This window comes from Camellia sinensis, chromosome 15, assembly GCF_055761805.1.
Source record: "Camellia sinensis isolate YWXY chromosome 15, ASM5576180v1, whole genome shotgun sequence".
NCBI classification, from domain to species: Eukaryota; Viridiplantae; Streptophyta; class Magnoliopsida; order Ericales; family Theaceae; genus Camellia; species Camellia sinensis.
Window position 1 is genome coordinate 103,302,034 of NC_138975.1, and position 72,089 is coordinate 103,374,122.

Consider the following 72,089-nt stretch of genomic DNA (forward strand, 5'->3'; position numbering starts at 1 on the left):
ACGGTATTATGTCGACGACGTATATGTCGTGACTTACCGTTATACATGTGATTCTGTGCCCTGCCTATTGCAGATTGACTATCACAATGAATGCAAATAGCTGGCACAGGTTTTGGCCACATTGGAATGTCTTCTAAGAAGTGACGAAGCCATTCTGCTTCTTCACCTGCTTTGTCTAAAGCAATGAACTCGGATTCCATTGTGGATCGTGCGATGTAAGTTTGTTTCGTGGACTTCCAAGAAACAGCAGCGCCGCCTAGAGTAAAGACATATCTACTAGTGGATTTTGAATCTTTAGTATCCGATATCCAATTGGCATCACAATAACCTTCGAGTACTGCTGGATATCGAGTAAAGTTCAAACCATGATCACGAGTAAATCTTAGATATCTAAGAACTCGAATGATCGCTTTCCAATGGTCTTCTCCAGGGTTACTAGTGTACCTACTCAATTTACTGATAGCATAAGCTATATCAGGACGAGTACAATTCATTAGGTACATTAGGCTTCCAATGATTTGGGAGTATTTTAACTGAGACACTGCATCACCTTTATTTTTTGATAAATAAAGACTGATGTCTACAGGTGTTCTAGCTAAATTCAAATCATCCTTGATAAATTTATCAAGGATTTTCTCAATATAATGAGATTGAGATAATGCATATCCGTCAGATGTTTTAGTAATTTTCATTCCTAATATAACATCTGCGACCCCCATATCTTTCATATCAAATCTTTTGTTAAGCATCTGCTTAGTTGATTTGATCATGTTTTGACTGCTTCCGATGATAAGCATGTCATCCACATAAAGACAAACTATGACATATCCTTGGTCAGTGTTTTTAACATAGACGCATTTGTCACATTCGTTTATCTTAAACCCATTAGTAAGCATTGCATGATCAAATTTTTCATGCCATTGCTTAGGTGCTTGTTTTAATCCATAAAGGGATTTTACAAGTCGACAAACTTTCTTTTCTTGCCCTGATACTACAAACCCTTCGGGTTGTTCCATATAGATCTCTTCATTTAGATCACCATTTAATAAAGCTGTCTTAACATCCATTTGATGTATTTCTAAATTAAACAACGCTGCTATAGAAATAAGCATGCGAATGGATGTTATTCTTGTCACAGGGGAATATGTGTCAAAATAGTCCAGACCTTCCTTTTGTCTGTAACCTTTAACAACAAGTCTTGCTTTATACTTGTCAATTGAACCATCTGCTTTCATTTTTCTCTTGAATATCCATTTATATCCAAGAGGTTTAGAACCTGGTGGAAGATCCACCAATTCCCAAGTATGATTTTGCATAATGGATTCAATTTCATTATTAACAGCCTCTTTCCACAAAGGTGCTTCAGGACCTGTCATTGCTGCCTTAAAGCTTTGAGGTTCATTTTCTAACAAGTATGTCAGAAAATCTGGACCAAAGGATTTTGATGTTCTCGCTCTTTTACTTCGTCTTGGTTCATCATTAGTTAAATCCTGTTGGTCGAGACTATTATTAGTCTCTTGTGTTTGATTGTCATTAGTCTCTTGACTTTGTGTACAATCATAAGTTCTTTTCTGTGAACTTAATTCCTGTCCTTTCTTGTAAGGAAAGACATGTTCAAAAAACACAGCATTCCTTGACTCTATAATAGTGTTCACATTTATATCAGGTATATCTGATTTATAAGTCAGAAACCGATATGCACTACTATTCTGAGCATAACCAATAAACACACAATCTACTGTTTTTGGTCCTATCTTAGTCTTTTTAGGAACAGGTACTTCAACTTTTGCCAAACACCCCCACACTTTTAAGTATTTGTAGGAAGGTGGTCGACCTTTCCACAATTCATAAGGAATGCTTTTGGTTTTCTTGTGGGGTATTCTATTAAGAACATAATTAGCAGACAATATTGCTTCCCCCTGGTAAGCCTGAACTTAGTAACATGGCATTCATCATTTCTTTTAGGGTTCTATTCTTCCTTTCAGCAATTCCATTTTGCTGTGGAGAATAAGGGGCTGTAGTTTGGTGAATAATGCCATGTTGTGCACAAAATTCATTTAATGGTGCATCATATTCACCACCCCTATCACTTCTAACCATTTTAATGGTTTTACCAAGTTGATTTTCAACTTCTGTTTTGTAGAGTTTAAACATTTCTAAGGCTTCATCTTTACTTCTAAGTAAATAAACATAACAATATCTTGTGCAATCATCGATAAATGTTATGAAATACTTTTTGCCACCTCTAGTTTGAATAAATTTTAAATCACATACATCAGTATGAATTAATTCTAGAGGTTCGGTTTTTCTTTCAACCGATTTAAATGGAGCCTTAGTTAGTTTCGCTTCTACACAAATTTCACATTTATGATTAGGATTAATTTCAAACTTTGGTATATAATCTAAACCAATTAATCTACGCAAAGCATCAAAATTCACATGTCCTAATCTACCATGCCATAAATTTGACTCAAGAATATAAACAAAAGATGTGTTATTCTTATTCATAGCAACTTTCGGTACAACTGTCATTACATTCAACTTAAAGAGACCATCACTCATGTATCCCTTACCAACATACATACCACTCTTTGTTAATACAAACTTATCAGACTCAAAAACAAGCCTAAAACCATTTTTACTTAACAAAGACCCTGTAACAGCGCCCGCGTGGGACCTCGCTACAGTTCGGACTCGATTTGTGTCACGGTTCTTAATCTGAACCAAAGAGTCCAAATCTGGCAAATCGTTTTGAGAAACAGATTTTTGAAAAAGTAGTGCCAAACATGGACTGCTTTGCCAGATACAGAGTCGCCACCTAAATATTTTTTTTATGGGAGAATTTAGGAAACCCTGACTCGGTGCCGAAGGCCACATGTCCGTCATCACCGGAGTTGTCTCGGCTCGGGAGCTTGGGTACGATCGGGGAAGGTCAGCTATGAGCACCCCCTTTCGCCCGGTCCGAAGACCGGCCTCTACTAACCGTGATATCCGTTTTTGAAAACTTTATGTGTTCTTAAACCAATTGTTAGCCTAAAATTACTATGTTATGCGCGCAGCAAACAAGTATAGACCAAATCGCCCAAATTGGAACAAAACATTTCATGTTTGTTTTGAAAATGGTTTGCTACTCGCAAGTAGGCTAAAATGCAGATTTTGCCACCCTCAAGTGGGCTTTTAGAAAAGATGATTTTGCCACTATCTAATGGGCTTAAAACTCACAGTTTTAATGCATTATTCCAATTTAGGTAATTCAACCTCCATCCACAGGCATTCAAACAGTTTATCTCATATAAGCACTTAGCCGCATGGTAAGCATACTGTCATGTTAACATTCACACGCATGCGAGATGCTAAAGCATAAATACTTACATTGTACTCCGTGCCAAAACAATAAACTAGTTAGCAAACATGCATGTCCCTAGTTCATATTAAGTGGCTAATGCAACACAGGCAAGGATGCAATTTAGAGTAGGCTCGGCTAACCCTAAAATGGCATATGAAATGCTACAAGTAAGATGTTTTCAATTTTGGAATTTGAAAATACGAATGCGGTTAGCATGATGTACCGAGCCCGGTGCATGTTAACAGATGCATGAATGCACGCATGCATATCATAAGGTATGCTAATTTCAAAAATGCTCTAATCTACCATCATAAGCTGGTAAATAAAAGGGAAGAAAGAAATGGGGATTGGAAGACATACACACACTCACCCACACTTATTACATGTTTACCCTCACTCAGAGGGTTCGAATTAATATTACAGTCCCAAAATAATGAACAAATAAAATTATTACAAAATTTCCTAATTAATTAAAAAAAGGGAAGCAAAAGAATGAAGAGGGTGGCCACAGCCTCTGCTTCGGGGGGCGCGAATGATGCATGCTCGAATCCGTCCTGCCCGGAAAACCCGTACTATACTCTTGTCGCCTCTGTTTGTACTGCCTTGTCTTTCTGAAAATTTCCAAAGTACTGGAACAAGCTCTCTGCATCCTGCAGAGCACCACCGGCCAGACAGAATTGCCACCGGCACTTCAAAATTCTCATCGGCACTTTATCGGATTCATCGGCACTCCAGATAGTGCCGGTCGGCACTAAATTCTGCCGGTCAGCAGAAACTTCCTGCAGAAGACAATCTGACAGCAAACAGAGAACAGAGTGCATAGCATGGAGTTTTTGGACACATGTAAGCATGGTCCTACTTCTTATCATATTTTGAACTCAAAGAAGCATGACTTTCGATCCTTGAACCATCAATGGTACATGGTGGGTCAAAGGATCGAATTTGCCATTTGATATGAAAATGCATGCAACAAACAACATGAAAACCGGGGCCTTATCAAGTAGGAGTCAAAGGTCCCGATGACCGGGGATCAAGGCACATTACATCACTTGAAGTATGAATGGTCCTTGACTCCCGCACTTGGTTTGACACCCCAAACCAAGTAAATGCAATGCATGTAATGCTCACAAGCCTCAAATGTGTCATGCCACCAAGATGGAAAACACAACAAGCAATATGCAACTATCATGACAAAAATGTATGATACCAAGCACACAAGATACAAACATGATGCAAACATGGAGCAAATTGACCATGGAATTGATATGCTACAAAGCTTAATGGAACAAATATGCGGCAAACATGGAGCAAGCATGCAAGAGGGCTTGAAGTGGCAAAGGGGCAGGCCCTCACCCTTCTCAAAACAGTGGCCAAAAGCGCTTAAAATGATAGACAATCAACTCATGTTAACAAGCAAACTTATGGTCCCAAAGCTAAGGCACTAAAGGAGACAACTTACCCCCACCAACATGACCTCTCATGGCATGATCAAAGCCAAGCAAAAACAGAATTTGTGCATGCAAAAAAAAAGGACCCCAAGACTCCTAATATGGCAGCTAAAACATCTCCCATAAAGCATATGCACTAAGGCTCATTCTTAGGCATAAGAGGACACACCCCCAAGGCATTAAAGAGGCCATGCATGCACACATACAAGCATGATTCTTGGGCTAAAATGTGGTCCTTAGATGATGTTGAATCATGAGGGTTAATCACAAACATACATATTAGAGGTCTACATGCTCAAAGCTTTTAAGCTAAAATACAAAGCAACCTTAACACACATGTCAAGCATAACTAAATGGATAACCAACAAACCTTAAACATGGAAAAACAACACTAAGAACTTCATGGAACTAAACCAATTCTCACAAGAATCATGGCCTAATCATGATATGCATTTCTAAGCAAGATGGAGCAATACAAAGCAAATATTACAAGCATACAAAGAGGCCCAAATCCGACCAAAAACAGAGGTTATATATGACCTAAGATGCCTAAAGAAATGCTGGAATGAAGCCAAGAAACATCAAGCACACATGCTACCCTCTTGAGCCCAAAAAGCAAGGAAACAAAACCATAAAGGGAGAGGGGTGTCCCTCCCCTATGCAAGACTTCAAACCAACTTTTTTGACACTAAAATACACTGATTTTTGGTGATCAAAAGATCAAAATGCTGAAGTGAACGAAACCTTATCAAAAAGGCACCAAAATAGGCCAAACAAGGCCTATGAGGGTGAGTTTGCAATCTAACCACAAAGTGACCTTAATGAAAGTGTTAGAGCAGGAAAATATGAGCCTTTTTTATGTTATACACAAGAGCCAAAACAATAAACAAAATAGGTAGAAAATCAATGCAAGTTTGGGGAATAAAAGGGAAGATGCTCACCCTTGAAGAACCCTTGAAGAACAAATGGCCTAACCTCCTTCTTTGGATCAAAACCAGTCCAAAACTCAAGAAACAACTCCCCCAAGCCCCTCAATCTCGGACTAAGGTGTAATGGTGTGTGTAATGGTGCAAAAGTAAGGTAAAACACACCTTTTGGGCCAAGAAACACACACAAGAAGGGAGAGGGAGAGAGGTATAGAGATAATATGTATCTATATCTCTAAAGGCTGATTTTGCTTCTGTTTTTCTAACCTAGAACCAAGAGGGAAGCCTCCCTCTTATAAGGATCCCTCTTGCAAAGCTTATTCAACAAGCTTGGCTAGAGGGAAATCCCTCCATACACGTGTATGGAGGGGAAAGGAGTTGGTGCCAGCTATCACAGCTGGCACAAAATATCTCCATAAAGTGGAGGAACAGTGGTCGGCTGCCCAAAAAGGCTATTCCGGCAAAAAACAGTGCCGACCGGCAATAAAGTGTGCCGACCGGCAAACAAAATTGCCGATGGAAGAAAAAGACCAGCCGGTGGCCTCCAGCCACTGCCGGTGGTGTATGGGGATGTCTCACAAGGCATTCCCTGCCCCTCTAAGGCAAAACAAAAGTGTTTGGTGCAAAACCAGACACTAAACAGTCGAGTTCGGGGATCCTGAGGCAAGGCGCGCGAGCCGAGACCTCCGGGAACTCCAAACGAACACAATCATGGATGATCACCGAGTGTTCAAACGGTGACGTCCAAGTCTTGAGGACGGTAAAAAATGGGGTGTCTACAGACCCAGAAACTAAATTCTTCCGGATGTCAGGTACATGCAGTACGTTGTTGAGGGTCAGTTCTTTCCCTGATGTCATCTTCAAGATTACTTTCCCTTGTCCAGCCACAGTAGAAGTAGAAGAATTTCCCATGAAAAGTTGTTCACCATTTGCTGCCTCATTGTAGGTAGTGAACATCTTCTTGTCCGCACATATGTGACGAGTTGCTCCAGTGTCAACCCACCACTCTTTGGGATTTCCAACCAAGTTAGCCTCAGACACCACAGCAGAGAGGTTGATGTCATTCACTCCGTCAGAGATGTAATCCCATTCTGTTACATTGGCCTGATTGGTGGTCTTCTTACTTGTACTTCCATGATTCTTCTTAGGGCGGCGGCAGTCAGAAGCTCGATGTCCAGTTTTGCCACAGTTATAGCATTTTCCTTTGAACTTCTTGCTACTATCGCCTTGTTTAGGACCATCTCCAGTAAACTTTCTCTTTTTGTTATGTGGTTTATGAACTTGTTCAACCACATTTGCCTTGGACTCAATGGGATTTTTCCCATTCCTCTTTTCAGCCTTTCGGTTATCTTCTTCAATTCTTAATCTTACAATCAATTCATCCATAGTCATCTCTTTGCGTTTATGTTTTAAATAATTTTTGAAATCTTTCCAAGCCGGTAGTAACTTTTCCACTAAAGCAGCGACTTGGAATGACTCGCTAAGAGACATACCTTCTGAATGAATATCATGCAAAATTATTTGAAAACTTTGAACTTGAGATATCACCGTTTGGGAGTCTACCATAACAAAGTCCAGAAATTTACCGACGACAAATTTCTTCGTGCCGGCATCTTCTGTCTTGTATTTCTTCTCCAAAGAATCCCACAATTCTTTTGCTGTTTTCAGAGGACTGTATACATTATACAGCATATTGTCAAGGCCATTTAGGATGTAGTTTCTGCACAGGAAATCTGAATGTTTCCAAGCATCTACAGCGGCAACAACTTGCCGATCACTTTCACCCTCTTTAAGTGCTGGAGCCTCTTCATGGAGAAACCGGGCCAAATTAAGAGTTGTAAGATAGAACAGCATCTTCTGCTGCCATCTCTTAAACTCGGTACCATTAAATTTTTTCGGTTTTTCTCCATGATTGATTGGTACATGAACATGGTTCTGGATAAGGACCGATGTAGGTGTAACAATAGGAGTACCACTGCCAGATGCAGTTTCAGTTGTAGTAGCCATAATCTCTGATTACAAAAATCAGAAAATATTAAAACACAAATTAATTTTCTAGTTACTAAAACCAGAAAATAATTATAACAACAAAATAATTTTATTTTCCTTGTTACTAAAACTAGAAAAATAAAATATCACAAGAATTTTCTGTAATACCAAATAATATTCTGAATTGTTAATGACACCAGTATCGTACTACTAGTAGTTGTCAAAGAAAAGAGACAGTATATTACTACTATCTGTCAAATAGCATAAATCACTATTTGTTTTTCCAACCAGAATATTAATTTGAAAACACAGAAAATTAAATACAATGAAGATACCCAAAAAGGAATCTGTCTTAAGATTGTAGGACAATCTTCGCTGTATTTAAAAGATTTAATTCTATTGTGTACACAACAACAAATAGAATTTAAAGAAATAAAGAAAATGAGAGAATTTGTTTGATTACAAAAATCAAACTCGAAATAAAAATAAATAAATAAAAACAGATTTTATTTTGTTACAAAAACAAAATTAAAATCTGAATAAATAATCAAATAAAAACAACACTGAAAGTAATTAAATAACTTACTTGATTTAATTTCTTCGAATTATTTTTCTGATCAAGTCCAGTGTTTAACACTATGTCCTTAAGACAGATTCGTCCTCTCCACGGTGCTTTCAGAATTCGGACGTCTATCTCCCAGGATGAAATGATCTACCACAAACAATAGCAGCACTACTAACTGTTTGCCTTACGAACACACTAAGTGTTTACACTCTTTCTTTCAGAAATAAAATGTAGCAAGATGAAGAATAGAATTAACAGAGGTGAAATACGAAATTTCTGAATGCAAAATATCAAATGAGGGTGGTCCTATTTATAGATGTGAAGGTGGCTGTTGGTTTTGAATTGAACAGGTATGATACCTGTTGGGTTTTGAATTCAAACAGATTCAACAATTCAAACAGATAGCAATTACGGGAAGAGCCCTGTTTGGGTGTGCATTAATTCCAAAACAGTTTATTTCTGTTTGAAACCGGGAAGGGCCCTGTTTGGATGAACAAAAAATCCAAACCAATTTAATTTGAATTCTGGATTTTATTTTTAATAAAAAATAAAATTAAATTCAAATGTTTTTGGCCCAAAAAGATTAGAAGCCCAACCACACACCACGCACCCGCGCCCAAGCCCCGCCCGACCAACCGGCCGGTGGCGCGCGTGGTGGTTTTTTGAGTCCAATGGGTCTAGCCCATTTTGCCCATAACCTCTCCCTCTAAAACACTTGGGTACCCCTTGGGGCACACCCCAAGTATCTCACCCTAAGCCTTATAAACCCTTTCAAAACTTCCCACCAAATCAATGTGGGACAAGCCAATTTACAACCTTAAGGAATTTCCACCAAAACTCCATTTCCATGGAGCACACTTTGGCTTCAATTTCCCATTCACTCGGTAATGGTTTTGAGCAACCAAATATACCACGTGAATCACAACGCGGCATAGAACACGTTACCTCTTTGACCCGAGTAAATCGACACTCGGGGCCCACCTAAAAAATAGACCTAACTTAGGAAAAAATTTTGATTTTATCCAGAATTTTATAACCATTTCCAACAAAACTTTCATGATTATCTTCTAGAAATTTTTTCTTGAATCATAGCATTGCTCTAAAATATATGTATGAGTCCATCTTTTCTCTACCTTGGAAGAAAACTAGACTGTCTAATTTTGGTCTTGTGGGTCCATAAAGACTATTTTGTTAATTTGTTTGTTTGTTTTTTTTTAATTTTTAATTCACTATATATAAAATATCTATTAAAAACTTATATAATTATTTGATAGTTTGGGAGTACGGTCATATGGTACTTCATAATAGTATGATTGGTAGAGAAGGTGAAATATTATTATTTGTGTTGGATAATTGAGATAATAGTATGATTGATAGAGAAGGTAAAATATTAACTGTTTGTGTTGGATAATTGAGAAACATGAAGGACATAATAAATAATGAGTGGTGAGGGAATATGATTACGTGATATTCCGGGACTATTGCATAATTTTCCCTTTAGATAAATGGGACAAGTGTATAATTTTGAAAATGAAACCATCAACTTTTTTGAAGATAATAAATAACAAACATGATTTTAAAAATAAATCACTAATTTTTTTAACAAAAAATATGACAAAAATTATAATTACAATTTCAATTAGTCTTAATTGATGATCTACGTATAAAGGTTAAGCAACCAAATCATCAAATGGGGCTTGTGGAGGGTCCATAAGATTCAAATTGGATAGTCTAGTCTTCTCTTGGCAAAAAAGCTAGACTCTCTAGTCTCTATATGTAAACAAATGTATACATCAATTCTACTGTTTAATGGGTTTCATATTTTTGTAAAGAGGATTTGCTGAGGTTTTAGGTTTATTTTATCTAATTATGTTTATTAGTTACTGTAAGGGTTAAGAATTTGGCTCATAACTCAGGCACAAACAAGCCTAGAAAGGAAGAGCAGCCCAATACTCGAGACTAGAGTTTGTTTGGCTATAGAAAATCAAAAGGAGCTGATCATATTAGTCGGCCTAGATTAGCACAATTCGACCTATCAATACGAAATGACCTTTGTGTTAGATAATGTCTCAATGGAACCACATAATTAAATGTGGTGTTATCATTTATAAGAAGCTTACAATTTAAGTGATTCAATTTAGTTAATAGGCTTAAGGGTATATATGTTATGGACCTAATGTGTAGATACTAGTTGTATAATTTCTATTTCTATGAGGGGCAGAAATAGAAATTAAAACATATTGGTTAAAGTTGGTTTTCATTACCTTTCAGTTTTAAAACTAATAATGGTTAATTTATTGGTTTTCATTACCTTTCAGTTTTAAAACCAATAATGGTTAATTTATTGGTTTTCATTACCTTTCAGTTATGAAAACCAATTACAACCTTTAAAAGGTTATGGTCCCTATTCCTTCCCAAGGTAAAAAAAAAAAAAATAAGAACATTGTTTTGTTTTTCTAAATCCTCTCAAGGAGAAACATAAGGCACCAAAGGGGAAAGGATTAGAAGGCAATAACATAGTTAATATCAAGGTTTTATTGACAATCAGACGCTTCCGTTTAACCGTTCATCGATGGATTCAGGTATGTCATTTTGTCTTGATTTCTTGATGATATACATGGTAGATAATCCGAAACATGAAGTTTCATGTTCTGAAATTTATGTTAACAAGTGGTATCAGAGCGGTTATATCATGTGTATTATCAGAATAGATATGCTTTTATTCATCCTATTTAGTTTCTTGGAATTAGATTTTGTTTTTTGTATTTCTGTTTTTCCCTCTGCTGCAAATTCTGTTTTGTTTTCTGGAAATGGAACATAATTCGGATGGGCGGTTCATTTTTCAAATGGTGAACATCATGTATTTACATATATATGTATATAATTGGGATTGTTGCAGATTATATAAAATATACGGGGTCACAAATTTAGAAATCTTTAAATTTAATGTAATTTCATGCAACGTCTACAGAAATTTAATTTTCTAACATTCTCAATATAAGTCAATTCAAACAAGATGTCACAAAAGTGATCTCTCTTGTCTAGATTGTTTTATATGGAATGTTTTGAAGTTCATGTCTGTGTATCTCATGCGGATATTTATCGGTCCAAAGACATGATTAAGACCTGGCAGAATTACACACACATTTTATGGTGATAAACATGTGCCAATTGTCAAGAAAACCTAATGTGAATAATAAATCCATCAAAAGATAGATTTGTTATTTGACATAACTTATTGTCAATGTTTGATCATTACAACAAGAATACCACTTACAGTTAATATCACTACCCAAAGGCTTGGTGTTAATGTTGTGCTAGGTATCTTGAGATGTTGTCATTAAATTAATTTATTTAGAGACTAGTTGTAAAAGAATGATACCACTTGTTAACATAAATTTCAGAACATGAAACTTCATGTTTCGGATCATCTATCATGTATATCATCAAGAAATCAAGACAAAATGACATACCTGAATCCATCGATGAACGGTTAAACGGAAGCGTCTGATTGTCAATAAAACCTTAATATTGACTATGTTATTGCCTTCTAATCCTTTCCCCTTTGGTGCCTTATGTTTCTCCTTGAGAGGATTTAGAAAAACAAAACAATGTTCTTATTTTTTTTTTTCACCTTGGGAAGGAATAGGGACCATAACCTTTTAAAGGTTGTAATTGGTTTTCATAACTGAAAGGTAATGAAAACCAATAAATTAACCATTATTGGTTTTAAAACTGAAAGGTAATGAAAACCAATAAATTAACCATTATTGGTTTTAAAACTGAAAGGTAATGAAAACCAATAAATTAACCATTATTAGTTTTAAAACTGAAAGGTAATGAAAACCAACTTTAACCAATATGTTTTAATAATTTCTGCCCCTCATAGAAATAGAAATTATACAACTAGTATCTACACATTAGGTCCATAACACATATACCCTTAAGCCTATTAACTAAATTGAATCACTTAAATTGTAGGCTTCTTATAAATGATAACACCACATTTAATTATGTGGTCCCATTGAGACATTATCTAACAATTAATTGGTTTTCAAAACTGAAAGGTTGTGAAAGTTCAAAAGGAATGAAAATCAATTAATTGTTAGATAATGTCTCAATGGGACCACATAATTAAATGTGGTGTTATCATTTATAAGAAGCCTACAATTTAAGTGATTCAATTTAGTTAATAGGCTTAAGGGTATATGTGTTATGGACCTAATGTGTAGATACTAGTTGTATAATTTCTATTTCTATGAGGGGCAGAAATAGAAATTAAAACATATTGGTTAAAGTTGGTTTTCATTACCTTTCAGTTTTAAAACTAATAATGGTTAATTTATTGGTTTTCATTACCTTTCAGTTTTAAAACCAATAATGGTTAATTTATTGGTTTTCATTACCTTTCAGTTATGAAAACCAATTACAACCTTTAAAAGGTTATGATCCCTATTCCTTCCCAAGGTGAAAAAAAAAAATAAGAACATTGTTTTGTTTTTCTAAATCCTCTCAAGGAGAAACATAAGGCACCAAAGGGGAAAGGATTAGAAGGCAATAACATAGTCAATATCAAGGTTTTATTGACAATCAGACGCTTCCGTTTAACCATTCATCGATGGATTCAGGTATGTCATTTTGTCTTGATTTCTTGATGATATACATGGTAGATGATCCGAAACATGAAGTTTCATGTTCTGAAATTTATGTTAACAAGTGGTATCATTCTTTTACAACTAGTCTCTAAATAAATTAATTTAATGACAACATCTCAAGATACCTAGCACAACATTAATACCAAGCCTTTGGGTAGTGATATTAACTGTAAGTGGTATTCTTGTTGTAATGATCAAACATTGACAATAAGTTATGTCAAATAACAAATCTATCTTTTGATGGATTTATTATTCACATTAGGTTTTCTTGACAATTGGCACATGTTTATCACCACAAAATGTGTGTGTAATTCTGCCAGGTCTTAATCATGTCTTTGGACCGATAAATACCCGCATGAGATACACAGACATGAAATTAAAACATATTGGTTAAAGTTGGTTTTCATGCCTTTTGAACTTCCACAACCTTTCAGTTTTGAAAACCAATAAATAGAAATTAAAACCAATAATGGTTAAAGTTGGTTTTCATGCCTTTTGAACTTCCACTACCTTTCAGTTTTGAAAACCAATAAATAGAAATTAAAACCAATAATGGTTAAAGTTGGTTTTCATTCCTTTTGAACTTCCACAACCTTTCAGTTTTGAAAACCAATTACAACTTTTAAAAGGTTATGGTCCCTATTCCTTCCCAAGGTGAAATAAGGTGAAATAAAGTAAAAAAAAGGTTTGTTTTCTAAATCCTCTCAAGGAAAAACATAAGGCACCAAAGGGGAAAGAATTAGAAGGCAATAACATAATCAATAACAAAGAGTTCATTGATAATCACGCTTCCGTTTAACCGTTCATCGATGGATTCAGGTATGTCATTTTGTCTTGATTTCTTGATAATACACATGGTACATGATCCAAAGTGTAAGGTTTATGTTTTTGAAATTATTTATGTTTAACAACCAATCACAGGTTCCTATACCTGTCATTGCTCGAGAAGTAATTTTGAATCCTCAACCAGACAATGTTGTTCAAGATAATATAGTTCAAACCCCCATTCAAGATGAGGTAATTGTTCCTGAGGAACAAACTCTACAACCTCAACCTCAAGAATCTGTGTCATTAAGGCGATCCACCAGAGAAAGGAGATTTGCATTTTCAGATGATTATATTGTATATCTCCAGGAACATGAGGTAGAAAATGGAATGTCGAAAGATGATCCAATCAACTTTCGTCTAGCCATGGAAAGTTCCAACTCTCATAAGTGGATATAAGCCATGAATGAAGAATATAAGTCTATGCAAGACAATAAAGTTTGGGAACTTGTCTCATTACCAGTTGGTGCGAAGCCCGTAGGTTGTAAATGGATATTTAAAACCAAAAGGGATTCAAATGGTAATGTGGAGAGGTATAAGGCACGTCTTGTAGCCAAAGGCTTTACTCAAAAAGAAGGAATTGACTTTAAAGAAACTTTCTCTCCAGTTTCTTCGAAAGATTCTTTTAGGACAATTATGGCGCTTGTTGCATATTTTGATCTTGAGTTGCATCAGATAGATGTCAAAACAGCTTTTCTTAATGGTGACATTAAAGAAACAATTTATATGGTGCAGCCAGAAAACTTTGTGTCAGGAGACCCAAAGAATATGGTTTGCAAATTGACTAAATCCATCTATGGACTCAAACAAGCTTCTCGTCAGTGGTACTTCAAATTTCATCAAGTTCTCAATTCGTATGGTTTTGAAACTAACGTTGTTGATGAATGTGTGTATCACAAGTTCAGTGGGAGTAAACACATATTTTTGGTTTTATATGTTGACGACATATTGCTTGCCACAAACGATATAAACTTATTGCATGACACCAAGAGATTTCTATCTAAGAATTTTGAAATGAAAGATCTTGGTGATACTTCCTTTGTATTAGGAATCGAAATACTCCGAGATCGTTCTCGGGGTATTCTGGGATTATCACAAAGGAGCTATATCGAAAAAATACTCATTAGATTTGGCATGCAAAATTGTAAATCAGGTGAAACCCCGGTTGCTAAGGGAGACAAGTTTAGTCTCAGCCAATGCCCGAAGAACAGTCTTGAAATTCAAGAAATGCAGAAGATTCCTTATGCCTCAGCTGTAGGGAGTCTAATGTATGCTCAAGTATGTACGCGTCCGGATATTGCGTTTATAGTTGGCATGTTAGGCAGATATTTAAGTAATCCTAGCATGGATCATTGGAAAGCAGTCAAGCGTGTTATGCGATATTTACAGAGAACAAAGGAATATATGATCAGTCATTCTACTTTACCAGAGTCCCTCTGGGGTGAGGCTCTAAAGACAGCAACTTATATCTTAAATCAGCAGCTGCAAAAACACCTTATGAGCTTTGGGTTGGGCGAAAGCCTAGTCTAAGACATCTGTAGTCCTATGGGCACCATATTTCTTTATTTTGGTCTGTTTTCCCTTGATACACTCAACACAGACATCAAAATCTGAAAAATCAAGAGAGTCCAAAATTCCATCAGACACAAGGCGCTCAACTCTAGATTTAGAGATGTGACCTAGGCGTTTGTGCCATAATGAGGCTGAATTTTCCTTAGTTAATTTACGCTTTGTACCTCGTGATTCCACGTGCAAGGTTGCATTATAAGATGCAATAGTTTCGAGCAAATATAGATTATCAAACACATTAAGTAAACCAGTACCAATAACATTAGAATTAATAGACATACTAAACTTCATATTTCCAAAAGAACAATAATATCCCAATTTGTCCAATACAGAAACAGAAATTAAATTCCGTCTAAAGGACGGTACAACAAAAGTGTCTAATAAATCCAAATAATAACCAGTTTTCAGTAATAATCTAAAGTGCGCTATTGCCTGCACTTCTATTGACTTGCCATCACCCACAAAGATGTATCTTTCAGCATCAGTTGGCTTTCGGTAGTTCAGGCAACCCTGCATAGAAACACATATGTGAGTAGTAGCACCAGAATCTACCCACCAAGTGTTTCTTGGTACTGAAGCTAAATTTATTTCAGAACAGACCAAAACATGAAATGGACCTTTCTTTATACGCCAGGCGACGTATTTGGCACAATCCTTCTTTCTGTGTCCGGGCTTGCCACAAAAGAAACAACCATCCTGCGTTTTCTGTTTCTTTGGTTCCGGACCCTGAGGAATAGCAACTTCCTTTCCCTTATGCGTTCTTTTGCCCATATGCTTGGAGGTGCTTGCTAGATGAGCACTTTCAGTCCTTTCTTGCTGCAATCTCTCTTCCTCTTGCACACAAAATGAAATGAGCTCATTGAGAGTCCATTTCTCCTTCTGGCAGTTATAACAGACCTTAAATTGGTTAAATTGTGCAGGAAGAGAGATGAGAACTAAATGCACGAGCAAATCATCAGATAGGTCGAGCTTTAGTGCCTTAAGTTTTGAAGCAAGATGAGACATTTCCATGATGTACTCGCGAACATTATCCTTGCCTTTATACTTTATTGAAATCAAGCTTGCTAAAAGCGTGCTTGTTTCAGCCTTATCGTTTTTAGCAAAACGCTTTTGAATTTCTAAAAGAAATTCACTGGCAACGGTAACATCCTCTGTTATTGCACCCCGAAAAACTTCTGGAATCCCACGTTTCATGATCATAAGACTTAGCCTGTTAGAATGATCCCACTTTTCAAAGTACACAGTTTCCTCAGGAGTACTTTGTGTGGTGAGAGCATTTGGTTTTGGCATCCTTAATGCCAAGTCTATGTCCATGCAGCCGAGAACAATCAATATGTTCTCTTTCCAGTCCTTAAAGTTTGTTCCATTTAACATTGGAACATTGTTCATGTTGGCAGAGATTGAAGTAGTCGACATTAAAGGGATTCAAATGGTAATGTGGAGAGGTATAAGGCACGTCTTGTAGCCAAAGGCTTTACTCAAAAAGAAGGAATTGACTTTAAAGAAACTTTCTCTCCAGTTTCTTCGAAAGATTCTTTTAGGACAATTATGGCGCTTGTTGCATATTTTGATCTTGAGTTGCATCAGATGGATGTCAAAACAGCTTTTCTTAATGGTGACATTAAAGAAACAATTTATATGGTGCAGCCAGAAAACTTTGTGTCAGGAGACCCAAAGAATATGGTTTGCAAATTGACTAAATCCATCTATGGACTCAAACAAGCTTCTCGTCAGTGGTACTTCAAATTTCATCAAATTCTCACTTCTTATGGTTTTGAAACTAATGTTGTTGATGAATGTGTGTATCACAAGTTCAGTGGGAGTAAACACATATTTTTGGTTTTATATGTTGACGACATATTGCTTGCCACAAACGATATAAACTTATTACGTGACACCAAGAGATTTCTATCTAAAAATTTTGAAATGAAAGATCTTGGTGATGCTTCCTTTGTATTAGGAATCGAAATACTCCGAGATCGTTCTCGGGGTATTCTGGGATTATCACAAAGGAGCTATATCGAAAAAATACTCATTAGATTTGGCATGCAAAATTGTAAATCAGGTGAAACCCCGGTTGCTAAGGGAGACAAGTTTAGTCTCAGCCAATGCCCGAAGAACAGTCTTGAAATTCAAGAAATGCAGAAGATTCCTTATGCCTCAGCTGTAGGGAGTCTAATGTATGCTCAAGTATGTACGCGTCCGGATATTGCGTTTATAGTTGGCATGTTAGGCAGATATTTAAGTAATCCTGGCATGGATCATTGGAAAGCAGTCAAGCGTGTTATGCGATATTTACAGAGAACAAAGGAATATATGCTCACATATAGGAGATCGGATAAGTTAGAGGTCATTGGATATTCCGACTCCGATTTTGCTGGATGCCAAGACAGTAGGAAATCCACATCAGGCTATATTTATCTGTTAGTTGGCGGAGCAATTTCTTGGAGGTCTGCAAAGCAGACGCTCATAGCTTCATCCACCATGGCTGCAGAGTTTGTAGCATGTTATGAGGCATCAAACCAAGGGATATGGCTGCGGAATTTTGTCACTGGGTTGCGTATTTTGGAAGGCACTGAAAGACCACTTAAGATATATTGTGACAATAAGTCTGCAGTTTTATATTCCAATAACAACAGGAGCTCGACAAAATCAAAGCATATTGATATCAAGTTCCTAGTTGTAAAAGAAAGAGTGCAGAGTGGACAGATTTCCATAGAGCACATTGGGACAAACTCCATGATAGCGGATCCACTTACGAAGAAACTACCACCCAAGGTCTTTCATGAGCACACTGCTCATATGGGTGTTGTTCTATTTGAGAACATTCTGGTTTAGTGGGAGTTTGTATTTATATTACTGCTTTATGTCAGCCTTGAGTTTTATCTATGTAATTAGATTAATTTCTGCAGAAATGAAGTATTCAGTTTATTACGCTCTGTTACGTATTGTGAAGTATTGATCTCAATAAAGTTAAGTAGGACCAGTTGGACATAGGCATGTATGGATCACATCACATGTAATTTCCATGCTACGCATCCATGATTGATCTATGTCATTTAGCTATATTTGTATACGTGACCATTGGTGGGTCGAGTTACGATTGATGTAACGAAGACCGCTTTGATCCTATATTAATATAGTTAATGGACAAGATTGTTTGGATACCCTCAAGTTATGATAACAAATTTCTGAGCTCACTAAAGTTAAGCACATTTTTCAATATACATATGTGGTCCAGTGGGAGATTGTTAGATAATGTCTCAATGGGACCACATAATTAAATGTGGTGTTATCATTTATAAGAAGCCTACAATTTAAGTGATTCAATTTAGTTAATAGGCTTAAGGGTATATGTGTTATGGACCTAATGTGTAGATACTAGTTGTATAATTTCTATTTCTATGAGGGGCAGAAATAGAAATTAAAACATATTGGTTAAAGTTGGTTTTCATTACCTTTCAGTTTTAAAACTAATAACGGTTAATTTATTGGTTTTCATTACCTTTCAGTTTTAAAACCAATAATGGTTAATTTATTGGTTTTCATTACCTTTCAGTTTTAAAACCAATAATGGTTAATTTATTGGTTTTCATTACCTTTCAGTTATGAAAACCAATTACAACCTTTAAAAGGTTATGGTCCCTATTCCTTCCCAAGGTGAAAAAAAAAAAATAAGAACATTGTTTTGTTTTTATAAATCCTCTCAAGGAGAAACATAAGGCACCAAAGGGGAAAGGATTAGAAGGCAATAACATAGTCAATATCAAGGTTTTATTGACAATCAGATGCTTCCGTTTAACCGTTCATCGATGGATTCAGGTATGTCATTTTGTCTTGATTTCTTGATGATATACATGGTAGATGATCCGAAACATGAAGTTTCATGTTCTGAAATTTATGTTAACACTTTGATAAGAGCTTATCTGTTCGATAAAAAGGAGGCCATCTAATGGCCTATAACGATGACAAGTTGAGTACAATTTACCTATAAAAAGACCCAAGAATGCCACAAATAAGGACACAACAAAAAACAAACTTATACAAATAAATACTATTCTATTTAGTTATGTTCAATCTTGGGGCTAACTTAATCGTCGAAGGATCCTCCAATGGGAAGGCCTTTGACTTTGGATTTTTCTTGCTAAGAAGGCATCGAGGCAAGGCAGATCATTCACATTTACTTTAATTTGTTTGGAAATGAGAGTTTACATGGATTTCTTGAAATGGGAAGAGAGGAAAAAAAAAAAAGTCAGCAAGCCAAGAAAATGGCAAAGTTACAGTATTTTTAATCTTTCATTAATTTTTTTTATTTGTTTTAAATTTAAGTCAAAAGTTTGATTTGAAATGAATTATTTTAATAATTTCATCAAAATCTTTTTATTCTCTCCTTTTCATTTATAATTCGGTATTTGGCCTAATAGATTGATTACGTCCATTAGCAGGGGTCTAATTAAAATATGAATTGGTTTCAAGAAATTATTTGTACTTAAGAAGTTTTAAACTTGAGACTATAGAGGGAGTACACTCTAGGTCCTAGACTTTTACCACAAGGTCAACTCATTGGGATTTAAAAATTTTATTTCTTATCTCAAATTTATCTTTTCATCAAATTTGATTTAAAAAAAAAAAATCATTTCTAATATTTCATCTTTTATTGCATTGTAGGGTGGAGAGGGCTCTGGTGGTGCCAAAGGGTAAAGAAGTTATAGAGGTGGCAAGGAGTGGTTAAGGGAGGTTGGAAAGGGGTTCAAGTTATGATTGGAGCTGAGGAGGGATTGAAGAGCAATGATTGGAGTAGGAATTAATAAGTGGTTGGAGTTGGTGATGGGTGATGGTGGATGGTGGTTGAGTAAGAGTAGGGTTAGGATTAAGATTTGAGAGAGTAAGGCTATGTTTGTTTGGAGAATTAGGTTAGATGTGATTATGAGTACGATGAGATTGAGTGAGAGGATTATTAGTATAATGACATTAGGTTGGAGATGTTAGATAAAGTGTCAATGTTTGTAAACTAGAGTGGTGGTATTAATTAGTTAAGATTAAATTTACAAAATTATTTAGAAATGTGACACCCCAAAATCTATACTAAGGATTGTAGTCAAGGAAAAGTCACTAATGAGTCTTATGGTCAATGACCAAATAAGATCCCAAATCGTCGGAAGAGTCAAATTAGCCTCCTTTATAAATCCAGCTTTCTTAGGTAGCAAGGCTATCATTTTGACAGATCCTAAGAGGTATTGATGCAAGGTCTCATAAGCAACGTAGGGAACTATATTAGTTTTTTAAAAGACAATCATATAGTAATAGGAGAATAGATACAAAATATCCTCAGTTACAAAAGATAGTTCCATCAAACTTACACCCCCAAAAATAAAATTTCAGATGGATTTTTCAAAACAAAATAAAAATTCCAGATTCTCTAGGACAACCAAAAGTCTTTGAAAATTTCCGGCTCGTCATTTTCTACTGCAAAATCCTATTCAATACTTGGTATGAAACGCCATGAGCTTTAAATGCCTAGCAAACGCACACACACCTCGTCTATTTTTCCTATTCTAAAACACAATTGCAATTACAATAATAGGGACATAAACATGATATTCAAATAAACAACAAGGGTTACAAGGTTAGTTGTTAGTAGTCTAGAAATCCCCCAAAGAGATTTTATCCTCCCAATTACAAGAATCAGACACGGATTATTCGGTATACCTTCTCTTTTGTTGCTTTGCAGATAGAAATGACAATGGGCTGGGGCGGGGTTGGGGATTACACTCCCTGTCCCCGATCCCCGAAGGTATCACTATCCCTGCCCGCGATCCCTGGCGGGGAACCCATCACCCCTTGCCCCTGCCCTCACTCCTGCCCCCTAACGGGGATCGGGTTACATCGACCCCGAAAAATCCCCAACTTTTTTTTTTTTGAATTTTGCATATCCCATTTTATTATTATTATTTTTTAGGCAAATACAAATAATATATATAAAAGCATAATTCAGCAATGTCCAGACATATACATCTAAACACCTACACCACAAAATAAATAAATAAATAAATAAAAAATCCAAACAACACCTGTGAACCTAAACCCTAAAATGAGTCAAAAAATCTCTAGAGAAACACACACACACACACATATAGAGGGGTATAATAGTAATTTCAGTTCGAGGTAAAAACGGGGACGGGCCGAGGCAGGGGCCGGGGCAGGAGAACATATCACTGTCCCTGGCTCGAAAGTTGTCAGGGATTCATTTTTGAATACCATCCCTGACCCGTTGGGGGTATTTTTTAGGGAAAACAGTTCTAATCGGAGTCGAGGGACCGGGTCCTCGTCGGGTCAGGTTCAAAGTGCCATCCCTATTTGTAGACCTTACCCCAGATGCTTACCAACGGTTGCATACCGCACAGTGCCAATCGAGGACCTCAAAAGAGACGGTGACATAAAGGCCTTGCCCATTCCCTCCTTACACTAAAATCACCTAGGGTCCGAATACAACCGCTCTGTTCAAGGGTTCTAAAACAACCACTTGCGTAAGACTTTAACTTTCAAAAGGGAACATGTCCCGCTAACCAATTCAATTTAAACATAACCTTATCTCATAACAATACTTATGTGATCGAAACCCTATTACCTACCCCATTAAGTCTTCCATTTAGATTAATGTTTTAAGTTAGTCAGTACAAATAATTGAAATAAAATTTTCATAAATACAAACATCATTAAAGGACTAAAATAAAGGTATATTACCATAATACATGCAATATCATACCAAGACATGATCATATACTAATAAGCATATTCATGAAGACATAAGCATAGAATACTAATGTAAAACTAAATTTTCAAATTTAGTACCATATAAAGATTAAAATCAAAAGGACTATTTCAGATTTTTCTTGAGCCTGGCCTTCCTATGGTTCGTAAAGAATTTTATCTAGTTTTCAGAACATTTTTCAGAAATGGAATAGCTTTTCTATGTTTTTAGTTATTTAAGAAACACTCCAGTACTGTCCAGATTCATCGACTGTTACAAAAATTGGATGTTCTTACAAACCGCTCATTATTTTTCAATGAAACTAATTTTCCTTGAAAGCTAACTCTTTAAAGAAGTTTTTGACATAAAACCAAGGTCCAGGAGATTTTTCTACATTTTTTTAGAATTTTAGAAAGTTGGCTGTAAAACTGGTTTTTCATGCACGATACTCAAAATAAGAAGATTGGTGAGAAAATAGGCCAACTAAGGGAATTTTTTCACCTATTTGTGATGAAAACATACTAAATAATGTATCAATAACTTATATTTTAGAGTGATGGTATGCCTTTGGAAATAATGTGAGATATGAGAAGAAAAATATACTTTTGCATCTATTAAGAGGAAATATGAGTAGAAGAATGATTAAAGCCCAATTCATCAACTTTAAACATATGAACACCATTACAACACATCTGAAATTATGATTTTAAATCTCTAATAACATGTATTTAAAAAAGAAATAGAAGGAGAGATGGTGATGTGGCGTACTTGAGGCATGGTTGGTTTGCTAACAAAACCTTCTTTTTCTCTCCTTTCCTCCATCGAGCTCACTCTCTTGCCCTTTCTTCCTCTCAGCTGAATAGGTTGTTTGTGTGTGTGTGTTCTTGTATGCAAAATGCTTAGGAAGAGGTTTTATTTATACTAAAATTGGCTCAAAAGGTCTAAATTGCCCATTGGTTGGAAATTGATTGGATATTTTGGATTTACTTTGAACTTAGTGGAATAGTAGATGATTAGAGGCCTTAATTATGCAATTAATCATGATCAAGTTAGGCTTTAGTTAGGATGGAACTTGAGGTGGAAACAAGGTTCCATATTTTAGGATGTACTAGAATACTTTTCTATGAATTCATGGATTTGTTCAAAAAAGTTGTATACATTTCTTTTCCCTAGGGTGGCCTGCTATGTGGGGTGGATTTGAGGGGATTATTATTATTATTATTATTATTATTATTATTATTATTATTATTATTTTGTGTATAATTGATGGGATTTCAAAATATAGTGTATAATTTATTTAAATAGATTTAAAGGTAAAAGTATATATATATATGTATAATAGTACTAACTTGAGGTCAATTGGTAATTTAATAACAATGTGAGGGTTTTGGCTTTAATTTATGAATTGAAATATTTATTTAAGTGTAGAATTAAATTGAATTAGGGTTAGAGAATTTAATTTGGTTTAGATTTCTTGTTTCGAATAAAAAGACTACCCATCAACGAACATGAGGAAAATTGGAAAAAACATAGGGTTTCAAGTGGTAAATCCATATTTAGGGAGTTATTTAATCTATACTAGGGTATTAGAAATAATTCTTAAGTTATCGAAATCGACTAGTGATTGCGAATTTTTGCTTCTAGGGTTAAAGGCGAAATTATTTAGGAAATCAAGGGTCTTTATTACAATATTCCAAAAGACTTTTAAGAAAATAAAATTTTCGAAGGCTTCAGAAAAAATCTTTCTCACATAAAATATAACTTTGTTGATATTGTAAAACAAGAGGCAAATTAATGCTTTACCATCAATCCACGTAAGGGGATTAGTACTCCCAACCCTCCCATGATAATGTTAATCCCATCAATGGAAGGCAATTCATATTCTCATGGGATTGCTAATCCCATGGAATTTTGTTGCACACAAACATGAGTTAAGTGGGTTTCACGTATTGGTGATTTAAGGTTGCGTTTGGTAGAGCTTTTCTAACTATGATTTGAGAGTAGGAGTTATATTTTGAGTTTATGATGAGTTTTGGAATTATGATTTGAGTGTGAAAAATTTGTTTGGTGAAAGAGTTTTGAAAAGAATTTTGAATTGAATGGGAAATTTTTGATGTGACATATGATATTTGATACAAAAACTTACAACTCATAACCAAACATATAACTCAAAATTCTATTAAAACACATAAAATTTTTTTAAAAATTCGGAAAATATTTTTTCGAATATATAAAAATTAACATATGTTAATTGCAAAAAAAAAAAAAAAAAATTGCATTGTTCCAGTCAACTGGCCGGACGTCCGGTGGGACGACCGGTTAGGCCAAATTTGAATTTTTTTTTTTGAAAATCGCACCTGAGACAGAGTTTTCTCTTTGTTGTGTTAATACAATTTGAAAGTCGTATCCAAACATGAAGTTAGAATGTATGGATAGAATTATATTTTGGAAATCATTCCAAACACAGCCTAATTTTCTTTCATAAACTTCCAATCAAACATGGCCTAAGAGTAAGCGATAGAGTTTAATATTTTATGATATTGTAAAATTATAATTTTTTTCTTTTTTGAAAATAAGAATTATTTTGAAAAATAACTATTTTAGTTAATTTTTCAATTATTTATAAAAAATATGTAAAAAAAATAGAAAAAATAATAAACTTAATAAACTTTTTGATAATAATTTTTTTATTTCTTGACCCAAAAAAACTAGCTTCCAAACTTGCTCTTGCTCAATAGTTAAAAAAAAGAAAAAAAAAGAAAAAAAAGAAACTCCTACCAAAAATGGTGTACACTTAGCAGGCAGCCGTGTGAAATTTGGGGGATAGCCGTTACGAGCTCCTGTCTGCTCGTCGACTCAATAATACAAATTGGGTCCCACCAGATCCCCTCACATACAATAGAAGTTCTCGCCTTTCCTTTACCTACACATCAACACGTCTTCCAAAATCTCCGCAGCGCTATAAACAAGTCGTCCTATAAATTATTCAATATGTATCTTAAGCCTCGATTTGGTTTTCATTTTTCACTATATAATTATAAAAAGTTAAAAGAAATTACAAAAAGATAAAAAAATTACAAAAGTATCAAATTATCTCATATATAAATAAAAAGTCAAAAAAGTATCATTTTATACTAAGACCTCGTTTGGCAAGTGCCCTTTTAGTAAAAAAACAAAAAAATTAGTAAAAAAATCAAAAAGTCAACAACTCATACAAAAAAGTCAAAAATTCTATTTTCTTTTTACTTTTTACACATCTTTTTGTAAATTGTCAAAAATTTACCCCAAACATACTAGTTTTTTTACCTAATATTTTAGCCAAAAAGTTACTTATTTGGGAACAGATTTTTTTAATAACTTTTTGACTTTTTGGTTAAAATATGAGATAAAAAAAATTAATATGTTTGGGATGACTTTTTGATTTTTTAAGAAAAGATATGCAAAAAGTAGAGAGAAAAGAGAATCTTTGACTTTTTGGTATATGTTATAGGCTTTTTGGCTTTTTAGTAACTTTTTGACTAAAATGTTAATTTGCCAAACGAGGCCTAAGGGCAATTTTGTCATTCCAAGTTTAAAAAATCAAAAAAGCCAAACAAGAAACTAAACAGTTAAAAAAGTCTCAGGCTAAACAAATAAAAAAATTAAAAAACCAACTAAAAAAAGTCATTACCAAACAACTCCTAAATATTCTACTAAATATTTTACCAAATCCATATAAATTTTACCAAATCTCTTGTATAGGGTGAGACTCACACAAATTTACATGTGCGTAAGTCTCATTTAGTAGAATATTTGAGTTCCTTATCATAACTCTTATTCTATTCTATTTACTGATATTTAATATTTTTATTTTTAAAATTTTAACACAAAAATATAAATTTCATGATTTAAATCAATAACTATTGATTTTGGAGTATTTTGACAAACAAATTAAACTTAACTTTTTAATTTTTTTAAATAATATATAAAAAAATAAAAAAATAATATAATTTTAAAAAAAAATTAAAAAATTAAATTTTAAGTAACTTGCCAAAAGAATCTTAGAGCACTACCAAAACTTGCTCCAATTTTAGTATTTTTTTTTAATTTTTAATTTCTCACTAAAAACTCCGAAAATATTAAATAATTTCTCCGTCGGGATACTTTCAGACTTTTTCTGACTACTATTTATTTGAGAGAGAGAAAATAGAGAGAGAGAGAGAGAGATATTCGTAACCGTGTGATCCATCGCTGCCCCCTTCTCGCGCCAAACACCATAGCCCTTCCTTTCCTCAACCTTGGTGTTCTTGTTCTTGTTCTTGTGTTCTTGTTCATCTCCCTCAACCTATACATGCATTTATACTTTTAGAGAGAGAAACTTGATGATTTGAGAGAGAGAGAGAGAGAGAGAGAGTCGGAAATGGGGATGGATTATTACAATATTCTGAAAGTGAATCGAAATGCAAGCGAGGAAGACCTCAAGAAAGCTTACCGTAGGCTCGCCATGATTTGGCACCCTGACAAAAACCCTAGCAACAAGCGCGAATCCGAGGCCAAGTTCAAGCAGATCTCCGAAGCCTACGACGTCCTCAGCGATCCCCAGAAGCGTCAGATCTACGATCTCTACGGCGAGGAAGCCCTCAAGTCCGGCCAGGTTCCTCCGCCTCCCTCCGCCTCTCGCGCCGCCTCCTCTCAATTCCACAACCACCACAACCACCAGCACCCTAACCCATCCTTTCGCTTCAATCCCCGGGACGCCGAGGATATCTATGCCGAGATGTTTGGTGCCAACGACGCCGCCGCCGCCGCCGCTGCCGCTTCTAGTCGGAGTCGGACTTTTAAGGACGGGTTTTTTAGGACTTCCACTGGGGAGTTCGGTAATTCGGCTTCCGCGGCGTCGAAGAAGGCCGCTGCGGTGGAGAATGCGTTGCCCTGTAGTCTGGAGGAGCTTTATAAGGGTGCCAAGAAGAAGATGAAGATTTCGAGGACTATTGTTGACGCTTCCGGGTATGTAATTTGATTACATTCTCGAATTTTTCTAATTTTTTATTTTATTTTATTTGCTTCGAGTAATTGTTGTGTGATTTCTGTGTTTTACATTGGTATTTGTATGATTCAAAGTGTATGCAACTAATTGATATTAGGGTTGATGATTAGAATTTCAAATGGGCAATAACATATTGTTGGATTAGAGTGCATGATGGAATCAATAACGAAAGATAAATGAGAAGCCGTTTAAAACATAAACACACAATCACTTGTAAATGCGTAACATAAATAGTACAATACGTTGGTAAAATCTCGCTACAAATGAAACTTACCTGACAATTACACAAATAGGTGCTCACACCTAACCAAGGAAGCACGGGTGCGGGTACGAGTACGGTACGGGTACGAGTGCGGGTACGCCGATTCGGCAAAACTCAAAAAAAGTACGATACGGGTACGGCTACGGTACGCCGATATTTTTTTATTTTTTTTAAAATATAATTTTGATTAAAGGATCCAACCTACAAATTAAAATTAAATATCAAAACTAAAAAAAGAACTACTCATTTTCCTATAATTTAAAACCATTAAGCGTTAAAAATAATATTTGTGAAATCTCACACTTTGATATGTTATGCACTGTGAATTTGTGATCATAATTTATTTTTAAAATCTTTCTTTTTGCTCATCAATTTGCTATTTTTATAGGGTGAGACCAAAGAAATAACAAGAGACCAAAGAAAGATTTAAAGTTAATTACCAACAATAAAGGAAAAAAATTCTCAATTGGTGCAGGTTGTCAATTGCAATTTGCATAATACATAAAATTGCATCATTCCCAACAACTACTAATCAACTAATACAGTATCAATTTTTAATGTTTTGTGCATAAACTTTAAAAGTTTGTTATGATTAAAGATTTTATAAAGAAATTCTAGGAGGATCTAAAGCAAAAACATAATGCATAGTCATACATAGAACTACCCTTTATAGGCCTTGTTATTTTTTTTTGTTCAAATTGCTTTTTAAAAACATTAAAATCATTTGTTGATATGCTTCTACAATTTATACAGACAAACAGGACAACAGAGAAACATCAAAATTACTGATCTGCAAGGGCACCAAAAAAAATAAAAAATAATAATAATAATTGCTAATTTGCAAGGGCAGAAAAAAAAAAAAAAAAAAAAAAAAAAAAAAAAAAAAAATGGCCTTGGCGTACCCACGCCGTACCCATGCCGTACCCGTGCCGTACCCATGCCGTACCCGAATAAGCCAAACGTACCGGACCCTCTTTTGCCGTACCCGGTACGCGTACCGCCGTACCGGTACGCGTACCCGCACCCGGTAAGTATCCGGTACTCGTACGGCACTATTTTTGAAGTACCCGTGCTTCATAGCACCTAACGAGTCGTGCATAAAAAGAGCTCATAAAGGTGCCTAAGCACAAAAACTTAGAAAACCTTACTTAAAAAGCACAATTAGGTGTGACACGATACAAAAACCCGACACATCATTTTTTTTAAGAAAAAGTGATACATTTTGGTTATATGTGTTGGCCAATAAAATGAGTAACGGCAACAAAAACAAAAGCCAGAAGTGATCCATCTAACATATGCCATTATTCTTTTTTTGATAAGTACTCCCTCTGTTCCATTTTGTTAGTTTTTATTTTTTTATTTTATTTTTTAATTTGGGATGTCCCAAAGGACAACCGGTCCTGAATAATTCCATAAAAAGGTTCAATGATTGCATGCAAGATATTATTCTAAACTAGAAAACAATCAATTGTAATAATGCATATAGAGAAAAAATTTAATATGAAATCCGTAAAGACAAAAAAATCCCTAACACATAAAAGTCCTAAAATTCCAATCACCCTAGCAACCATCTTTAGGATGAAAGGAGACCAGCAAAATCAGAAAAACGCATGGGTTGTTTTTTGTTTGAGTCTTAGCTATGAGAGAAGAAGTAGCTTCAAAAACAGGTCTCACAAAATGAGTTTGCCCGTGTCTTCTATGAGTTCTATGTGCTAGAATGGAATTGTTGTGAATAAAATTGTACCAGATGATTGTCCATGCAATTATGAATTTGAAAATGCTAGGGTGAAAAATGTATCATCTTTTCTTATTATGGTGAAACTTGTCTTGGCAACACTTAAATTTAGAATTGGAAGATTGCAAGAATTATGCTTATTTATTTATTTTTAATTTATTTTTATTTTTATTTTTTATAAGTATGAATGCTTATATAAATGAAACACCAAGGGGATGCAACATGTATAGAAAAGAACATAAATCAAATACTATACTTCAAAAACCTATTCAGCGGTCTTTACGAGAGTCAAATTGATTTAAGGATAAAGAGATCATTCTCAAATGTTAATTATACGAAAAAGGTGAAAATGTACTATATAATATAGAAATAGGCTATTCTCTGCCAGTAAAAGTTCTTCTACTCCTTTTTGCCCACACAAACCACATCAAAACATAGGGCACCAAATGCCAAGCTTCCTTCCTTCTCCTCCCAACTTGAACTGTGGTCTACAATCATAGCAACTTTCGAACTGTCGAAGGGAACACCCACTCCATAATCAGAAGATGACTCATCGACTCCCCATCCAGACACATGCAACACCAGTTCACATGCAATTGCCTTCTTTTGATCAGGTTGTCAATGTAAGAATCTTTCCATGTGCCGCATACCACACAAAGAAAGCCACCTTCAAGCCTTTGTGCCCCAGACCCCATTCCATGGAAAAAGGAGCCTTGTTCAGCCAAAGAGAGCAACATAGAAAGACTTTACATTGAAGAGGTCAGAAGAGGATTTCGTCCATCAAATCACCCCCATCACCAAAACGGATAGCATACAAACAATCAAGAAAATGCATAATCTCCACCAATTTCCAAACATTAAGATCCTTCCTCAAGAAATATCCCAAAAAACATCACACCCTTTGCATTGAGGGGAACCCTAACAGTAGTGTAGTCTTTCTATTAAAAGCAATATGAGCCGCGTTGGCAATGCCTTTCCATAAACCTCACCCGGTTCCCATTTCCTACCACAAATCGAACATGGCTTGACCAAAAATCACATCTATTCTAATTGTCTTTCCATAAACTTGACCTATAAGATTGAAAGATCTCGGAAGTTCACCCACCTCAAATATTTCCATATTTAACTCCACCACCGTTCATTATCTTTCTCCTTCACAAGCAAATCTCTATAGTTATTTCCCCAACAAAGCTTGATTAAAGATGGAAAACATATGAATGCCCCCCTCTTCTCTCTAAGGGGTGCAAATGGTGTCCCAATCGATACGGTGGTATTTCAACTTGGCCCCAATCCACGAGGTGGTATTCGAACTTGTCCCCTACACCTCCCCAAAGAAAATCATGTTATAGCCTCTCCAATTGCTTAAGAGTTGAAGATGTGGTGGTACAAGAGACATAGAGTAAGTGAGCAAGCTAGATAACGTATTTTTAATCAAAGCCAGCCTAGCCCCTTTGGAAGGATATTGTCTCTTCCACCCTGCAAGAAGCCTATGAACATTCCAAATCACCATATCCCAAACCAATTTTGGCTTGTAGGAGGAACCAAGAGGAAGACCCAGATAAGCCATTGGCAACTGATCTATTTTGCTACCAAGAATGGAAACCAACATCCCCAAATTTGCGGCTCTCCTATTGGGATTATGCTGGATTTTCCAAGATTAAACTTTGACCAAAAATATTCCAAATGCAAAGGAGGAACATCGGAGGTAACTCATTCGTTGTGTCTCGGTCTTACACAAGATAGTATTATCATCGGCATAAAGCAGATGGGAGACTGATAAGAGAAAGCAGATGGGAGATTGATAAGAGAGAGATCCATTGATCTGACCAATCTCAATCTTAAATCCGTTAAGAAAGCCCCCTTGCACAACCTTCTCAATCGTTTTGCTGAAAACTTCCATAGCCAAAATATACAACAAAGGAGACGAATCTCCTTGACGCTACCCTCTAAATTGACACCCTAACAGTAGACAAATGCAGTCACTCCATTTAAGACTAAACCCCATTTCCCAGAGCAATAAATAATGAAATCCCAATTAATATGATTATAAATCTTCTCAATAACCAGCTTGCAAATTAGCCAGGTTCTACCCCTTCTAATTCTATAATCCATTGCGTTAATGGCCACCAAAACCACATGAAGAATTCATTAGCCTTCTACAGATGAATTCTTGGAATGTGACACCACCAAAGGCTATCCTTAAGACGATTAGACAACACTTATGCCAGACGTTTGTATGCCCCTCCAATTAACATCGAGGCTTTTTTTGAAACAAACATGTCTCATAAAAAATTGTAAATATTCTCAAAATGCCATCCGGAACCACATCCCCTATGAAGCACAGACATGGACACGGGTACGGTGATTTAAAAAAGATGGGGACATAGCAATTTTTTTTTTTAAAAAAAATAAAAATATATATATATATATATATATATTTTTGCTATGTAGATTAATATTATGTTACTAAACAATCAAAATTAATAAAAACTAACATTAATCCAAGATAGATATATATATATATATATATAAATCACTACATTTAAACAAATTAGAAGATCACCTATCCACAAAAAAAGACATAATAAATGATAAGAGCTAAGATGACGAAGGAAAAAATTTAACATTTAACAATATTCTTTTTTTACTTTCTTAATTTTACAGTTTGACCCCAAAAGACATTTACAAAATAAAAAAATACCCTCGCTGTGTCCCCTGATGTGTCCAGATTTGGACACGCGTGTCACCAGTGTGTCTCTGTCGTGTCAAAAAACCAAACCAAACCAAGCTTTAATTCCCATCAAATGGGTCCCTTACAAAAAAAATAATAAAATTAAAGGGACATGCCATGTCCTGTACATGTCCTAGTGTCACGACCCGCCGAATTACCTACCAAAAGAAAGTCTCAAGGAAGGGAGGCTTAGGGAATATTCTGGAAGCTCTTGAAAGACTTGAGAACATATGAAAACCATGGAGGATGCTGGAAGCTTCTAGAACTCCCTAGAGTATTGTAGACAATTGTACATAAGACTAGAAGCTTGAACATACTTCTAGAATAGGTTCTTTGAGAGGATGATGGAAGGATCTAGAATCCTCTCCATCCATGTAGAACTAGAATATTTCTAGAATAGTCCACAAGATAAAGGTGGAGGAAGTGTCTAGAACACTCTCCATCAGACTAGGCCTAGAACATTCTTTGTAAGCCTATAAAAGGGGGAGGGCCTCATTTGCCCAAACCACCCAAGTAACCAAGTGTAATCCAAAGCATTCAAGTAATATAAGCAAAGCATTCTCCAAGAGCTCTCTCTAAGTTTCTCTAAGTCTCTCTTGTGTGTGCAAACTTCTCCTAACTCTCTTCCAAAGAAGGCTTACTTAGGTGCAAGCAAGGCGTGCATAAGCATCTAAGGCCGCATGGTTGGCTTGGAAAAACCAAGGCCGTGGCAGTTGGTATCAGAGCCAAAGCTTATGAAGGCGTCGTAACTAAGGAAGGAAGGGCCCTATGTCGGAAGTAATTCACATCGAAGAGAACCGCTGAAGGGAGACTGCTGCAAACTTGGGCAAGAAGGCCAAAAATAAGTCACGCGACATCGTGAGTGCCATGGAGACCTGAGTGGTCAAGGTTGAAGTGGCTATGGCCGATGTCAAGGAGTGGTTGGATCGATTGGAACAAGGGATGGAGCAACTCGATGGCAAGGTGGAAGGCCAAGTCGAGGAATTGCTTGAGTTTGTGTGGGACACCATCTGGACCAACCATGAGACCCACAAAGCAAGAAAGCTATGACTTTGAAGAACGGATCTTGAAGGCAATCTCTCAACTCCAAGACCAAGTCCAAGAGCTAAAGGAAGGCTTGGAGGAGACACGGGCGGACTGGGCCATGAGCAAGCGAGCTGTGGCTAGTGGTGGCGTTACCACTAATGCGAGATTCACTCCAAGGCTTGAGGCACCACAGCCCAAGGAGTTCAATGGCAAAAGTGACGCCAAGGAGCTAGACGACTACATCTGGCACTTAGAGAGGTATTTCAAAGCCTTGAACTTAAATGATGAAATGGCTAAGGTACGCACTGCTTCTCTCTACCTCACTAAGCTTGCGGGAATTTGGTGGCGTCGTAAGCATTCAGAAATTGAGAAAGGCACTTGCACTATTTCTTCAGGGGAAGAATTTAAGAATGAACTCATGAGACAATTCTATCTCAAAAATGTGGCACATGAAGCATGACTTAAAATGAGGGAGTTGAAGCACACCCGCTCTATCCGGGACTATGTCCAAGAATTCTTCGGGTTAATGCTTCAAATTCCTAATATGAGTGATGATGACTTGCTCTTCAACTTCACAGTTGGTCTTAACTCTTAAGCAGTGGGCACAGTTGGAGCTACAACGAAGGGGTGTCAAAGACATTTCCATTGCACTCACCGTGGCTGAGACATTGGTGGAATATACAAAGCCGGAATCGTCTAACTCGGAGTCCACCAAGGATGGTCAAGGCAACGGTGGGGGAGCAAAGTGGGCCAAAGAGTCTAGGGATTCTAAGGCTCCAAGGTACAAAGAAGGCGGAGGCAAGCCACCATTGGGCAAGGATTGGAAGAAAGATGCCAACAAAGACATCAAGCCCAAAGACAATTGCTTCATTTGCGATGGGCCACATTGGGTGCGGGATTGTCCTAAGAGGAAAAACCTCAGTGCATTGCTTGCAAAACAAGAAATGGAAGAGTAAGCACAAATGGGATCTCTACAGCTACTTGGTGCCATAGAATCGAAGCCTACTACATTGACCCAATGGGATAAGGGTTTAATGTACGTGGATGCCAAGATTAATGGGAAGGCGACCCAAGTCATGGTGGACATAGGCACGTCGCACAACTTCATCAAGGCAGAAGAAGCCAAGAGGGTTGGTTTGAAATTTGACAAGGGCCAAAGATTGATGAAGACAGTGAACACCAAGGCAAAGCCCGTAGATGGCCTGGCTTAAGGGGTTGAGCTGCACCTTGGTGGATGGTGCGGAAAAGTCAATTTTTCAATAGCATCACTTGATGACTATGACGTGGTGCTAGGAATGGAGTTCTTGCGAGAGTTTAGCGTGGCACTGTTACCTCGCAACAACACTATGTGCATTATAGAGGGTGGGCCTTACATGGTGCCAATGGTGAGTAAGGTAAATACTAAACTCCAACTTCTATCAGCTATGTATATTAAGTTGGAGACAGACAAGAATGAGGTAGAAGGCGTTACCAAGAAGATGATTGGCCCTACCAAAGAAAGTCTACTAACATGCACAGTTGTTAAGTCATCAATAGAGCAAGCAGATAAGGAAAAGTCGAGAAGAAAACCTACACCTCCGAGGAAGAAGGCGCGACGAGGGCGTCGCGAGCATAGGTGGGGGAGAATGTCACGACCCACCGAATTACTAGGATAGAATTACTTACCAAAAGGAAGTCTCAAGGAAGGGAGGCTAAGGGAATGTTCTGGAAGCTTCTGGAAGACTTGAGAAAATATGAAAACCATGGAGGATGCTGGAAGCTTCTAGAACTCCCTAGAATATTGTAGACAATTGTACATAAGACTAGAAGCTTGAACATACTTCTAGAATAGGTTCTTTGAGAGGATGAGGGAATGATCTAGAATCCTCTCCATCCATATAGAACTAGAATACTTCTAGAATAGTCCATAAGATGAAGGTGGAGGAAGTGTCTAGAACACTCTCCATCATATTAGGCCTAGAACATTCTTTGTAAGCCAATAAAAAGGGGAGGGCCTCATTTGCCAAAACCACCCAAGTAACCAAGTGTAATCTAAAGCATTCAAGCAATACAAGCAAAGCATTCTCCAAGAGCTCTCCCTAAGTTTCTCTAAGTCTCTCTTGTGTGTGCAAACTTTTCCGAGCTCTCTTTCAAAAAAAGCTTACTTAGGTGCAAGCAAGGCGTGCATAAGCATCTAAGGCCGCACAGTTGGCTTGAAAAAACCAAGACCGTGACACCAGGCATGTCCTCGTGTCCAACACCGCTACAGCGCTTATTGTTGGGATTTATACCATATCGCACCAATGCAAACGGAAGCACACCTACACATCCACACATACACAAAAGAGAAAAAAAATCACATATTTAAGTGGTTCGATTCAAAACACTTAAAATATGTGAGATGGTCAAAACACTCAAAACTTAAACCATTACCTGAACCCTATGCTCAAAGGTAGTTGAGCCCTTTGTTCACCCCGGTGCCCATGGTATTTCTTATCTCACCCCTTACATCTCTATTTTTTCCCTCACCTCAATCTCTCAATCTCTCTCTGAGAAATCCTATAGCCTACATAACTATTTACAATAATCTACCCATGAGAATCCTAGTTCCATTCAATTAGATAAACCAAATCCTACACATATTAAGTTTCCTAGTAGATTCCGAAACCAACCAAATAACTGTATGGGACTCACCTTTATCACATGGATGAACTAATCCTAATAGTCGCCCCCTCTTACCTATGTGGGGTAAATGTTATGTACACCTTCCACCCTAAGTGTCATGGTTTGCGTAATATACTCCACCTTCACCTAGAAGATGTTGCACCCCCTTGAATCGAGTGCCCACATTATGTCCTCGTACTCAAGCCTATGAGAATTGCCGCACCTCCCTGAGATGCCTTCACTGTCACAAATTAAACCTTCATAGAAAAAAGACCTACGTCCTCCCTTGGTGTCCACCTTGTAGCGATTTTTATCTCAATTTTTATGCCAAAAGCTTCCTTTTTATGATCAGTCTGCTACTCGCTGTCTTTCTCTTGGTGCCCACCAAATATCCTTACAATTGTTGCTCACCATTGTTCACCCATAACTCATACTATTCGCCTGATGTTTTTGTCACAACATACTCCACGAGCTTATACAAGTTGCTAACCAATTGCCCATCAATGATTGCTCTTCCATCATTGATTGAACCAGAATGCTCCTAGATCACCTAGAGGCTAGATCACATGCAATCACCTTTGATTGCCCTTGAATCTGTTCAATCCTTTTAAACTTGTTCAGAATCTGAAACTTCTTACCGTACCGACGAAACTGCAACCCCTAAAAATCTTGAAATCCACCTTTGTTGTGAATTTTTCTACCATATTTCTTCTTAAGGAAGCCTTCACTAGATTTTTTTTTTTGTTCTCTGTACAATCGCGATTTCTCTCTCTTCCGTGAGAATCCTCCTTTTGCAATAACTGCACCTTTTGCCAACCGCACCTAGGATCGACAACCATAAGCTCTGATACCATTTGTTGAGATTTATACCATATCTCACCAAACGGAAGCATACCCACACATACACAAAAGAAAAAAATAATCACACACAAATTTACGTGGTTTGGTCCAAATTGTCTACATCCACGGGAGAGAGAGCTTCCACTATGATAAAAATAGAGTATATATATGAGATGATCAAAATATTCAAAACCTACACCACTACCCGAACCTCGTGCTCAAATTGAGCACTTGTTCACCCCGGTGCCCACAGTATTTTTATTCTCACCCCTTGCATCTCTGTTTTTTCCCTCACCTCAATCTCTCTCCAGGAAACCTTATAGTCCATATGACTATTTATAATAGCCTACCCATGAGAATCCTAGTTCCATACAATTAGGTAAACCAAATCCTACGCATATTAGGTTTTCTAGTAAATTCCAAACTCTACTATCCTAACCCAAATACATGTATAAACCAACCTAATAACTGTATGGGACCCACCTTTATCACATGCGTGGACTAATCCTAACACTTTATTTGAAGTGTCCGTGCTTCATAGCACATCCCAACACTATTGGAAGTAAGCAATGAACGTCCCATCTTGTCTCGATGCTTTATCCCTATACATAGATAATTAGATTGGAGGGCAAAGATTATCTCTTCTTTTGAATAAGGATGTTCCAACTCAACTGTCTCCACTGTTGAAATCTGAGAGAGCTCCAAACCATCAAACTTGGGTTTCCAACTGCTATCTTCTGAATAAAGTTGTTCAACAAAGCCGACAATACAGTCTCTGATTTTATTCTTTTAGTTTAGCAATTTGTCCCCTATCTGAATTCTGTGGATGAAATTGCACCGCCTATGAATGTTAGCTATTCAATTAAAGAAGCAAGTATTCCTAGAACTTTCTTTTGCCACAATTCTTTCGACTTTTGCCTTTAGCTGATTTCCTTCATCTTTGCTATCCTGCTAGGCCCCCACATCCCTCTTTCTCATCCAAGCCCTAAAAACTCTTGCCTTCTGGATCCTCAAATTGCTGAAATTGTCCCTAACTGAAATTTTAACTCACCATCACTGAACTTCACATCCCAAGTATGTGATTGATCTTCCACCACCCCTGAACTCTAATTACAAAAGCCATAAGCTTGAAACCACATTCTCAAATTCAAAAGAAACCCTCCCCCTCCTAATGCGCCCATAGTCCAACAAGATAGGGCAATGATCTGAGATTGGCCTAGAACTAACAGAACCACGTCTGGGCAGTGTTCCTCAGCTAAGAAATCTATCAATGCGGGACATAGAAATCTCTTCAATATTGCTCGATTGGGAAAAAGAACCTATCATGAGCGGTAGGTAAATCAATTAGACCCAACTCATTAATAAAGAGTGAAAAATCCCTCATACGCCTAGGCACGTGACTACTTCCAACCTTTCTGCTAGAGACAACATTTCGTTGAAATTTCCTCAAACACCAGGGGCCAACCCATCTAAATGCAATATGTGGTAATTGAGTCCTTATATCTTTCCATCTTGCCACATCCGAAGACCATGAACCTTTGAGAATGTCTAGCTGAAATTATCAACCACAACAATTCACTTGGAAAAACCAAGATAAAGAGAAGCTGCTTACCAAAAATAAATAAAATAAAGAGAAGCAACATTTCACAATCCAACCTCACCAGAACCCTACCATCCCCCATCACGAGAATACCAACAATGTTGCCCATTGATTTCGATTAGTTCCACTCATAAACCTACCACCGCATAACAATCTGACCACATCAACCCTAATATCTTCCATGTTAGTTTCTGGAATACAAACCAAATCTGCTTTGAAATCTTTTAGTAGAGCTTTCATCACAATTTCTTATCCACAACATTAAGTCCCCTCACGTTCTAACTAATGATTTTAAACTTCATTTAACTAGTCCTTTCTTCTGGGTGCATTTTATTTTATATTTTTAAAATTTTTAAATTTAATTTTTTACACTCCCGTCATCGTCCTTACACTTCTTGTCATAGTTCACTGACCATTCCAACTTCTTCAACTCCCTCCTCGTGTTGCCTTATAATCTAACATAAGAATGGAGTAAAGGATTTGTTGATTTGATACTATGCTGGGAGAGTCTCATATACGGGCTTTAAAAAAGTGCACCCTCCACCAATTTTTATAACTAGTACTAAATTTTACCATCTTTTAAAATGGTGGAAAAGGGGTAAAATTTTTTATTTGGTAATTGGCACCAAGTTGTTGGCGACTCTGCTTTATTGAGTTAAGTTGACTTCTATTACACCTATGAGTGCTTTACACATTTTAATTTTAGGCTTCATTTATGATGCGGAGGGTACAACACTCACATGATATGATGCACGTGGTCTCTTATCAGAAAAATGTATGCAATTGCAGCAAGAAAATCTTTCCTATTTATGCTTTTTGAAATTTAATAGAAGAAAGTGTTCGAGTATGCAATGATTGGTGAGGCAAATCTCCCTTCTCTTCTCTCTTTTCCTCTCTCTCATTTAATGGGGAGAGAAATCAAAGGGAAATGATAAGTGAAAGATAACTAAATTGTAGAGGCCCTTCCCATGGTGTGAATCTCAAGGTATTTAAGCATAAAATGACATGGAGATTTTGGTGGGAAATTCTAAATAGTTGTAGCGGTATATAGGATGAGGATATTGTTATATACAAATATATATGCTTTCACTTGCAACTTATTGGGGAAAAATGTATTTTTTTGTGTATGCATACTGTTCAGGAGGTATTCATTCCCCCCCCCCCCCCCTCCCCTCTTCAAGTGTTGAATTTTGTATACTGACTTCATAATTTATTAAAGGATAAATTACACTATCAGCCCCTTGAGGTTTGTTCTCATTACACTAGGACTCCTGATCTTTTGAAAATTGCATCCCCTTCCCTGAGGTTTATTGCCTTTTCACATGCAACTTATTAGGGGAAAATGTGTGTTTTTTTGGGTGTGTGTGTGTACTGTTCAGATGGTATTCATCTTGTTTCTTCAAGCTTTGAATACTGTGTATTGACCAAGGGCTGTTTTGGGAGTTGGCTTATTTAGCTCTTTTTTTTTTTTTTGGTTTTTTTTTTTTTGGGGGGGGGGGGGGGGGTTTATGAAAAGACGTACAAAAAAGTAAAGAGAAGTGTTGACTTTTTGTAGTGACTTTTGAGCTAGAACTATAAGTAACCAAAATAGGCCCTTAGTATCCAAAATTTCATAATTTGTTAAAGGGTTTAAACTACACTATCACCCCTTGAGGTTTGTTATCATTACATTATGATTCCTGACTTTTTGAAAATTACATTCCCTTTCTTGAGGTTTATTGTCTCATTACACATAACCCCCTTTATTGGTCAACCATTAGTTGACTTGAATAATTTTGGATGATGTCATCAATAAAATATTATAAAATGTCAATTTTAGGCCTTGGTTTCCTCTATTTCCATCTCCTCTACTTGCGATCTCTTCTGTCTTTCTTCTACCCACACATAACCCTCCCTCCCTTTACACCCAACTATCAATGCACCCATCACACAACCACCAACCACAACCATCATAACCCATAACCTCCTTCTCTTTTCTACCCAAATCCCATCAACCCTTCTTCAGCCATCAAATGCAGCAAAAATCCAATTTCTCAACCCGTTTGGGGGCTATGGTGGAGGAATATGGCAATGATGGAGGTTAGGGCATGGTATGGGGCATTGATGAGTATGATTTAGTGGTATCAATGGCCATTGGGTGTTGTCGTCAACGACGTTCCAATAAAGAAGCAAGGGTAGGTGGCAATGTTGTATTGTGTGAGGTGGGTGATGCCACTACATTGATCATTGTTGTGGGGTTGAGAGAATGCTATAGATTAGGGAAAGTAGTGGGGAGAGAGAATTAAGGGCATAGTGGAAAAATAGAAAACAATATAAGGGTAAAATGATCATTTAACTATTTTTGTCAGCACCATTAAGTGGCAAACACAAACAACAGGTGTCAGCATAATTTCTCAAATGTGAGGGGAGAATCTGTATTAAAAGAAAACCTCAAGGGGTATCTGTGTAATTTATCTTTTTCAAAATATAAGGCTGTTTTAAGTGTCAAATAGTGTCTAAGGAGTTTTATTCCTGACATATTTTGACATGGAGATGGCTCATAAGAGAAAGAAATGTTTGTTGGATGGAGTGGATGATGTGATCTAATACAACTATGAACATTTACTCCCCACTAGGGTATGGTAGGATTGGGATTGATTATAGTTTGCGTTTGCTAAAGTCCTATCTTGCCCCATTCCCATCCCTTAACTTTCTTAAGCTTGGTTATAAATCCTTCTAGATCATTGCCATCTTATACTGGCATAGTTGGAGGTTTTGCCTTCTTATATTTGAACACGAGTCCTTAGTTGTGATTTCTTTCTTTTGTAATTTCTTGGTACTCTTCTCTTTTCAAATCATGGGAGTCAAGTATTGTTTTATTTGTTGTGGAAGACATTAGTGAATCAGTCATTGCAAATTGTAAATATTGAAATACACTGCTTCTTTATCAAGTTATTAGCTTACTGAATCTATCCTTGGTATAGAATTTACAGTTTTTGTGAATGAGTAAAGCTTTGCAGCTGCTGATATTTTTTATCTATTATAACTTTGCAACTAATTTACAATGACCATATATTGATGTGCTATCTAAGTACCTAATCAGTAGCTACAGTTCACTGGTGTAGGTAACTTGAATTTTAGTTTGAAATATCTGAAACCCTTTCAAAATATGAATCTTACCCTAGCTTACAATTGTGAGACTTTGTTGCATGGGTCATAAACTTGGGTAAGTAATATTATCTTAACACCATTTCTTTTGTGGTTTGTATGATGCATATTTTTAAATTTTGGTGATATATCACTGTATTACACTATATAATGGGAAGAGTAAACAAAAAAAATATTTTCTTGTATCTATTTCAATATATTGGTAAGGTTGCTTCATTGTGACTTGGGCATCCGGGGTTCGAACCTTAGTAGCAGGAATCGTGGGAAGGGAACCTGGCTCACGAAGACAACAAAACTCAGAAAATTGAGCTGCTCCTCTCCAAACAACGTAGACTCTGACGTTGATCGATCTTCTCTCTATCTCTCTCTCCCTCTCCCTCCCTTTTGGGACTCTTTTATTGGAACTCTTGCCAAAAGAAAAGACTCTTATTGGAACTCTATTTCTCTCTTTTTATTTGGTCAGATGAAAAGACTTTCATTTATTAAAAAATAATGGCATTACTATTTTTATTTAACTTTCATTTATTTATATGTGTTCGATCTATAAGTTTATATGAAAAAATTATCGGGACAACTTTTTAACTCATATTCATATAAGAATATATTTGAAAAATATATTTCTATTATCATTAGAGAAAAAAATATAATCTTACAATATATTATTTAAAATATATGCAAACGCTCCCAACCAGAGATTCTTGAAATGTCTACGATTCCATGCTTCCGCTCCCGCTTCGTGCAACTAAGGTTCAAACTATGAAATTAGCTTATTTTAAATTGGGATGATTTTAACTGCTTTTGTTTTTTTGGGGTCAAAATTGTGGTTTTTAAAATTTTTTTGGTTCTATTTTTAGGGATAACTACAAGGCGGGGTATGTGTCTGTGGACCCCTACCCCACTCCTATTTATGAAATTTGTTCCCATAGCCAAGTCTACCTTCTATACCCCTCCCCTACACCCATCCGTACCCATTTAGTGTAACCCTGCTCCCGATCTGCCCCTGAACTGTTTAGTTTTACAACTTTTTCATTATTGAATTTTAAGAATGTGGTTTCATAGTTTAGGATAACAAATGATTTATATGGGTCAAAGTATACAAACTTGAAAGTTGATTGGCATTGTTTGGTGTGGACCGTGGTATATAGAGAACATAGAATGGAAAAGAAAAAAATCCTAAAGATCATTTTAGCCTTGTTTGGGAAGAGGGTTGAGCTAAAATAGCCCACTAAAAGACAAAATAGGCTGAAATAGACAATGATATAAAATGTTACATCCAATCCATAATCATTTCACTTTTTCTTTTACAAATATCAAATCAACTACAAAAAAAAAGCTAACAAACTTCCTAAACACAACCTTTTTAGCCGGGCTAAAATAGTCAAAAAGCCAAATAGCCAACTTCCCAAACAAGGCCTTTATATGATCAAGCAATAATGAAAATATATACATACATGAAATATTTTTGTAAGAGTACATATAATCGTGTTTTTTCATTCCCATCCCCAATCCTACCCTATTAAGAATTCTTCAACCCATTTCATTAAGGTTGGGGACCTGCTGGTATTTATCCAAAAAAAAAAAAGGTAGGGGACCTGCTGGGTTGTGTTTTTTTCCATCTATCCATTTTCCTGTTCTTTGGGGGGATATTTGCTAGACAATGAAGCGTAAATGTTAATTCTAGAAGCTGTGCAAGACTGAGCAACTAATAGTCAGCTCTGACCCTATTTTTAAATCTGTTGAGACAAAAAGATCAAAGATCAATACAAGTTGAATTTGAGGAACACCTATTCTTCAAGATCACCTTGTAATCATTTTTAGATGTTTCTGAATTCTAGTATGAAGTACCGGAAGATTTGATGCCCTTTGACTACTTGCATAATATGGTTTGTCTTTCTTTGATTCCTTTTTCTTTGAGGCTTTCTGAATTATGTTCTTTCTGAATGAATGCTTGGCTTCAATTTTTTTTTTTTTGTTCTTTTGTTTTGATGACACCAATATCTCTCTTGCAGTAAGGTTCGGAATGTGGAGGAGATATTGACCATTGAGGTAAAACCTGGTTGGAAGAAGGGAACAAAAATAACATTTCCCGAAAAGGGTAATCAGGAACCTGGTGTCATTCCAGCTGATCTTATTTTCGTGATAGATGAGAAACCTCATGCACTATATATAAGGGATGGTAACGATTTGGTGGTCAATCAAGAGATATCACTTGTGGAGGCCCTTACAGGTAAGACCCTTGAGCTGACAACCCTAGATGGAAGGGAGATCACGGTCCCATTGACAGAGATCGTCAAACCTGGGTACGAGGTAGTTGTCTCAAATGAAGGAATGCCAATTTCAAAAGAACCCCGAAGGAAGGGGAATTTGAGAATTAAGTTTGATGTCAAATACCCATCGCGACTTTCCACAGAACAGAAATCAGAACTCAAGAGAGTTCTTGGGGGCAGCTCCTCGTAATTTTCTCTTAAAAAAGGTTCAGGATGACTATATCAACGAAGGTAGATATTGCAGCTGCTTTGGATGTAAATATAGTAATTGCATGCAATTGAAGATTGTGAATACTAGGAAGAAACTTTTAGTTGCGGCATGATGGTTGCATTTGTTGAAGTTGGATGGGATTTTATTTGTTATTAGCGAGGATGGGCTTCTGAGTGTGATTGGGAGAAATAGGTAGGTCAAATTGATCCCAGTATTTGTCCTTTTTTGGTGCCTCTTGCTTGGATTGTTTTGTTGTTTATTAGGATTTCTATTCTATGTCTGAAGATTATTTTCTTCGCCTTTAGAACAGATGGTTAGGGTTGATCTCACTAATAGCATTAAATGAGATTGAGTTTCATGTAATGGTTTATTAACACAATTAAACTTGACGGTTTGTTTGTCTCTTGATTTTGTTTTCTTAAGGAAACAAGTATACGATGATTGTTAGGATCATTACTGATTTCTTGCTTCCTGGGTTTTCTTTTAACATACAGAAAGATTTCAATTTCCCTGCTAGCTGTGTGATTGTACTTTGCGGCATAGGTGCTATCCTATCTCGGAAGTGCCTATCCTATCTCGGAAGCTCCCAAGAATCTCATGTTTACCTTAGTACAACAATAATCCAGATAATAGATGGTTTGCTTTATTTTATTTTTTCAATTAACATTGGATGACAGTTACTTTCATGTTAAGCGGTCTTGGAAAACTGGTCACTTGACCTCTCTTACAAATGGAGGTGTGCGTGGTGCAGTTTGGACAGTTTGAGAGTAAAATTATAAATTAAATGATAGATTGACGGATTGGCAAATTGCGGTTTTGGCAGTTTTGAGTGGATTGAAAAATATTTTAACAAATTATCAAGCATCAAGCCTTTGCATAATATATAATATTAATTTGCATAATGTTTTTTATATATGTAATACAAATTAATTTTACATAATATTTTTTTATATAGACAATACTAGTTTATAACAAATTTAACATCTTAAATCTCTCTTACATTTATTTTTACTTTGATATTTCATTAGAAATTAAAAAATATATATGTATTAACTATAGCGTAGTAGAGTGATTTTAACAGTGGATTATAAATTTTAAAGTTTAATCTGTGATTAGCGGATAGAACGATATAAATTGGTACAGATCGGTGCACGGATTGAGTGATATTTTGTACCACCTTAGTTACAAATGTGTGTTTAGAAAAACAAGTTTAAACATTTGTCCCAAGAAAATCTTTTGAGAAGATAGGGTTCCCATTCTCCCATTTAGGGTTGGTTTGAGAAATGATTTTTTTTAGTGATTTTTTGATATTCTTTTTATAAAAAGATGTGTAAAGAAATAGAGAGAATGACGAGTTGGCTTTTTGTAGTGACATTTTTGGCTAAACATTTAGTCTTCCAAACTAGGACTTAATCTTCTGTTCACTTATGAAATGTGTTATTTCTACATTTTAGTTTTCAAAATTTGATTTTAGTGCCAACCTTTTTGCATTTGATTTTAGTGCCAACCTTTTTGCTCTACAGCCATACAAGGAATCAATGTCATTATATATTTAGACATCTTACCCATTTTTTTTGGTTTTTTGTTCTATGAAGATACCGAAACAATTCATAAAACAAAAATCATTGTCCAATAATTATTTAACAGTTTTGAAGGACTATATGTTATTAGTTAGGTATTATTACAAATTAATGTAGTGAAATTTTTTAAAGAAATCCATGTGGTGTGTTATCATTTTTTATTTATTAAAAGTATTATGTAAATAATATTATATAAAATTTCAAAAAAGTATCTAATAATGTACTCAATTTGTCATAGTTGGAAGAATGTGATGACATAAAGCACATTAAAAACAAACTAGAAAATGAAAGAAGAAGGAATAGTGGATCCATATCAGAGCCCACTCCAGTAAAAAAGAAAGAAGGCAGTCCACTAGCACAAACCCCCTTTTATTTTTTTAAAACAGTTGGTGGGATTCGAACCTATTGTCCACCACACAATTATTTTCATATTATTATTTGGGTCCAGCACACCAATTCATAAGTACAAATTTAGACCTTTTTAGGTCTAAAATTGATATTGTATTACTAAAATTGTTACTTGTTAGAAGTTCTAAATTTGTCATTTTCCTAAAAACAGTTGTGGACACCCTAAAAAGGTCACTTTTAAGGTGGTTGATTTGTTTTAACCCCCTTCAGCACACCAATTGTTTTAATTCATGTTGTCATTTTCCCCTTGTGCAAGCTTAGGAACACTACTACTACTACTAATACTACTACTAATACTAATAATAATAATAATAATAATAATAATAATATAATTATGGCGATAGTACATTTTTGAAGATGGTCATGATTTGAATCAATAAACCAAAATCGTCAATAAATTAGATTTGGTCATAATTGACAAGTCACATTCAATTAAACAAGATTTGACTATAATCAACAAGTCATAATTGACAGAAAATTATTTTTTGGTATCAATACATATACATCATTTATCATATGCATATGCATATTTAGTTATGTCATTTCCTTCTTTACTTATAATCAATTTTCTTCTTTAGTTATGATATTATTTTAAATTTTTTGGTTATACCTCATGTAGTGTTTGGTTGACTTTTTATTTTATAATTATAACTCAAAAAATATGAAATTATATCATTTTCTTTTTTTAATTATAAGGCACATCATTTTAGGAGTGTGCACTATAGTTTTTCCTTTTTTTTAATATACTAGTTGTGGGGTACAAGATGTGTTTATAATTTTATATTTATATTTTTGAATAATTTGATAAATAAGAAAAATAAGTTATATTAGAAAATTTATTTAGCAGTTATTATAATCATTTATAGATATTTTATGGGCATTGTTGGAAGAGAAAAATGTGCTATGAGTTTCAAACGATCTTACGGGTTGTATGCTTTATATAATGAAATATATATATATATATTTATTTTATTTTATTTTGGGTGGTATCTAAAGTTTGTTCACCAGTTCCTTTCCTTGCCCTCGAAACAGTGGGTGGAATTATAACACAATTGAAAGGCTCTACATCTCTCTCTCTCTCTCTCTCTCTCTCTCTCTCTATATTATATTATATACATACATATATATATATATATATATATATAAAATAAAATAAAAGAATGAAAACTTAAAATCTTGCAATAGGAATTTGAATTTTTAGGATATGAATTAATTCTCTAAATTCTGTTATAGGCTCTCACTCTTGGTTTTAAATATTAGTGTCCTTACCCGGGCTCCAAATTTTGATATAATCAATTTGTTTTTCTTATTTATTTATGAATATAAATTATCAAAGTTATATATGTGGAACATAATCTACTAATTAATCTTAATTTATTTCTTTCAAATATTCTACTATAACGTAATGTGATTTTAATCATCCGATACTATTATTTATTGATACTATCTATCATGTTTCGATATCAATCGATATATAACCGTTTGATATCAATATTTATTTCAATATCATTATTTATTTAAAAGCATGCTCTCACCTGTCTTCCCAATCAGATATAGCTCTTGAATCATCTTCTTGGATTGCACAAAGTTGTTCTGATTCTGATGATAGCCACTCATTCACTCACTCATTCAGTTTGATGCATTAAATGTTTCAATAGCCAATAATAAATTCAAGATATGGTGTGAAGCAAGCACATCGATCATGTGTTTCTGTTTCCAAGCATTAATTCACTGTTCAAGTTGTTTGGGCATCCATACGAGGATGGCTAAAAAAGTGTGTTGTATGATAAAAAAGTGATAAAAGTAGGGTTCAAAAATGTATATTAAGAGTTTGTTAATTTTAGAGAGTGAGTAGTGATGCAATAGATGTGTTAAGGGGTGTGTTAAGAATATATATATCATAAATAAAATAAATAAATAATTTAATTTAATCAAAAATTTTGAGCCCAAAATTAAATTTCAAGCTAAAAAAAAAAAAAAAAAAAATTCCAACAAGAAAAAAAAGAAAAGAAAAATTCAGTTAACCGCCTAGACGTTCAGCCGGTCAATCGGTTAAACCCAAAATTTTTTTTTTCCCTTTTCTTGAAGGGTCCGAGCGTCTGGGGTGGACTTTCAACGGGACGTCTGGGGGGCTTCTGATTGGACGTCTGAGAGGAGTTTCCCAGGCACACATCTCTCTTTTCCTTTGCTAGCTAAAACGATGGCCATAGTTAACATACAAGTAAACAGCTGACACTAACACACCCACTAACACACCTATTGCAGTACTTAACAATATTTTTGACTAGCTAAAAACTAACACCTAACATTAATATACTCATTAACACATCTATTGTGGATGCTCTTACATAGCCAAATAAATAACTGGACGCTGCATTTTGAGTCATGTGATGCCATTTTTTTAGCCAGGTTTGCATAAAGATGATGTTGTGAAGTCACCGTCACATTTGATCTTCACCCATCCTTACATGATTGATTGGTTTGGATAAAAAGCAAAAATTAGAATTAAAATAGTTATTCAATGTTCCTGAGACATGTTTAAAACAATTATAATTAATAAATACTTTAAGAAAATAAATAACGTAAAAGAGTGATTGTATATTTAATTTGTAACACGATCACATTGTTGGGTATACCTCCTTATTGGAGTGTGGGACCCAATTAGTTTGTTAAAGAGTTTTAATTTGACTTGGTTTAGGTATAATATATTTTTATATATTATATTTGAAGAAACCCAATCAAATTCAGATACAATTAGATTTGTTTTTAAAACCCAAGATTCAATATATATATATATATATTGTTTATTCTTCATAAATAGGTATGCATGGCTCTTAGAAATTGTGCTCAATACCTTTCTGAAGTGGTGCCGTTGCTGTAAACATCTTTTTGCGGGGTTCGTGCCAATTAATTCGTCTTTGATGTTTTTTGGTTTGGGGACGGCAGCAGCTTTGGTGCTTTGCTTCACTTGGTGTTGTTTGTAATTCTTGATTTGACTTGGTCAATCAAGAATTGGTGGTTTGATTTGTGAAGAAGTTTGGTTCAGCTTTCGGTTCTATTTTGGTTTGTTATTTTGGATCTTCTTCAACTTTGGTTCTGAAGATTTTGGTTCTTCTATTTGGTGAGGTCTTTCCTCTTTGTTTATTTGTGATTATTTGGAATTCACCTAAGGGTGATTTTGTGAGACCATTAGTGTCTCGTTTGTAATCGTTTGGAACTTATTTGGTTAATAGTGGAATCGGATTTCGATCCCGTGGACGTACCTCACATTGAGGGAACCACGTAAAAATTCTTGTGTTGCCTTTGATTTAATTTTTCCGCATTAGTTTTTATTCCCATTGATTGATTTACTTGTGGGGAATCACATCAATTTTCCCTAACAACTGGTATCAGAGCTTACGGTTTATTTGGGTCTATTTATTTGTGTAAATCAATGGAGGGGAATGTGGGTCGTATGTCTAGCTTCAATGGAAGCAATTGGGTAACTTGGAAAACTAAAATGGAGGACCTATTATTTTGTAAAGATTTATATGGACCCATTGAGGGTGATTCTGGCAAACCCGAGGGTATGAAAGATGATGAATGGAATAGGCTTAATCGAAAAGCCGTTGGTGTTATCCGTCAATGGATTGATGACAGTGTGTTTCATCATGTTGCTACTGAAACTTCAGCACATGATTTATGGAAAAAATTAGAGGGCCTTTATGATAGGAAATCAGCCACAAATAAAGCTTTTCTGTTTCGTAAGTTGGTTAATTTAAAATATAAAGAGGGCAGCCCTATTCCGGAACATCTGAATGAAATAAAGAGTATTGTTAACCAACTTGCTTCTATGAAAATTGTTTTTGATGATGAGTTGCAGGCTTTGATGCTACTTAGTTCTTTACCCGAAAGTTGGGAGACTTTGGTTGTGACCGTCAGTAATTCAGCGCCCGATGGAGTTGTCACAATGGGCCAAGTCACTAGTAGCCTGTTGAATGAAGAAACTAGAAGAAAATCAGCGGGTTCCTCTCATTCGGAAGCATTCGCTGTGAGAGGCCGAAGCAAAACAAGGGGGAGGAGTAAGACTCCTCATGGTCGTGATCAAAGCCGTGACAAGTCAAGAGATGGCTCTTTTTCAAAGAAAGACGTTGAGTGCTATTATTGCCATGAGAAAGGGCACATGAAGCGGGAATGCCGAAAGCTCAAGAATAAGGAGAAAAGGCGTGACAAAAGTGTGGACAAGAAGCAAGAAGACACAACGGCAGTTACTACCAATGCTGATCTCATGGTTGTTTGTGAAGATGATTGTATCAATTTTGTGGGCCAAGAGAGCAATTGGGTGATTGATTCTGGTGCTTCTTTTCATGTGACTTCTCGAGTTGATTTCTTCACTACCTATACCGAAGGAGATTATGGTTCTGTTCGAATGGGTAATGAAGGTTTGTCCAAGATTATCGGCATGGGTGATGTTTGCTTGGAAACAAATTTGGGCTGCAAGTTGTTGCTTAAAGATGTGAGGCATGTTCCCGACATTCGCCTCAATTTGATTTCTACTGGGAAGCTAGGTGATGAAGGCTTCAACAACAAATTTGGTGATGGAATATGGAAGCTCACAAAGGGTTCCTTGGTGGTGGCTAAGTGTAAGAAGACTCATACACTTTATTCGATGCAAGGAAAAATTTGTAAAGGTGTTGTCAATGCACTTGAAGAAGATACTTCTACTGAATTATGGCACAAGCGGCTCGGCCATATGAGTGAAAAGGGGCTGCAAGTATTGTTCAAGAAAGAGCTTCTACCCGGTTTGAAAGGTACACATCTTAAAACTTGTGTTCATTGTTTGGCGGGTAAACAACATAGAGTTTCTTTTCATAAAAATGTTGCTTCTAGAAAAGAAAATGTTTTGGAGTTGATTCACTCGGATGTTTGTGGTCCTTTAAAAGTTAGAACACATGGTGGTGCACTTTATTTTGTTACTTTCATTGATGATTATTCAAGGAAAGTTTGGATTTTTTTACTAAAAACTAAAGATCAAGTTCTAGAAGTATTTAAGCATTTTCAGGCTATGGTTGAAAGAGAAACAGGGCAGAAATTGAAGTGCATCCGATCAGACAATGGTGGTGAATACATTGGGCCATTTGATGAGTATTGTCGCAGCCAAGGTATTCGGCACCAAAAGACAGTTAAGAAGACTCCTCAACAAAATGGGGTTGCCGAGAGGATGAATCGCACCATTGTGGAAAGAACAAGGTGTTTGCTTTCACAAGCTAAATTGCCAAGATTCTTTTGGGGTGAGGCATTGAAGACAGCGGTTGACGTGATCAATTTGTCTCCTTCCTATCCTTTGAATGGTGATGCTCCAGAAAGAGTTTGGACCGGTAAAGATGTGTCTTATGAGCACTTGAGAGTGTTTGGTTGCCGAGCTTTTGTTCACATTCCAAAAGATGAGAGGTCCAAGCTTGATAGCAAGTCAAGACAATGTATTTTTCTTGGCTATGGGCGTGATGAATTTGGGTATAGATTGTGGGATCCGGTCGACAAGAAAGTTATTCGAAGCCGTGATGTTGTGTTTCTTGAAGACCAAACAATTGAAGACTTTGGCAAAGGTGATCAACCGGAGCCAAAAACTAGTGATCTCATTGACATGGACCTATCTCCTTCATCTTCAGTTGATGATGAAAATGGGGGAGATGTGCAGCCACCTATTGAAGATGTAGAGGATGATGCTAATTCTAATGAAGTTGAGCCAGAAATTGAGGAAGAGCATCCAACTCAAGTACCGTCACCACAACTTGAGTTGAGGAAATCTACAAGGGACCGACAACCTTCAAGAAAGTATCCTCCCAATGAATTTGTGTTGATTTCTGATCAAGGGGAGCCTGGGAGCTACCAAGAAGCAATTGAGCATGCAAAGAAAGGTGATTGGAAAAAGGCCATGGAAGAGGAGATGAATTCCTTAGTTGAAAATCACACTTATGATTTAGTGAAGTTGCCTAAGGGGAGGAAAATTCTGAAAAATAAGTGGGTCTTCAAATTGAAGAATGATGGCAAGAATCTGAGGTACAAGGCACGTCTTGTTGTGAAAGGCTTTGGACAAAAGAAAGGTATTGATTTTGATGAAATTTTTTCGCCAGTTGTAAAGATGTCTTCTATTCGGGTTGTACTTGGCATGGCTGCAAGTATGAACCTTGAAGTTGAGCAACTTGATGTGAAGACCGCATTTCTGCATGGTGATCTTGAAGAAGAAATTTACATGGAGCAACCGGAAGGATTTGTGGAAAAAGGGAAAGAGAAATTTGTTTGCAAATTGAAGAAAAGTTTGTATGGCCTCAAGCAAGCCCCGCGGCAATGGTACAAAAAATTTGACTCTTTCATGATGAATAATGGTTTTTCTAAAACCACTTTGGACCATTGTGTGTTTGTGAAAAATTTTCCAGATGGTAAATTTATTATTCTTTTGCTTTATGTTGATGACATGTTAATTGTGGGTCAAGATTCTACCATGATAAACAGGTTGAAATTGGAGTTAAGCAAGTCTTTTGCTATGAAAGATTTGGGACCGGCAAAGCAAATTCTTGGTATGAAAATTGTTCGTGATCGCAAAGAGGGGCTGATTTGGTTATCTCAAGAAAGCTACATTGAGAAAATTCTTGAGAGGTTCAACATGGATAAAGCAAAGCCGGTTGGTTGTCCACTTGCGGATCACTTCAAGCTTAGTTCGAATCAATGTCCTACAAGTGAGAAAGACAAGGAAGAGATGCAGAAAGTTCCTTATGCTTCAGCAGTTGGTTCTTTGATGTACGCCATGGTTTGTACAAGGCCGGATATTGCTCACGCAGTTGGTGTGGTGAGTCGTTTTCTCTCTAATCCGGGTAAAGAACATTGGGCAGCGGTAAAATGGATTCTAAGGTATCTTCGAGGGACTTCGAAGGTGTGTTTGTGTTTTGGGGATGGTAAGCCGATGCTTGATGGGTTCACAGATTCTGACATGGCTGGTGATGTTGATTCTCGGAAATCTACTTCGGGGTATTTGATGACTTTTACAGGGGGAGCTGTGGCATGGCAATCTAAATTACAAAAATGTGTTGCTCTCTCAACTACCGAAGCTGAATTTATTGCTATTACGGAAGCTTGCAAAGAAGAGTTATGGTTGAAGAAATTTTTGCAAGAATTGGGTTTGAAGCAAGAAAAGTATGTGCTTTATTGTGATAGTCAAAGTGCTATTCACTTGAGTAAAAATTCTACTTTTCATTCGAGATCGAAACACATTGATGTGAGATACCATTGGATTCGTGATGTGTTAGATTCGAAATTGTTACAACTCGAAAAGGTTCACACAGATGATAATATTTCAGATATGCTGACAAAGACTTTGTCAAGGGACAAACATTTAAAGTGTCGAACTTTGGCGGGTATGGTTGATCTCTCCACCTAAGTCGGTAGGGGGAGAATTGTTGGGTATACCTCCTTATTGGAGTGTGGGACCCAATTAGTTTGTTAAAGAGTTTTAATTTGACTTGGTTTAGGTATAATATATTTTTATATATTATATTTGAAGAAACCCAATCAAATTCAGATACAATTAGATTTGTTTTTAAAACCCAAGATTCAATATATATATATATTGTTTATTCTTCATAAATAGGTATGCATGGCTCTTAGAAATTGTGCTCAATACCTTTCTGAAGTGGTGCCGTTGCTGTAAACATCTTTTTGCGGGGTTCGTGCCAATTAATTCGTCTTTGATGTTTTTTGGTTTGGGGACGGCAGCAGCTTTGGTGCTTTGCTTCACTTGGTGTTGTTTGTAATTCTTGATTTGACTTGGTCAATCAAGAATTGGTGGTTTGATTTGTGAAGAAGTTTGGTTCAGCTTTCGGTTCTATTTTGGTTTGTTATTTTGGATCTTCTTCAACTTTGGTTCTGAAGATTTTGGTTCTTCTATTTGGTGAGGTCTTTCCTCTTTGTTTATTTGTGATTATTTGGAATTCACCTAAGGGTGATTTTGTGAGACCATTAGTGTCTCGTTTGTAATCGTTTGGAACTTATTTGGTTAATAGTGGAATCGGATTTCGATCCCGTGGACGTACCTCACATTGAGGGAACCACGTAAAAATTCTTGTGTTGCCTTTGATTTAATTTTTCCACATTAGTTTTTATTCCCATTGATTGATTTACTTGTGGGGAATCACATCAATTTTCCCTAACACACATGATATTCCTAAAATTGTGAAGGGATAGAACATATATATAGAGAGATTTAATTGTACAAAGGTTTAAATTGAGGTCATAACCATTGTACATGAGCAACTTTTGTGGGAGAACTTTGTCTTTGTCTACCTCTACAATGCAACTCATTAAGTCTCAAGTAACATTTAAACGATTAATAGGTTTTAATAGTTGGATTTAATTTTCATCAAATTTTATTGAAAATAAGTTATAGTAAAATCGTTATTAAAAATAATTTTTTGCATATGTCGTAAAAAATTGATAATTAATAATTTTTTTTGTCACGATTTTTTATAAATTGTTACCAAAATTTATAATTAGTGACTTTTTTTTTGTGATAATTTTTTTCAAACTGTCGCTGAAAGGTAAAAATTGGTGATTTTCTTTAAATACTTTTTTAAATTGTCGCTAAAACTTATAATTAGTGACATTTTTTGTGATAATTTTCCAACTGTCTTTGAAAATTTATAATTAGTGACAATCTTTAATAGTGCTTGATGAAAAAAGTCATTAATTCTTATAGGACCTATTGGATAATAAGTCTACCTATTAAGACCTATATGTAAACTTCCCTAACATTAATTGTTACATAGGAGAAATTATTCCATGATCCGGTATATCATTTCAAGAATGTGCTTGAGCAATGTATAAAGGAAAAAAGTCACAATATGTGGAAGAATTATAGAAATTTTGTCAATGCGTTATTAATTAAAAAAAAAAAATTATCACTTTCTTTAAAATTTTATTGGTTTGGCACACCTCATCGGCATGATGATGTGGTGTACTAGACATGAATAATTTCTCCTTACCATAAGGTCTTATGCTTAGTTATGGAATTTTTGTCTTAAAATTTTTATTTCTGTCTTAGTATCATACAATTAGAATTACATTGAGACATAGAAATAAAAATTTATAACTAATAATGCAGAAGTAGAAAAAGCTAATTATACTTGATTGGGTTGGATTGGATTGATGAAATAGTATGATAGAACCAAAAAAAAAAAACCTAACAGTATACAAGTATTTAAAAAAAATAAAAATTAAAAGTATTTGGTTAAAAATAAACATTTTCATAAAATAAACAGTATTTTTTTGAAAATGTCTAATAGAATTAGTAAAAGTCAATTTTTCCCTTTGTACTTTGAGGGATTTTACTCTGTCTCTTTGGTTATATTAACAAAAGTTTCACAACATTATAAGAGTAGGGTTGGATCTTTCTCAAGTTGTTATCTCAATCTGAGATAGTGTTTGAGTTTAATAGGTCCATTTTGAGACCGATTTCGGTGATCCGAACTATTCAATTTTTAAGACTAACGAGTAGAATATTCATGTAAAAAAATCAAAATTATCGGATATCGTTAACTATATGTTTGAATTAAATTTATTTTTTAAAAATGGACGACAAATATAATTGCAAGAATAACCATTCACTTTTTGTAATACAAATTTGATTCAAACATATAGCTACTGATATTCGACCATCTTGATTTTTTGCTTAAATATTCTACTCAACGAGTCTTAAAAATTGAATGACTTGAATCATAGATATTGGTTCCAAAATAGACCTACCAAGCTCAAACGCTCTTTCAAATCGAGATGACCAACTTGAGAAAAGCCAAATCTTTTTCACCGAAAGGTAAAAATTTAAAAAGACTTGCAAAAACCATGCTCTCACGTGTCTTCCCAATATAACGTAATGTGATTTTAGTTTTCCGATACTATTATTTATTGATACTATTCATTATTCTTCGATATCAATCTATTTATAACCGTTTGATATCAATATATATTTCAATACCATTATTTATTTAAAACCATGCTCTCACCTGTCTTCCCAATCAGATATAGCTCTTGAATCATCTTCTTGGATTGCAGAATCATCTTCTTGGATTGCACAAGTTGTTCTGATTCTGATGATAGCCACTCATTCACTCACTCATTCAGTTTGATGCATTAAATGTTTCAATAGCCAATAATAAATACAAGATATGGTGTGAAGCAAGCACATCATGTGTTTCTGTTTCCAAGCATTAATTCACTGTTAGGTTTGCATGGGGATGATGTTGTGAAGTCACCGTCTCATTTGATCTTCACCCATCCTTACATGATTGATTGGTTTGGATAAAAAGCAAAAATTAGAATTAAAATAGTTATTCAATGTTCCTGAGACATGTTTAAAAAAATTATAATTAATAAATACTTTAAGAAAATAAATACCATAAAAGAGTGATTGTATATTTAATTTGTAACATATATATAGAGAGATTTAATTGTACTCAGGTTTAAATTGAGGTCATAACCATTGTACATGAGCAACTTTTGTGGGAGAACTTTGTCTTTGTCTACCTCTACAATGTAACTCATTAAGTCTCAAGTAACATTTAAACGATTAATAGGTTTTAATAGTTGGATTTAATTTTTATCAAATCCTATTGAAAATAAGTTATAGTAAAATCGTTACTAAAAATAATTTTTTGCATATGTCGCAAAAAATTGATAATTAATAATTTTTTTGTCACGATTTTTTATAAATTGTTACCAAAATTTATAATTAGTGACTTTTTTTTTGTGATAATTTTTTTAAACTGTCGCTGAAAGTTAAAAATTGGTGACTTTCTTTAAATACTTTTTAAAATTGTCGCTAAAACTTATAATTAGTGACATTTTTTGTGACAATTTTCCAACTGTCTTTGAAAATATATAATTAGTGACGATCTTTAATAGTGCTTGATGAAAAAAGTCATTAATTCTCATAGGACCTATTGGATAATAACTCCACCTATTAAGACTTATATGTAAATTTTCCTAACATTAATTGTTACATAGGAGAAATTATTCCATGATCCGATATATCATTTCAGGAATGTGCTTGAGCAATGTATAAAGGAAAAAAGTCACAATATATGGAAGAATTATAGAAATTTTGTCAAAGTGTTATTAATTAAAAAAAATAATTATCACTTTCTGTAAAATTTTATTGGTTTGGTACACCTCATCAGCATGATGATGTGGTGTACTAGACTTATGAATAATTTCTCCTTGCCATAAGGTCTTATGCTTAGTTATGGAATTTTTGTCTTAAAATTTTTATTTCCGTCTCAGTATCATACAATTAGAATTACATTGAGACATAGAAATAAAAATTTATAACTAATAATGCAGACGTAGAAAAAGCTAATTATACTTGATTGGGGTGGATTGGATTGATGAAATAGTATGATAGAACCATTAAAAAAAAAAAAAAAAAAACCTTAACAGTATACAAGTATTTAAAAAAAATAAAAATTAAAAGTATTTGGTTAAAAATCAACTTTTTCATAAAATAAACAGTATTTTTTTGAAAATGTCTAATAGAATTAGTAAAAGTCAATTTTACCCTTCGTACTTTGAGGGATTTTACTGTGTCTCTTTGGTTATATTAACAAAAGTTTCACAATTATAAGAATAGGGTTGGATTTTTCTCAAGTTGTTATCTCAATCTGAGATAGTGTTTGAGTTTAATAGGTCCATTTTGAGACCGATTTCGGTGATCCGAACTATTCAATTTTTAAGACTAACGAGTAGAATATTCATGTAAAAAAATCAAAATCATCGGATATCGTTAACTATATGTTTGAATTAAATTTATTTTTTAAAAATGGACGACAAATATAATTGCAAGAATAACCATTCACTTTTTGTTATACAAATTTGATTCAAACATATAGCTACTGATATTCGACCATCTTGATTTTTTGCTTAAATATTCTACTCAACGAGTCTTAAAAATTGAATGACTTGAATCATAGATATTGGTTCCAAAATAGACCTACCAAGCTCAAACGCTCTTTCAAATTTAGATGACCAACTTGAGAAAAGCCAAACCTTTTTCACTGAAAGGTAAAAATTTAAAAAGACTTGCAAAAACCATGCTCTCACGTGTCTTCCCAATATAACGTAATGTGATTTTAGTTTTCCGATACTATTATTTATTGATACTATTCATTATTCTTCGATATCAATCTATTTATAACCGTTTGATATCAATATATATTTCAATATCATTATTTATTTAAAACCATGCTCTCACCTGTCTTCCCAATCAGATATAGCTCTTGAATCATCTTCTTGGATTGCACAAGTTGTTCTGATTCTGATGATAGCCACTCATTCACTCACTCATTCAGTTTGATGCATTAAATGTTTCAATAGCCAATAATAAATACAAGATATGGTGTGAAGCAAGCACATCATGTGTTTCTGTTTCCAAGCATTAATTCACTGTTAGGTTTGCATGGGGATGATGTTGTGAAGTCACCGTCTCATTTGATCTGATCTTCACCCATCCTTACATGATTGATTGGTTTGCATAAAAAGCAAAAATTAGAATTAAAATAGTTATTCAATGTTCCTGAGACATGTTTAAAAAAATTATAATTAATAAATACTTTAAGAAAATAAATACCATAAAAGAGTGATTGTATATTTAATTTGTAACACGATCACATGATATTCCTAAAATTGTGAAGGGAGAGAACATTATTTAATTGTGCTAAGGTTTAAATTGAGGTCATGACCATTGTACACATGAGCAACTTTTGTGGAAGAATTTTGTCTGTCTGCCTCTACAATGTAACTCATCAAGTCTCTAAGTACTATTTAAACTATTAATAGTTCTTAATAATTAAATTTAATTTTCATCAAGTCTTATTAAAAATAAGTCATAATAAAATTGTTACTAAAAATAATTTTTTGGGACAATTTTTGCATATGTTGCAAAAAATTGATAATTAATAACTTTTTTTGTCACAATTTTTATAAATTGTTACCAAAATTTATAATTAGTGACTTTTTTGTGATAATTTTTTCAAACTGTAGCTGAAAGTTGAAAATTGGTAATTTCTTTTAAATATTTTTTTAAATTGTCGCTAAAACTTATAACTAGTGACTTTTTGTGACAATTTTCGAACTGTTTTTGAAAATTAATAATTAGTGATGTTCTTTAATAGTATTTGATGAAAAAGTTGTCATAGGACCTATTAGACAATAAATTCACCTATTAAGACTTAAACATAAGTTCTCCTAACATTAATTGTTGCATAGGAAAAATTATTCCATGATCCGGTATATCATTTCAGGAATGTGCTCGAGCAATATATAAAAGAAAAAAGTCACAACAAGCGGAAGAATTTTAGAAATTTTGTCAATGTGTTGTTATTAATTAAAAAAAAACAATTATCTCTTTCTTTAAAATTTTATTGGTGTGGTGTACAGACCTATGAGTAATGTCTCCTTACCATAGGGTCTTATGCTTAGTTATGGAATTTTTGTCTTAAAATTTCTATTTCTGTTTCAGTATCATACAATTAGAATTACATTGAGACATAGAAATAAAAATTTACAACTAATAATGCAGAAGCAGAAAAAGTTAATTATACTTGATTGGGGTGGATTGATGAAATAGTATGATAGAACCCAAAAAAAAAAAAAAAAAACCTTAACTAGTATACAAGTATGTAAAATAAAATAAAATAAAATAAAAAGTAAAAAGGTTGTTTGATTTGGTTAAAAAATCAACTTTTTCATAAAATAAACAATATTTTTTTTGAAAATGTCTAATAGAATTAGTAAAAGTCAATTTTACCCTTGGTACTTTGAGAGATTTTAATAACAAAAGTTTCGCAACATTATAAGAGCAGAGTTGGATTTTTCTCAAGTTGTTATCTCAATTTGAGATAGTGTTTGAGCTTGATAGGTCCATTTTGAGACCGATTTCAATGATCCGAATCGTTTAATTTTTAAGGGTTGTTGAGTAGAATATTCATATAAAAAAAATCAAGATCATCGGATATCGTTGGTTATATGTTTGAATCAAATTTATTTTTAAAAAATGAACGACAAATATAATTGCAAGAATAACAATCCATTTTTTGTAATACAATTTTGATTCAAATGTATAGTTACTAATATTCGATCATCTTGATTTTTTGTTTAAATATTTTACTTAACGAGTCTTAAAAATTAAACGGTTTGAATCACAGATATTGGTCCCAAAATAGACCAACCAAGTTCAAACGCTCTTTCAAATTGAGATGACCAACTTGAGAGAAGCCAAACCTTTTTCATTTAAAAGTAAAAATTTAAAAAGACTTGCAAAACTTTTTCAAAACAAAAACTAATTTTTTTGGCAATTACCAAACATATACTTTTTTCATATTCTAAAAAAAAACTAAAAAAAATAATTACCAAACTTAAAAAAAAAAAAAAATCAAAAGTAGGTGTCAAAAGATCTCAAATACGTAGATTTTTTTAGTTTTGTTAATTGGGTCTTATTAACAAGTGTTCTAATTCAAAAACATAAAATAATTTTTACTTATTTTACCTATTTTTACTTTAATCTCAATATTAAATAATACCGTAGAAATACTTGTTAGCATTTATCTTGTTAATTTAAGGATGAGATCATCCTAAGCTCATCCTGTTGCCATCTACTCAAATATTTGCCTGGCTGTAGAAGACAATGTTGGATAATCTTCAATATATTTAAAGAAAGGATAAAAGAAAGGAGAGAGACTATTTAATCAAAACAATATATATATATATATATATATATAAAATAAAATAATAAATTCTTATTTTGTTACAAAAACAAAATCAGAATCTGAATTGGAAAAAATTAATAAAACAGAAAAGTAAACTAATCACTTACCTTATTATTTTCTCGAATAAAATTTTGATAAAGTCCAATGTTTAACACTGTCATTAAGACAGATTCGTCATCTCCTCAGTGCTTTCTGATTATGGACGTTTACCTCTCAAGATAAAATGATCAATTACGAATAGTAGCAGCACTACAAACTATTCGCACAACGAACACACTTTGTGTTTATACACTTTCTCACTGGAAAAGTAAATGTAGCAAAAGTAAATAGAGCAAAATGCAGAGAGCAAAGCAGAAGCAAGAACGAAAATTATTAAATGCAAAATCTAAATGAGGGACTGTCTATTTATAGGAGAACTTGTGGCTTTTAAGAATAGGTTTCAACAGGTAACAACCTATTCGGAACAGTGTTGAACAGATAGAAACCTGTTCGGAGAAATGCAATACCTGTTCGGGTTTAAATTTGTGCAGATAAAAACCTATTTAGTAAAAAAGGAATAGGTGCATTGGACCAAACGACTTAATTTGAATTTCAAGCCAAAATTGAATTTTCCAAATGGTAAGAATTTAATTTTAGAAAAATAAAATTCAAATGTGTTTGGTCCAAAAAGATAAGCATTGAGCAGGACAAGTCAAACCCAACCTTACACCATGCACCCGTGCCCAAGCCCAGCCCAGCCTCGCCCTGCCCACCTGATCGGGCGGATGACGGTGGCGGCGCGTGCATGTGTGTTTGTTTTGGATCCAATGGGCCCACTGTGCCCATAACCTCACATTTCCACAAAACTTGGGTACCTCTTGGGACCCTCTCCAAGTTGTAAAGCCAAGCCTTATAAACCCATACCAAGTTTGCCCACCAAAGCAATGTGGGACAAACTTTAACTCCGACCTTTATGGAAATTTCACCAAAAACACCATTTTCATGGAGCTCACTTTGGCTTCAATTTTCCATTCACCCGATAATGGTTTTGAGCAACCAAATACACGACGTGAATCATTACGCGGCAAAGAATGCATTGCCACATGGACGCGCCAACTTTGGCTCATGGGTCTCACCTAAAAATTAGACTAAAGTTTAGAAAAAATCTATTTTTTCAAAACCATTTTTTCAAACCATTTCTTACAATCCCCCACATGAATAGAATTTGATGACAACGGAAATGTAACAATATGTAGAATTTATCGAAAGAGTATAAATTGAAAATATCTTGCATCAGGATAGGTAGCTTTCGGCTTTGAACCTTCCCTAGTGATAACCTATCGGACTTACTAGCTAACCAATAGACGCGATGCCTTGAATTGTTCAGCCGTTAGTGTAAGCCAAGAGAATAGATTTCACAAAAAATATCTTCTGATACATTGTGCACGGTTGTGTTCATTTTGGCCTTGAACGCTTCTAGTTGTTCATGAGTGCTTTTAGAGAATTTAGCCTTTTTATTTTCATAGAACCGGCCCCAGTTCGACACTCATATGGGTGATTCTTACACTCGTCTTGATTTTTATGCCTAAATCAAGATATAAGTAATCATTAAAAGTAAAGTTTATCCTTAAACCCCTGTATATAACACATGTTGTAGATATCACTCTCACCATAGGAATAGGTAGGGAATTTTAATCCCTTGGTGATTTCTGGTGAGCCACACATAACTTAGTTGTCCTTTTGAACTTAGTTCTTGGGATCTCCAGTCATCTAAATAGGGTTACCATTATAATGATTCTTATGTAATAGGCTTTAATCCCATCCCATTCGATGAACTATATACTTGCTCTTTTGCCAAACCATATGTTAACGGATCCACAATATTCTCTTTAGATTTTATATAATCTATTGAGATTATTCCACTTGAGAGCAATTGCTTTACGGTATTATGTCGACGACGAATATGTCGTGACTTACCATTATACATATGACTCTGTGCCCTGCCTATTGTAGATTGATTATCACAATGAATGCAAATAGCTGGCACATGTTTTGGCCACATTGGAATGTTTTCTAAGAAATGCTGAAGCCATTCTGCTTCTTCTCCTGCTTTGTTTAAAGCGATGAACTCAGATTCCATTGTGGATCGTGCGATGCATGTTTGTTTCATGGATTTCCAAGAAACAACAGTGCTTCCCAGAGTAAAGACATATCCACTAGTGGATTTTGAATATTTAGTATCCGATATCCAATTTGTATCACAATAGTCTTCGAGAACTGTTGGATATCGAGTAAAGTTTAAGCCATGATCACGGGTAAATCTCAGATATCTAAGAACCCGAATGATTGCTTTCCAATGGTTTTCTCCAGGATTACTAGTGTACCTACTCAATTTACTGACAGCATAAGCTATATCGGGACGCGTGCAATTCATTATGTAAATTAAGCTTCCAATGATTTGGGAGTATTTTAATTGAGATACCGCATTACTTTTATTTTTCGATAAATAAAAACTGATGTCTACAGGTATTCTTGCTACATTTATATCGTCCTTGATATATTTACTAAGAATTTTCTCAATATAATGAGATTGAGATAATGCATATCCATCAGATGTTATATTAATTTTCATTCCAAATATTATATTTGCGACCCCTATATCTTTCATATCAAATCCTTTTTTTATTAATTGCTTGGTTGATTTGATCATGTTTTGACTGCTTCCAATGTCATCCACATAAAGACAAACTATGACATATCCTTGGTCAGTGTTTTTAACATAGACGCATTTGTCATATTCGTTTATCTTAAACCCATTAGTAAGTATAGCATGATCAAATTTCTCATGCCATTGCTTAGGAGCTTATTTTAATCCATAAAGAGATTTTACAAGCCGACAAACTTTCTTTTCTTGCCTTGGAACTACAACCCTTTCGGGTTGCTCCATATAGATCTCTTCATTTAGATCACCGTTTAAGAAAGCTATCTTAACATCCATTTGATGTATCTCTAAATTATACAACGCTGCTATAGCAATAAGCATATGGATGGATGTTTTCTTGTCGTAGAGGAATATGTGTCAAAATACTCCAGACCTTCTTTTCGTCTGTAACCTTTTACCACAAGTCTTGCTTTATACTTGTCTATTGAACCATCTGCTTTCATTTTTCTCTTAAATATTCATTTATACCCAAGAGGTTTAGAACCGGGTGGAAGATCCACCAATTTCCAAGTATGATTTTGCATAATGGATTCAATTTCATTATTAACAGCCTCTTTCCACAAAGGTGTTTCAGGACTTGACATTGTTTCCTTAAAGCTCTAAGACTCATTTTCTAACAAGTATGTCAGCAAATTTGGACCAAAGGATTTTGATATTCTCGCTCTTTTACTTCGTATTGGTTCATCATCAGTTAAATCCGGTTGATTGAGACCATTACTAGTCTCTTGCGTTTGATTGTCATTAGTCTCTTCACTTTGTGTACAATCATAAGTTCTTTTCTGTGAACTTAATTCCTATCCTTTTCTTGTAAGAAAAAACATGTTCAAAGAAAATAACATTCCTTGACTCTATAATAGTGTTCATATGTATATAAGATATTTCTGATTTATAAGTCAGAAACCAATATGCACTACTATTATGCGTATAACCAATAAACACACAATCTACTATTTTTGGTCATATCATAGTCTTTTTCAGAACAGGAACTTTTACATTTGCCAAACACCCCCACACTTTTAAGTATTTGTAGGAAGGTGGTCGACCTTTTCACAATTCATAAGGAGTGCTGTTAGTTTTCTTGTAGGGTATTCTGTTAAGAACATAATTAGCAAACAATATTACTTCCCCTTGCAAGTTCTGCGGTAAGTCTGAACTTAGTAACATGGCATTCATTATTTCTTTAAGGGTTCTATTCTTCCTTTCAGTAATTCCATTTTGCTGTGGAGAATAGGGTGCTGTAGATTGGTGAATAATGCCATGTTGTGCACAAAATTCATTTAAAAGTGTATCATATTCACTACCCCTATCACTTCTAACCATTTTAATGATTTTATCAAGTTGATTTTCAATTTCAGTTTTGTAGAGTTTAAACATTTCCAAGACTTCATCTTTACTTCTAAGTAAATATACATAACAATATCTTGTGCAATCATCGATAAATGTTACGAAATACTTTTTGCCTCCTCTAGTTAAGATCACATACATTAGTATGAATTAATTCTAAAGGTTCGATTTTTCTTTCAACCGATTTAAATGGAGCCTTACTTAGTTTTGTTTCTACACATATCTTACATTTGTGATTAGAATCAATTTCAAACTTTGGAATATAATCCAAACCAATTAGTCTACACAAAGCATCAAAATCCACATGTCTTAATCTACCATGCCATAAATTTGACTTAAGAATATAAGTAAAAGATGTGTTATTCTTATTCATAGTAGATTTTGGTACAATAATCATTACATTCAACTTGAAGAGACCATCACTCATGTATCCCTTACCCACATACATACCACTTTTTGTTAATACAAATTTATCAAATTCAAATGCAAGTCTAAAACCATTTTTACTTAACAAAGAACCAGAAACTAAATTCTTCCGGATGTCTGGTATACGTAGCATGTTGTTGAGGGTAAGTTCCTTTCCCGATGTCATCTTTAAGACAACGTTCCCTTGTCCAACCACAACAAAAGTAGACAAATTTCTCATGAATATTTTTTCATCATTTGCAGCATCATTATAAGTAGTGAACATCTTTTTGTCCACACAAATGTGTCGAGTTACTCTAGTGTCAACCCACCATGCCTTGGGATTTCCAACCAAATTAGCCTTAGGCACCATAGTAGAGAGATTGATGTCATTTACCCCGTCAGAGATGTAATCTAGTTCTGTTACATTGGCTTGATTAGTAGTCTTGTTGCTTGTACTTCCGTGATCCTTCTTAGGGCGGCAATCACAAGCACAATGTCCAGTCTTGCCACAGTTATAGTATTTTCCTTTGAACTTTTTATTGCCATTGTTGTAACCTTGTTTAGGACCATCTCCAGCGAACTTCCTCTTCTTGTTATGTGGTTTGGGCACTTGTTCCCTATATTAGCCTTGGATTCAATGAGATTTTTACCATTTCTCTTTTCAGCCTTACAGTTATCTTCCTCAATTATTAGTCTTACAATAAGTTCATCCATGGTTATCTCTTTGCATTTATATTTTAAATAATTTTTGAAATCTTTCCAAGACGGTGATAATTTTTCCACTAACGTAGCGACTTAGAAAGATTCGCTAAGAGACATACCTTCAGCATGAATATCATGCAAAATTAACTAAAAACTTTGAACTTGAGAAATTAACGTTTGGGAGTCTATCATAACAAAGTCTAGAAATTTACCGACAACAAATTTCTTTGTGCTGGCATCATCTATCTTGTATTTTTTCTCTAAAGAATCCCATAATTCTTTTGTTGTTTTCAGAGGGCTGTAAACATTATACAACATGTTGTCTAGGCTATTGAGGATGTAATTTCTGCAAAGAAAATCAAAATGCTTTCACGCATCCACCGCGGTAACAACTTGCCGATCACTTTCATCATCTTTAAGCATTAGAGCATTTTCATGGAAAAACTGGGCAAGATTAAGAGTTGTAAGATAGAACAATATTTTCTGTTGCCATTTTTTAAACTCGGTGCCATTAAATTTTTCTGATTTTTCTCCATGACTCATTAGAACTTGAACATGGTTTTGGGTAAGGACGGAGTTGTTATAACAGTCGGAATTAGAGTACCAATTTTAGTTGCAGTAGCCATAATATCTGCTTACAAAAATCAGAAAAAACCAAAACCAAAGAAAAATTAATTTTCTAGTTACTATAACCAGAAAATAAGTTATAACACAAAATAATTTTATTTTTCTAGTTCCCAAAACCAGAAAAATAAAACACAACACAATAATTTTCTTGTTACGAAAACCAAAAAATTATTTTCTTGGATTCAATTAATACAATGAAGACTTATCAAAAAAGATATATCTTAAGATTGTTGGACAATCTTCAATGTATTCAAAGAAATGATTAAAGAAAGGAGGGAGACTGTTTGATCAAAACAGTATATATATATATAAAAAAAAACACAAATTCTTATTTTGTTACAAAAACAAAATCAGAATCTAAAAAGGAAAAAATTAATAAAACAGAAAAATAAACTAATCACTTACCTTATAATTTTCTCGAACAAAATTTTGAACAAGTCCAGTGTTTAACATTGTGTCCTTAAGATAGATTCGTCCTCTCCTCAGTACTTTCAAATTATGGACGTTTATTTTCCAAGATAAAATGATCATACACTTTCTCACAAGAAAAGTAAATGTAGCAAAATGCAGAGAGCAAAGTAGAAGCAAGAACAGAAATTATTGAATGCAAAATCCAAATGAGGGACTGTCTATTTATAAGAGAACTTATGGCTTTTTAGTATAGGTTTCAATAGGTAAAAACCTATTCGAAACAGTACTAAACAGATAGAAACCTGTTCGGACAAATATAGTACCTGTTCCTGTTTAAATTTAAATAGATAAAAACCTGTTCAGGTTTAAATTAAACAGGTAGGAACTTGTTTAGTAAAAAAAGAATAGGTGCATTGGACCAAACGAATTAACTTGAATTTCAAACTAAAATTCAAATTTCCAAATGGTAAGAATTTAATTTTAGAAAAATAAAATTCAAATGTGTTTGGCCTAAAAAGATAAGCATTTGGCCGGACAAGCCCAACCCAACCTCACACCACGCACTTGCATCAAAGGCTAGCCCAACCGAATGGATGGCTGTTGCGACGCACATGTGTTTGTTTGTTTTGGGTCTGATGGGCCCATTTTGCCCATAACCTCACCCTTCCACAAAACTTGGGTACCCTCTGGGGCCCTCCTCAAGTTGTAAAGCCAAGCCATATATACCCACACCAAGTTTTCCCACTAAAGCAATGTGAGACAAATCTTAACTCCAACCTTTGTGGAAATTTCACCAAAAACACCATTTTCATGGAGCTCACTTTGACTTCAATTTCTCATTCACCTGATAATGGTTTTGAGCAACCAAATATACGACGTAAATCGTTATGCGACAAAGAACGCGTTGCCACATGGACCCTCCAAGTTTGGCACATGGGTCCCATCTAAAAATTAAACTAAAGTTTAGAAAAAAATTATTTTTTTCAAACCATTTCTTACAGACAATAATGAAAAAGAAAGACCAAATATCTAAAACTAAAGGGTTCCTCATAAATTTTTCTTCCCAAAAAGTAAAAAAATAAAAAAATTGTGATGTAGTATCATAGGAAAGGTAACTTTATGATAATTTCAAAATCGGCCATCATTTTGCTGAGTTTCATTATATCTTAATCACAAGGTCATGATATTAGGTGTCCTATGGTACCACGAGTCTTTATTCTCAATCAATCATTAATTATCATGTCTAATTCTTTTATTATTAACAGAAATTAATAAGTTCCACTCATTTTACTAATCACACTCAGGAAACATGTGGTGGCCATGCCCCTCGTACACCTATACACACCAATTGATATATCAATTAGTGTACTGATGGATGATGTGACATAATTTTAGAAGTTTTGGATTTTTGTAGTTTTTATAATGGGCGGGGTTCATAATTTTAAAGTGATAGTGTCATAACCTATATTGATATACTATATAGTATAATGCGTGTAGCACTATTAAATGAAGTAATATAATAATTTGTAAAATTTGATTTGTGCTTTCTTTTAATGACTAGTACATTCAAGAGTTTAGATTCCTATGTATAAATTGTCCCTAAAAATAGGCAGTTATGTGTTGGTTTCGTAGATCATATTTATTCATCAAAATAACAATGCTAAAAGTCTAAAAAATTATTCGAAAAAAAATATTGAGTAAAACAAATCTATGGTTTGGACCAATGGTTTATATTTTGAGTCAATAAAACGACTACGACCATTGTGTATAATCTAACTTATTAACCTCTAACATCCTACCATATGACCAAAAAAAAAAAAAAAAGAATCACAATCATTTTAGGAGTGACCCATATTTGATTATTTTAAATTTACACCATATAACTTGTTTCAGGGTAAAATTCGAGATAAATTTTCTTGGTTCATAACATATTTCTTATCAAAAGGTCAAACTTCAACTTTCAATGATAAAATTATCACTGTAAAAATATTGTAAAAATTATATAATTCAACTACTAACACTGTTCACATCATATTTTAGTACAAACTAATATGAATAAACTAAAAAAACTCAAAGAAAAGTGTGGACACCCTATCCGTGACTGTGGATGCCCAAGTCCAAACCCTGAATTGGTTACAAGCCCAAGCAGCCATATCACTGCCACCACCACTGAAACCACATCAAGTTCCAAGGGAAGAAGTGCCATTCATTCGCATACTTGCACTAGATGAGCCAAGATTGAGGTCCTTAATCTCGACATCAATGCTGATAGAATAGCCAAGCTAGAAAAGGCTATGAAAAAGACTAAGAGTCCTGACTGCATTCCGGATATGGATGCTGGCTTAGGGAATGTAATTGTTTGTCTCCTTGAGAAGTTCAAGATGCCACATATTGATAGGTTTGATGGCTCAAGAGATCCCATGATCCATGTTCGACTCTTTTCCGACATCTTGCGGCCCATGGGACTTACTTATTGACAAACCCTATATTTATTTGGTCGAACCTTGTGTATGCCAAGCTTGATAGTGAAATCAAGTGGAAGTGGGATGAACTAGCCGAGGTGTTTGTCACCCAATATTCCTACAACACTCAATTGGAAGAAACAATGAGGGAGGTTGAAACCACAAAGTAAGAACCAAATGAAAATTTCAATGATTTCGTCACAAGATGGACGACAAATGCAGCTAGAATGACCAACCGGCCTGATGAGAAAGACCAAGTGAGAACCATTGTAAAAAACTTGCACCCACCTTTGCTAAACATCATGTTGCCTTTGCCGTTATTCAGCTTTCAGGAAACGTTTGACATTGGGAAACCACTCCACCACCCCAAAAGAAACCTTTTGTCAAAAATACACCTACTTCTTTCTCCAATACCAAACCCACTGAAATCCATGCTATTGGACCCAGGCTGTGTCTGACCTCTTTACTGAAACCATCCAACATTTCCCCGTCAACCGCACCTAAAGAACCTTCTACCTACTCCATATTTCCTATAACGATTTTGATTTAGACCCGACCCATTTATTGCTTTTGGCTCCGAAAACCCATGCATTTAACTATTGGGTTGTGTTTGGCTCTTGGGAGACTTGGTTGTATTTGAAATAGGTTGGAAAGTACGTTTTTTAGAGTTATTGCCTAGATTTTGGCTTGTTTGCTCAAGTGACCTTTCCTGCGCTCGAGTGGTCTTTCTTGCACTCAAGCGATCTTTTATAGGTCTGAACTACCAGGAGGGGGTCATTATGCATTCGAGCGGTGGTTTGGTCGCTCAAGTAGTGTCACTTATTGTATCTGTCGCTCGAACGGTGTTTTAGTCACTCGAGCTGTGACGACCAGGTGTGTTTTCGCTCTATTCTCCATTGTTTAATTTTGGGTTTGTGGTGTTCGGAAGTTGTTCTCAAATAAATTCTTATTCTTGTTTGTTTGGTATTGATTTTCACTTGTTTCGGTGAGTACGAGGTCAAGTCCGAAGTGCCTAGAATTGAGCTGAGAAAAATTCTGGGCTGGGGAACCAGGGCCGCATGTGCGGGGCCTTGGACCGCACGTGCGGGAGAGGGGCCGCACGTGTGGAATTCAGGGGATGTTTGGGGCAGCACACTGCAATATATGCAGATGTTAGAGGTGGTGCGGCATGGGAAGGCCGCACGTGCAGGGTTAAGGGTCGCACGTGTGGGAGGTAGGCTCCACACGTGCGGGGCACGTGCCGCAGGTGCGGGATGCTGGGCAGTCCGAAAACTCTGTTTTTTCTTTCTTTTGGGTTGAATGTATATCATTTCTAAACATTTCCTTCTCACTCTAAAAAGTGTTTTGCTCCGCCATCTCTCTAAAAACCTTCACCAAACATCCAAAACCCTTGATTTCTTGCAATCCTTTCGGTCTAGATCCATCTTCTCTCACAAGTTTTGAAGATCAAAGCTAGAACATCCCTTTGTGTGGTGGAGATCGAAAATCTCTCATCTTTGGCTCTAGGGTTTTGATCTCACCTCTTCAACAAGAACTTAAGGTAGGGTTTCCTTTGAGTTATATATTTATTTTTGCTAGATCGATGTTAGATTTAGAACTTCTTGGTAAAAATAAGAAAGTTTTAATGTTGGTTCAAGAATGTTATGATTTTCAAAAGGTGGGCTTAATCATGTTTCTTCTGAATAGTCTCTTGAGGGTTTGAACAACCTTGGCCAATGAATGATGTCCTCTTTTCAAGCTTCCTTCAAATGTTTGTGTGTGTGTTGTGGTGGTGGAAGTTAATCCTAGATATTTGGGGGGGTTTTGGAAAATGTGGAGAACCTCTGAGATTTTCTTGTGTCAAAAAAATGAAGGAATGAAAATTTCATATTATTGTGTGCAAAAATGACAATTTTCTTAGTATATGATGATTGGGGATTTGTTTTAAAATTTTTGTTAAAAGCATGAATATGTGTAGTTATGAGATAACAAAATTGTTGAGTTCCTTGAAATAGGAAAGTTGTGATTTTGGAAGTTGGTATTCAAAACATGGGATGAAATCTTGAAATGACCAAATCGTTGAGAATTGTACAAAGTGGGGAAAATGTTGCCATTCGTTAATGAACTTAAATTGAACATGTAACAATTTGTGATAAATAACATTGAAGAAGGGGAGATGAGAAATGTGATTGTTATAGTATTATTGTTGAGATACTTGTGAAGGGAGATATGTTACAAACCATTGATAATGGTTGCGTCACATAATCATTTAAGTGAATATTATACATTTTGAATTGCACATGGAAACGTTTGCATTGAAAAAGGAATATTAAAATGAGAACTATTGAAATGTTTTGGGGTAAATACGTTGGTAAGTTCGGTTAGGAGGTGTAGAGGAAATTGATAAGTTAGCCTAAGTGTCCGGGGTGAAAGATCGAAAACACGCGCGGAGAAGGTACCACTTCCCTTCTGATTAACAACCGGTAAAGTGGGGTTTTTGGTAGTGCTAGTTGAGCCTACTTGCAGACACCAATCTAGGGATTACCCGAGTCATATTTACCGCCCCATTGAGTAAAATTGTAATTTTTGCATTGATGAGATTTCAAACTATAATTGAACACGGTGACTCTAAAAAACACATGTAAAGAAATTCTTTTTCTCAAATGTGGCATTGCATGGCATTTGCATATGATATTGGAAATCTTGCATAAATGTATATACTTTGTTACGGATTCTCTACTGGGCTTTATGCTCACCCCTATGGGATTTTGGTGCAAGAAAGGATGTGGTGATCCCACTGAGTTGAGGGCGTGGATATATTTTGTGAAGAGTAAATAACTCTGTTTTGTTGTGATTTATTTTGCTAGACAAGGGCTATTCATGTATGTGTTCGAGAGGCCATTTTTGTATAACTGGGCTTAAGCCTTGGAAATTGTAAGCCCATGAGGGCATTTTATTATTTTTGGGATATGATGCTCTACATGCTATAGATTCATTTATTTCCATATCATTGAATGTATAATTCGCATGTGGAACTTTTGTATAAACCTTGTTGATTAATGGTGTAAAGGTTGGAGTATCGTTATTATTATTTAGTGGATGTTGGTTGATGTATTTAA

The 72,089-nt window shown here is 35.1% G+C and overlaps 1 protein-coding gene and 1 long non-coding RNA gene across 2 annotated transcripts; one reads left to right on the plus strand and one right to left on the minus strand.

The window, feature by feature from the left end:
* Window positions 1–26,127: 26,127 nt before the first annotated feature.
* On the plus strand, window positions 26,128–44,015 carry LOC114317656 (uncharacterized). The gene is made up of 2 exons (XM_028264425.2): window positions 26,128–27,060; window positions 43,094–44,015. Exons 1-2 carry the CDS (start codon window positions 26,474–26,476, stop codon window positions 43,539–43,541), a joined length of 1,035 nt encoding a protein of 344 aa, XP_028120226.2. The 5' UTR covers window positions 26,128–26,473; the 3' UTR covers window positions 43,542–44,015.
* Window positions 26,226–31,770, minus strand: LOC145813849 (uncharacterized). The gene is made up of 2 exons (XR_014357207.1): window positions 28,446–31,770; window positions 26,226–27,403 (listed from the first exon to the last, which is right to left on the minus strand). It is a non-coding gene; the product is annotated as an uncharacterized LOC145813849 (long non-coding RNA).
* Window positions 44,016–72,089: the final 28,074 nt, after the last annotated feature.

Bases quoted from the DNA above. Each gene is read 5' to 3' on its own strand.
- LOC114317656 (XM_028264425.2), top strand. From the start codon at position 26,474: ATGGGGATGGATTATTACAATATTCTGAAAGTGAATCGAAATGCAAGC. The intron at 27,061-43,093 runs GTATGTAATTTG...TCTCTCTTGCAG, and splicing joins ACTATTGTTGACGCTTCCGG to TAAGGTTCGGAATGTGGAGG.